This window comes from Oryctolagus cuniculus, chromosome 17 (assembly GCF_051225735.1).
Source record: "Oryctolagus cuniculus isolate XC-2025 breed Fujian yellow rabbit chromosome 17, ASM5122573v1, whole genome shotgun sequence".
In the NCBI taxonomy this organism is placed as follows: Eukaryota; Metazoa; Chordata; class Mammalia; order Lagomorpha; family Leporidae; genus Oryctolagus; species Oryctolagus cuniculus.
Window position 1 is genome coordinate 69203907 of NC_142883.1, and position 72089 is coordinate 69275995.

Genomic DNA, 72089 nt, shown 5'->3' on the forward strand with positions numbered 1-72089 from the left:
CTCATAATTTCTTAAAGTCATTCACTGTATTAGGGATTTTATAATTTTTTATCATGCAAAAATAGTTTAATACTTTTAAAATCCAAATTTTCCTTTAAAATCATTTATGAAAAAGATTTTCAAGTCAAAATTAACACCTCAATTAGTCAAGCATCAGGAAACTACATTACACCTACTTAATGTACAAAGAGACATTTTTTTCACCAGTCATTTTCTTCTTTTTTTTTAAAAAAAATATTTATTATTTATTTGAAAAGCAGAGTTACAGAGAGGCAGAGAGAGAGAGAGAGAGAGAGAGAGAGAGAGAGAAGAGTCTTCCATCTGCTGATTCACTCCCCAGATGGCTGCAATCACCAGAACTGGGCTGATCCAAAGCCAGGAGCCAGGAGATTCTTCCAGGTCTCCCACATGGGTGCAGGGGCCCAAGGAGTTGTCCATCTTCTGCTTTCCCAGGCCATAGCAGAGAGCTGGATTGGAAGTGAAGCAGCCAGGAGTTAAACCGGGGCTCATATGGGATGCTGGCACTGCAGGCAGTGTTTTACCTGCTAAGCCAAGCCCCCTGGGTCTTTTTTTTAACTTTTATTTAATAAATATAAATTTCCAAAGTACAACTTTTAGATTATAGCAGCTCCCCCCCCATAACCAACCTCCCACCTGCAACTATCCCATTCTTCATTAAGCTTCATTTTCAATTATCTTTTTATACAGAAGATCAATTTAGTATATACTAAGTAGAGATTTAAGCTTTGGGGAAGGATGTTTAGGCCTGCAATTTTAATTCTTCAGTGCTTCTCTGCTTTTAAATTGAAGAGTTAAAATTGTATATGTGCGGGTGTCAAAAGTTAAGCTTAAGCTTACAGGTTTAAACCTTCCTGGTGCAGCTGTAAAAATAAGACAGAGTAAAGTAGCACCTTGACAGTGGGGACTCCATTTTGGAGCACTTGAGACTCCATTCTGGGACTGCACCCCCGCACCGTGAGACTCTGGTCTGAAACTATGATCTCAAATAGTTGGACAATAGCAGTGCACTACATCACCCTTGGCAATGCACAAAAACCCCCTAGCATGATTGCTCAAGCTTAAAAGTAGAAAGGTTGCACCTGGGTTACCTGGGCTAATAATGAAGATGTGATTTGTCTATGTCTTAAGATCATAATTGCTGATTGTAAGATTTTAGCAACCGCTTAGCAACCGTGTATTCTCTCCCTCCTCCTGATTTTGCGGTTTTTGCCTTTATAAACCCTATGCTGTAGTTCCTCACTGCTCCTCTGTCCTTGTCAGAGGGCCCCAACATGTTGGATCAATAAATTTAACCCTTTGCTGGCTGCATGAGAGAAAAAGTCTCTTGGAGTCGTTCCTTGGGTGGTGGGCTTTTTTGGACCCTAACAAAATAAAAATTTTTCATTCACATATCAGGTTGAATAACCCCAGGTTATTTTCAGTGGTTTATTTATTCATTTATTTTGAAAGAGTTAGAGAGGGAGAGAGAGAGAGAAAGAGGTCTTCATCTGCTGGTTCACTCCCTAGTTGGCCGCAATGGCCCGATCTGAGCTGATCCGAAGCCAGGAGCCAGAAACTCCCTCCAGATCTCCCATGTGGGTGCAGGGGCCCAGAGACTTGGGCAGCATTCTACTGCTTTACCAGGCCATATTGGAGAGCTGGATCAGAAGTGGAACAGCTGAGACTAGAACAGGCACTCATATGGGATGCCAGCACTGCAGGGGGTGGCTTTACCCGTTGCGCCCCAGTGCCAGCCCATTTTTCCTTAAAAATATTTTGTTCAGAAGTCTGAATGATAGCGTGTGAGGGGGCAGTCTTAAATGTGCAGTTACGCTTGCCCAGTGGGACGCTGATTTTGCAGCAGAAGGAAGCAGCCCAACATGCCATCTGGGCAGGCAGAGGCCCTCCTTAATCTTATTTGTCAGAATCTTTCCTGCAAGCTTTTCCCTTTTCTTGGGGGAATCTCCCTGTGCTCTTTGCAAACTGCTATGAATGAATTAAGTGCTGAGCCTTGAGCCTACTGCTGAGTGTAGAGTACATTGGATTGTGATGCTGAGATAGCCCAGCATTTGGGGAGTGACCCGACAGCAGCAAGATTCATTCTCTCTCTCCCCCCCACCAGCCCGTGTAAATAAATCTTAAAGAAATTTAAAACTCTTTTCTTTTTTGAGGTGGACACTGTACAGTGAGTGAAGCTACCTCTTGTGTGGTGAGGATCTTGTTCCCGTGTGGTGTCTGGAGGCCCCGGGTGCCTGACTTACAGGCATGGCACCAGAAAACATGAAAACTTGTTCCCGGCTGAACTTCCCCTGTACTAGTCCTTTCTGGACAATTCCATATGAGAAGCAGGTGCCTTGTAGATATAGGAGGCAGACGGTAGGAGTTTTCTCTGATTCACAGCTGCATGCAATCTTTAAACAGTAAACTCTCATGTCTGTAGAAATCTACATTTTTTGGCAAACACAAGGTTCCATTCATATTTCTTAGGAAAATATCAATATTTTTGTAGATTCTGTATGCTTGAATTGTTTTTCTTTTGTGTACTGAAAAAGGACATTTTAAATTATCTCAATACAATTCAGGATTGTTAAGTCAGTTGTATAACTTCATTTTTTTTAAACACATTCTAAGGACATTTTGTGTGTTTTAGAATTTGTTATGTGAATTAAAATTTTTTATTTGAAAGCAGAGAAGCACAAAGACAAAAAAAGTATTTAAATGTTAAACAATTTTCCCACTAAAATTACCTACTCATTCACAAGAAAAGGGGACATATTGGCTGTGGCCATGCATACCGGCCGCAGCACAGTGGAAGCTGAACTCGCTGGGTCTGCTGACATTTCCATGGGTCAGCCACCTCGGAAATCGCATGCCAGAGGGGCCTCGGGCTTCCAGGGATTCTGGGAGGCATCCGGGAAGCCACCTTTGCTCTGGGATTGGAAGTTGCTGGGAAGTGCGGTCAGTGGCAGGGTGTCCCTCACCAGGCTCTTGCTGCTTAAATCTGGCATTTTCCAAAGAAATCGCTGCTCAGGGGCCAGCTATCAGCAGAGCCACACCGAGCATGCGGGCCATCCTAGCTGCCCACTCGATCTCCCAGGCCACAGAGAGTGCCCTATGGTTTGACCTCAAGGTCCTGGAGCCAGAGCAGCTGAGGTCGGTAACACACATGGCTGTCACAGGCGTGCTTCCTGCGTGAGCCCACTCCCCATGGAAGCCTGCCCCTCACTGTTCACCCCTCTGCTAATCCCAATCTGTGCCCATTCATGGTGGCCCTGATAAAACTGAGCTGCTGAGCTGGGTCCTGTCGACCCTCCAGGCGAATCCCTGAGCCTGAGGATGCTTCTGGCGACTTCTGTCCTGGGAAGCCAGGCAGTTGTGTGCTTGGGAATTTGTACAGCTCTGGTCTGGAAGCCAGAAAGGATGGACTTGGCCTAGAAGTCATTTATGAAGCAGCAGACTCAGTTTTATGGGCTTGGGGACTGCTTCAGCTTTCTCTGTGGTTCACCTAATTCTCATTCTGGGTGAGGACAGTGTTCGTGCACTCTATATAACCAGCTCAATATTTCGTTTTTACTTTTTAATATTTATTTGAAAGGCAGAGTTACAACTGGGAGAGGGAGGGGGAGAGGGAGGGAGGGAAGGAAAGAGAGAGGGGGAGGGAGAGAGGGAGAGAAAGAATATGAGTGAATATGAATGGGAGAGAGAGGTCTTCCACCCAAGTGGCTCCAGCAGCCAGGGTTGTGTCAGGCTGGAGCCAGGAGACAGGACTCCATCCGTGGCTCCCACAGGGGCGGCAGGGGCCCAGGCACTGGGCCACCCTCTGCTGCCTTCCCCAGGAGTAGCAGCAGAGAGTGGAATCAGAAGTGGAGCAGCCAGGACCCTGAACGGTGCCCATGTAGATGAGGGTCACAGGCAGCGACTGAACCACTGCCCCCTCTTTGACTGACTGTATCTGTAATTGTTTTAACTGTTTCCCATAAATTAATTCAGTTAGCATGTACACATTTGGTTACACCTCCAAAACTATAATTCATAGGTGTTATAAAGAAATCTTTAGTGAGTTCACTCAAACCCACAGGTTACAAAGCCAGCAAGTGCAGAGACAGGATCAAGGCTGGCAACAAGCCCAGTCTTTGGATCTCTCTCCTATACCAGGCCCTGTACACTCAACATCCAAAATCCTGCTCCTGGTTCCTCAGGGCTGGGGGGGGGGGCTGGTGGGAAACCTTACCCATGCCCTTGCAGTTCTGCTGCTTGAGTGTTTGCAAGAAAATGAAGAGATTTTAGTGTAAAAAGTGGGTTCAGTCTACAAGACAAGGGACTTGTAGGAAAAGAACCCCTGCCCCAAGGCTGTGGGGAAGGTGAAGGGGCAGGGGAAAGTGAGGAGGGCGAGGGGGAAGGGGAGGGGGCTGTGGAAATTGGAGGCTGTGGGGGAGGCGAAGGGGCCATGGGGAAGGGGAGGGGTGGGGCAAGGAAAGGGGCCATGGGGAAGGGGAGGGGATGTGGGGAAGGCGCGGGGCTGTGAGGAAGGGGAGTGGGCGTGGGGAAGGCCCGGTGGTATGGGCTGTGTTTCCTGTGGAGACGGAGGCCGCAGCAGCCACCCCACATGGCCGTGTCCTGACAGGTCAGGTGAGCACATTCAGGGACGGCCGAGGGTCTTCCTGGGAGTGCGGGAGGGTCAACCGGGCAGGGATTCCGAGTAGAAGGAAAATCCTCAGGGCTCCTTTTACTTTGCGTCACGTGATGTCTTCTGTCACACGTGATGCTCCTGTCACCAGAGTCCCGCCGCCTGCCTGGGCCGCAGTGTGGCCGGTGACAGGCGTCGGAATGGACGGGTCAGCCTGCTGTCGGCTATTCCAACCGGCGACGCATGGCCCGGAAAACCCTGTGCCTGCTGCAGAGCAGCTGAGCGAGGCCCGGGAGCGCTCGGGACCCAGCGGTGGAGGAACTGCGGGCAGGATGGAGGTGCGCGCCCGGCGGGGCGGGGCGGATCTGAGAGGCAGAAGGCGGGAGCGCCGGCTGTCGTTCACTCCCCACCGCTCCCCACCGCTGCGGGGGCTCAGGCTCAGCCAGGCGTCGACCCCCGAGCCCCCAGGTCCACAGCAGCAGAAGGCGGGACCGGCCTCTGACAGGGACCCCGGCCGCCCAGCGGGGTCGTCAACGCGGGCGCCAAGGCCTCCCCGGGAATGGGTCCCTGTGCCTGCAGATTAGTACTCGGTGTTCTCAAACATGGAGAATCCCAGGGCTCCTTACAGGAAGCAGGATTCCCTTGGCACAGCCTGTTTCTGAGTTCCTGCTTGCCCAGTGCCCATGAGGACAAGGAGGAAGGCGAAGCCAAGTCCGTGTCTGTTTCATCCAGTGTCAGCGTCTTCATCAATTCATGACGATTCTCCCCTCCCCTTCTCGACCCTGCAAACCCGGCGAAGCACAGGGGCAAAGCCTCACCAAGCTCACGGCGACAGTGACAACTACAATGACATTTCGGTTCTGACTGTCGGGTGTTTCACGATCTCGCCGAGCCCTGAAGCCAGGGAGCATTCCAGATGTCACTGAGGGCCACGTACACTTGTCCGTCCTTACACACACGGCGCCCGCTGTTCCAGGTGCGCCCCAGTGGCTCCAGTGTCCGCCTCCACCTGCGTGGCCTTCTGGAAAACGCTGAGGTCTCGGGGTGGAGGGGACTTGGGGGACAGTGCTGCGCGGGGCGCGGGCCAGTCGGGATCACCGTCGGCACCCAGGTCCCCGTGTGCGTTTCTGGAAACGTGGAGATTCCCGCCCCCAAGACTGCAGGGTTCTGCGGGCTCACCCGGACACCGGTGGTCAGGGGCCCGGCCCTCAACACCCGGGCAGCCCTAGAGAGCGGGTGCGGGCGGCACGGCGGGTCATGCGCTCTCAGACCCGCGTCCAGCAGGCGGGAGAAGCCCTGGGTCTCTGGTCGGGGCGCAGTCTGACCCGGGATGCCCTGGTCTCCATCCCCACACCAAACACGGGCCCAGAGGTCCCCACAGGACGCGCGGCACCCAGCGCTCAGGTCGGAGCTCAGCGGGGAGCCCGAGAGGGGAGCGCTGTGTGCGGGACCCCAGGGCAGGCAGGGAGGACGCCCGCTCCCCCCATCAGATCCCGGGTTCCATCCCCAGCTCTGCTCCAGACTCCGGCTGCAGGGGTGGCTTGGGCGCTCTGGCCCAGCACGGAGAGACCCGGATGGCGCTGCCGCCCCAGTACTGCGGGCCTGGGGAGTGACCCGGAAGGGAGCTGGGTCTGACTTCCACCCCCAGCACTGTGTCTTCCATGGCACAGCTGTGGACCCCAGTCCCCACCCCCTGCTGTCAGCAACGTGGCTCTGCTGAGGGGTGGGGGACATGGAGCAGCCCACTGTGACCCCCTGGGCCTCTGGCTGTTCGCTTCAGTTACAGGGGAAGAGACCCAGGAAGTGTTAGGAGTCAAGTGTACGGGAGGTGCAATCACAGATGGCTTTCTGGAGGAGGTGGCACTTGAGCCAGGTCCTGTAAAGGGACAGGCAGCCAGGTCGGGAGAATGAAGGCAGCTGTGAGAGGCCGACGCGTCCAGCCCCAGAGGTGCTTCTTCCAGGTGACACCCCGGTAGCCACCGCCAAGAACATGCCTGGGGACAGTGCAGATCTGTTTGGGGACAGCGCGGCAGAGGACAGCGGTGCGGCCAACGGGGCCTGTGGCTCACGGTCATCATCAAGGAGCAGGAGCACCGCATCGACCTGCACATGATCCGGCCGCACATGAAGGTGGTCACCCACAGAGGTTAGGCCCCCCGGGTACCCGTGGTCAACCATGGAGGTTAGGCCACCCCGTTACCACGTGGTCACCCACAGAGGTGAGACCCTACCCTGGTACCCGTGGTTGCCCACAGAGTTCAGACCCCCCCCCGGGTACCCGTGGTCACCCACGGAGGTGAGGCCCCCCAGTTATCACGTGGTCACCCACGGAGGTGAGGCCCCCCGTTACCTGTGGTCACCCATGGAGGGGAGGCCCCCCATACCAGTGCTTACCCACAGAGGTCAGACCCCCCCCAGTATCCGTGGTCACCCACGGAGGGGAGATCCCCCCATACCAATGCTCACCCATGGGGGTGAGGCCCCCCAGTTACCATGTGGTCACCCACAGAGGTCAGACCCCCCCCCGGGTACCTGTGGTCACCCACGGAGGTGAGACCCCCCCAAGGTACCTGTGATCACCCACGGAGGTGAGACCCCCCCAAGGTACCTGTGGTCACCCACGGAGGTCAGACCCCCCCTCCCTGGGTACCCGTAATCACCCACGGAGGTGAGACCCCCCCCCGGGCACCTATGGTCATCCTGGAGGTCGGACCCCCTGCTGGGCCCGGAAGACCCTCCGTGCCCCTGCGTGGTTCAGAGCCCAGCGACGGCCGCCCTCACAGGCTACCACAGCGAGGGCCTCAACGCCATCATCGTCTATGCCGCCAGCTTCCTCCAGGACAGCAGCTGCCCGGACTACCACTATGTCCTGGAGAACCTCTTCCTGTGAGCGGGCGGGGAGGGGCCAGGAGGGCAGGGTGGGCTGGAGGCAGGGTAGGCGGGGGGTGGGGAGGGGCCAGGACGGGCAGGGCGGGCAGGAGGCGGGACGGGGAGGGTGGGCGGGAGGCGGGGCAGGCGGGAAGCCGGGCAGGAGGCGGGGCGGGCGGGGACCTCCCAGGCTCCCCCTGCTGGCCCACTCTGGGCCTTCCCTGAGCGCCGGGGCTCCGCAGCCGCCACACCACACACGTCCATCACCAACACCATCAACACCATCATCATCATCACCACCAATACCGTGAACACCATCACCGTCACCATAGCCATCGCCAGACCGGTCCTGCGGGGGCCCGACGGGCTGCAACACGGCCCCCGCCCCTCCCCAGAGCCCCCCCGCCCCTCCCCAGCGCCCGCGGCCCCTCCTCCGAGCCCCGCGCCTCGCCCTAGCGGGGACCCCCGGATCCCCGAGGCCCGCGGGGGAGGCCCGGGCCGGGCCGGGCGCGGCCGCCCGGACCCCGACCCGCTGCCCCGCGCAGCTGCGTCGTCGGCAGCCTGGAGTCCTGGTGGCCGAGGACTGCGGGATCCTGTACCTGAAGGGCGCCAGCCCAGCGCAGGATGCCGGCCTCGGCGGCTCAGGAAGCTGCCAGAGGACAGACAGGAGGCGAGGGCGCGGGCGCGGGCGGCTCTGCGCTCGGCCCGCCCGGCCCCTCAGCTGCCCTTGACTTGTGGACGCGGCCCTCACGCCGCCCCTGCCGCCCTAAAATCTGTTTCTGGCCACCGCCTACCAAATCTGCTTTCTGTTCATCTCTGCCTCCTCAGTTTCTAGCAGGTGGAGAAATGGGAGCTGGAAAACCTTCCGGGTCTGTTCTCTCCTGAGTTTTTTCTTTGGCTGTCCCAGCTGTTAGCATGGAGCCTTGCTCACCAACAGAAAACTCCCTTTTATGAAAATGCTAGCATGTAACTAAGTGGTTTATGCATTTTAGGATTTTCTGTCAGTTTTATAATTTTTTTGAAGAACGAATGATCTGTTTAATCATGGGAAACTATTGTTTCATAACTAAACTTTGAAATATGTATTTTGAGAACTTATATTTATACTTAATATATATTATATATTATATTGGCATTGATTAGCATTTTAAGTTTCTTTAGTAAAAGTATTTTTATTCTACCAAATCTGCTTTCTGTTCACCTCTGCCTCAATTTCTATAAATGTATAAATTTATATATATAATTTATAAAAAGTATAAATTTTTATAAATGTATAAATTTTTAAGGAAAAAACCTGTATTATACTTCATTTATTCTTCTTAGTAATTACATTGATGGCATTATTATGCAAATTAGGAGTGCTTGTGGCTGCAAGATGAGTATTTTTCCTAAAAGAAGTACAAAAGATAATTTAGGGAAGGGGCAAGGGGACATTTTATTTTTGGCTAATATACTGCATAGAACTGTTACACAGCTGTTCAACTGAAACGTTGCTTTGCAATCTCCATTATTTTAGTGTGTTTTTAAAATTTTTTCCAGGAGATTCTAATAAAAATGGAAGAAGAACCAAGTTCTGCTTTGGACTCTGAAGAGACTTTTAATTCTTGAAGGTAGGTAGTAAATACAGAGATATACAATATTACAGGATAATGTATAAGATCCAATATCTTAGAGGATTCTAATCTTAGAATAAATAGCAAGGAACTAGGACTTGTGCTTTTAAAATGTGATAATATTACTGTGATATGTGATTATCTGCAGAAATAATGAGTATCAGAAAATGTAATAACCCAAATTCTTGTAAATGAGCTTACATCAGATATCTGTTGCTCTCCTATCCTACAGCACACTAATTAGAACAAAGGTACATGTAGTATTAACCTTTATTATAATTTGTTTTTTTGTTTTTCCCATATATCTTTTAAGTACTAAAGACTTCTTTCGGAGTACCTACGAAAGGTTAAAATGCAAATGTGATTGAATTAAGAGCTGTTTGTTAATGCCCTTTTAGGGCTCTTCAGCCAATAGGGCTGTTACAGCTCAAACAGGAAAGGATTCAGTTGGCAGGCCAACACTGCTGTCAAATAGTATTATAGTATTTAAAGTGTGAAATTAATATTTTTCTACCCAGTAGGCAGTAGCTCTTATAATGTAATAAGCTTAATTGTGAATTTGGCACTTGGGTTAAATGTAGCATTCATAGAAGCACAGTGCTGGTGTATATTTTCTTATTAATATTAATAGACAAAACCTAGAAAAATGTAGCAGTGTCACATTAAAATAGCCACAGAATTATTAGTAAAATTTGCTTCAGAAGATTAAAATTATTTTTCTGTTGCCATTATAGCTCTTTTAAACTAGCTAGTAACAGGTTATTAAAAATATATAAATTTTCCAGTGTTCAGAAGTCCTTTTGTGTAACAACTATTTAAACTGCCTCAGAAATCCTAACCTTTCTTCATGATCGGATAGCTCAGGCCTTAAGCCTACCACTGACATACTAGAGCTTATGTCTAGGGTAACGAGCTAGTTTCTCATCTGTAAAAAGGGCATTATATTGTCTGATCTGCTTCCTTCCCACAACTTTTAAATACGGGGTAAAACATGTAAAACAAAGCCTCTTGAAAATCTAAATGCAGGGCCTGTTCCGTGGCTCACTAGGCTAATCCTCCGCCTGTGGCGCTGGCACCCCGGGTTCTAGTCCCTGTTGGGGCGCCAATTCTGTCCCAGTTATTCCTCTTCCAGCTCTCTGCTGTGGCCCAGGAAGGCAGTGGAGGATGGCCCAAGTGCTTGGGCTCTGCACCCACATAGGAGACCAGGAGGGAGCACCTGGCTCCTGGCTTTGGACTGGCGCAGTGCGCTGGCCTTAGCAGCCATTTCGGGGGTGAACTAATGGAAGGAAGACCCTAACTGTGCCTGTCAAAAAAAAAAAAAAAAAAAAAGAAGTGATATCTGGAACTATAACAAATAAATTATGGAACTTAAATCTATGGACACTAACTACAGCTTCATATGTCTAATACTCACAGATTTATTTTTATGGCCTATGAGGTTTTACAATGATTTGTATTTCTTAGTGGTTTTCTTCATTGATTCAGAGAGGTAGAAAACAAATGGATTTAACTCCTGAGACACTTGTATGGGGTTATATGATGCCTGAATGGTTTTAGGCCACATCTTGTTTTGTAAGTGTTGGTTTAAATTTAAGTATTTGGCTTCCAACTAATTTGCAGTGATGTGTTATGAGAATATATTACTAGTTTTATGCAGTACATCTTACAGGTTTTATAGACCAATGTTACATGTTGTTTGTCAAGTTACATGTGAGAGAACACTGCCAGATGTGAAAGAAGAGAGAGTTTCCTGTGTGTGCTGCAGTGGATGTTTAACTTAGGGAATGGAGCACACATGGCCACATGGTGGAAGGAATGTTGCTTCTCCATCCTCCCCTCCTCTTCCCAAGGGCAACTGACCTCCTTGCCAAAAGAGGCGAGCCCTTGCCAGCCCATATGACTACAGACTATTACATTAATCTGTCTAGCTGCAGTACCAGCTGCTTGCATGTTTTTAGTTATCTTATTAGATGGTATAACAGTGACCTATGAAATTAATTGAAGGTGAACATTGTTAACTTCTCTTTTATTACCCTATGTTTCCCCAAATCGTTTTGATTACATTATAACTTTCTACAAAAGTTCCTAGGAAGTCTGTTTGGTTTTTGATTCATGTAATTTTTTTAAGGTCTTTAAAGTATAATGTCATACTGCACAGTATAGAAAATAATTTAATTTTTGTCTCATTTATTGATAGATTTTAGTCTGTTTATATAGTTGAAAAGCCATAGTAAACTTACCTTATTAGACAATTAAGTTAGATTGAACTCAGACCAATTATTTGGCATTCTCTGAGAAACTCAAAATATTCCTTTATCTTGGCATTGCAGAAATGGCATAGTATAGAATGCAAATTATTGTATCTTGCTTTAAAATAAATTTTAAATCATATTTACCTCTTCTCTAGATTCATATATATGGCAGTTTATCACCAAGTTTACTCTATTTTTTAATTTAATTTAACTTGGCATCATTGATGAGTATATTTTCCCAAGCTGTGCTGTTAGGAAAAAATGTATTATCCTCTGATTTTTGACAAAGGGACAATTTTGAAGTAATAATCTTTAAATGTGATGTTGACTTTAAGAGACACACAAAATAATAAAAACTAATGATAATCAATTATAAGTCTTAGCCAGTGTTCTATTATAATAATTTAGCTAGGGACCCTGATGCTGAATCTAAGAAAATAAAAAAGTTTCTGAATGCAAGAAAATCACAAAATACTTCTTTGTGTCTTTAGATAATAAATCCTACCATTGATATAGTAGGGTGACTGGAGACTTAATTCTTAAGACATGATGTTTGTGACTCCTGTTTTTTTTTTAATGTATTCATACTTTCTGACAGGTGTTTTACTCTGAAGAAATACTAATTTCATATTCCAAAAGAATTTTAATTGAAGAATAAAAGGAATGTTTCTATATATATATTTTATATATATAATATATATTTTTTAAGGAAAGACAGTAAAAGTTACTTGGCTTCAAATAGTGGTGGTCTAATTTCTTATATTGAAGAGAGCTTCCAAAATCGCTTCCCTTTCTCAACATATTATGTTCTCTATATCACTGAATCAGAGACTACCTTGGTAAAATGTTTTTTATTATTATTCTATTAAAATATTTTTGATTAGCATGCAATACTGTCGCTCCCCCATTCGCGGAGGAATGACACTGGACTCTGCGCTGTTCTTTTGTCTGCTCGGCCCTTCCCGGGTTTGCTGCCAGTCCCCCACTCGCGGAGGAACGACGCCATCCCGGGTTAGCTGCCGGCCCCTCCACCTCCGTGGAGGGGCGGCACCCCCCCGCCGCTTTCCCCGCTTCCGCGGAGGAGCCGCACACCGCCGGCCCTCTCGGGGGCTGCTCAGATGTTCCTCAGGTGTTCCCTCAGATGTTCCTGGTGCATGTTGTCTCTCTCCTCCTTTATAGTCCTCTTCCACCAATCCCAACTCTGCTACCCACATGCCGAGCACGCTGCTCTCCTCCTCCAATCAGGAGCAGGATCAGCTCCTGCAGCTTATCAGTCAAACCGATGAGGCAGCTGCGAAGTTGTTTGCTCCTCCCCAGTGCCATATTGTGGGAGAGCAGATGCATAGAATTAGTCCTAGTTCCAGTAATTTAGTCTAGTCTCAGTTGCTCCCCACACAATACTTTTATGGTACAGTATTTCACTACATATACAAAGCATACCTGAAACCAGGAAATAGCTTTTCTATGTCCTCACCTTATCTGTGTTCTGGTAGCTACTAGTTTCTCTCTCCTGGTTCTTTGTGCAGTGTGTAATACATTATTGTGAGCTATGGTGGAACAGGAGCACTGTGCTGTGAACACTGGAACCAGTGCCTTTTGTCTGTGTCTGGTGCCTGTTACCCAGTCTCCTTCCATTCTCTCTCGCCACACCCTTCCCAACCTCATTGTGGTTTTGATTTACATGTCCCTGAAGGCTAGTGATATTGAACATTTCTTCATGCTTTTGTTTTCTTTTGTGTTTCTTCTCCAGAGAAATATCTATTCAGATTCTTTGCCTGTTTGTTAACTGGATTGTTCTGTTTTTGTGGTGTTTGGGGTTCTGTACATGTTCTGAGTCATAGTCCTTTGTTAGATGCACAGCTTGTAACTGTTTTCTGTCAGCTGTGATTTGTTCCTTTTGCTGTACAGAAGCTTCTTAGTTTGGGATGATCACATCTGTCTGTTTCTCCTTTCCTCTCTGTGCTCTTGGGGTCTTTTTTAAAAAAATTAATGTTTGCCAATGTTTTCCCCCAGGGGTTTCATAATTTCAGGTCTTACATTTATGTCTCTTCCATTATGAGTTGATTTTAGATTATGGTGAGAGGCATGGGATGACATTTTGGATTCTGGGTATGGATATTTTATTTTAAAGATTTATTTATTTTTACTTGAAATGCAGAGTTATAGAGAGGCAGAGGCAGAGGGAGAGAGAGGTCTTTCATCTGCTGGTTCACTCCCCAGATGGCCACAATGGCCAGAGCTGCACCGATCCAAAGCCAGGAGCCAGGAGCTTCTTCCAGGTCTCCCACATGGGTGTAGGGGCCCAAGAACTTGGGCCATCTTCTACTGCTTTTCCAGGCCACAGGAGAGAGCTGGATCAGAAGTACAGCAGCCAGGACTGGAACCAGTGCCCATATGGGATGCCAGCATTGCAGGTGGTGGTACTGCTAAGCCACAGTGCGGCCCCGTGGGTATGGATATTTAGGTTTAGGTTTCCCAGCACCACTTATGTAAGAGACTGTCCTTTCTCTGGTATGAGTTTTATCAGATTTATCAAAGAGCAATTGGCTGTAGGTATGTAGAGTAATTTTTGAGATCTCTATTTTGTTCCAATAGTCTGTATGTCTGTTTTTATGCTGATACCATACTCTTTTGATTACAGTAACTCTATAATATGTCTTGAAATCTGATGTTGTGATGCCTCCAACTTTGTTGTTCAAGATATCTTTAACTATTTGAGTTCTTTTAAAGTCCTTCTATATGAATTTTAGGATTGTTTTTTCTAGTTCTGTGAATGATGTCTATCATTTTGGTTGTAATTACATTGAAGCTGTGAATTGCTTCAGGTATCATGGACTTCTACTAGTATTAATTTTTCTAATCTGCATACAGAGAACTTTATGGGTTTTTTTTTGTCTTCTTCACATTCTTTCATCAGTGCTTTGCAATTTTTATTGTAAATGTCTTTCACGTCCTTGGTTAAATTTTATTCTGGGTGATGGGAGGGCAGATCTTGGCCTCACAGTTAAACTGTTAAGACACTCGTGTCCCATTTGGAGTGCCTGGGTTCAATACTGGATTTCACTACTTACTCCAGCTTCCTGCTACTCCAGACCCTCAGAGGCAATGGTAATGACTCAAGTAATTTGCCTTCCATTTCTGGGACCTGGGTTGAGTTCTTGGATTTTAGGCCTGACCTAACCCTTTCTGTTGTGGCATTTAGAGATTGAACCAGCAAATGGGAGCTGCCTGTCTCTGTCTGTGTCTCTCTCTCAAATAAATTTTTAAAAATTAAAGCTTATTTCAAGATATTTCATTTTTCTATAACTATTGCTAATAGGATTGCTCTTAATTTCTCTCTTAGTGAGCCCATTATTGATGATAAAAATACTGCTTATTTTTAGGTCTCAATTTTGTTTCCTGCAGCTTTACTGAATTAATTAATCAGTTCTGATAGTCTCTTGGTGGAGTCTACATTACTCTGTATAAAGAGTTACATCATCTGCAAATAGGGATACTTCAACTTCTTTCAACTTCTTCCTTTCTTTCTTTCTTTCTTTTTTTTTTTTTTTTTGGACAGGCAGTTAGACAGTGAGAGAGAGAGACAGAGAGAAAGGTCTTCCTTCCGTTGGTTCACCCCCCAAAATGGCCACCATGGCTGGCGCACCGTGCGGATCCAAAGCCAGGAGCCAGGTGCTTCCTCCTGGTCTCCCATGTGGGTGCAGGGCCCAAGTACTTGGGCCATCCTCTACTGCCTTCCCGGGCCACAGCAAAGAGCTGGACTGGAAGAGGAGCAACCAGGACAGAATCTGGTGCCCCGACTGGGTCTTGAACCCGGGGTGCCAGCGCCGCAGATGGAAGATCTTAGAAAAAAAGATCAGAGGCCGGCGCTGCGGCTCACTAGGCTAATCCTCCTCCTTGCGGCGCCAGCACACCGGGTTCTAGTCCCGGTCGGGGAACTGGATTCTGTCCCGGTTGCCCCTCTTCCAGGCCAGCTCTCTGCTGTGGCCAGGGAGTGCAGTGGAGGATGGCCCAAGTGCTTGGGCCCTGCACCCCATGGGAGACCAGGAGAAGCACCTGGCTCCTGCCATCGGATCAGCACTGTGCACCCGCCGCAGTGCGCCAGCCATGGCGGCCATTGGAGGGTGAACCAACGGCAAAGGAAGACCTTTCTGTCTGTCTCTCTCTCTCACTGTCCACTCTGCCTGTCAAAAAAATTAAAAAAATAAAAAATGAAAAAAAATGCAGACATCTTTTGAAAAAAAAAAGAAAAGAAAAAAAGATCAGAGCCAAAGCAAATAGAAAAAATTTTTTCTTTTTTTTTCTTTTTTTTTATTTGAGAGGCTGGTGTTGTGGCATAGCTGGTAAAATGACTACCTGCAATGCCAGCATCCTGTATAGGCACCAGTTCAAGTTCTGGCTGTCCCGCTTCCAATCTAGCTCCCTAATGCACCTGGGAGAGCAGTGGAAGGAGTCCAAAGTGCTTGGACCCCAGAATCCATGTGGAAGACCCAGAAGATCCTGGATCCTGACTTCGGTCTGGCCCAACCCTAGTCCTTTATGTTCGGTTCGGGAATGAACCAGCAGATGAAAGATATCTCTTTCTGTCTCTTCCTCCTCTGTGTACAACTCTGCTGTCCAAATAAATAACACAAATAAAAAAAAAACAATTAAAAAGTGATTGATTTATTTGAAAGGCAGAGTGACAGGAGGGAGGGGAGGAGGGAGGGAAAGAGAGCTTTCACCTGGTGGTTTCACAAATGGCCACATCCAGGTCTGGGTCAGGCCAAAGCCAGGAGCCAAGAACTCCATCCTGGTTTTACACATGGGTGGCAGAGGCTCAAGTACTTGAGTCATCATCTGCTTCTTCCAAGGTGCATTAGTGTGGAGCTAGATTAAATGTGGAATAACTGGGGCTAGTGCTGTAGCATAGTAGGCTAAGCCTCTGCCTGTGGCACTGCCATCTCATATGGTTGCTCGTTTGTATCCAGGCTATTCCTCTTCCAATCCAGCTTTCTGCTATGGCCAGACAAAGCAGTGGAAGATGGCCTAAGTGCTTGGGCCCATGTATGTGTGTGGGAGACCCAGAAGAAACTCCTGGCTCCTGGCTTCAGAACAGCCTACCATTGGCCATTGTGGCCATTTGGGGAGTGAACCAGCAGATGAAAGAACTTTCTCTCCATCTCCCCCGCTCTGTAACTCTACCTCTCAAATAAATAAATAAATCTTTAAAAAAATGGAATAGCTGAGACTGGAACTTGCAGTCCAATATGTGGTGCAGGCTTCCCAAGCTGTAGCTAGGCCAACTGGATCACAATACCATCCCCAGATCTTTATCAATTCTTCCATTGCACTAACATTTGGTTTGGTTTATTCTTGTTTTTCTAGGTCCTTGATATACATTGTTAGGTTGTATGTTTTATAACTTCTTTTTTTTTTCTTGCTCTTCCTTTTATTCATTGAAAGGCAGAATGACAGAAAAAGAGGGACAGAGAGAAAAAGAGATGTTCCATGTGCTGGTTCATTCCCCAAATGAATGCAACTGCCTGGGCTTGGCCAGGCTGAAGCCTGGAGTCTGGGACTGCATGTAAGTCTCCCACGTGAGTTGCAGGCACCTAAATACTTGGGCCGTCTCCTGCTGCTTTCATAGGCACATTAGCAGGGAGCTGGATCATAAGCAGAACAGGCAGGACTCAAACAGGTGCTCAGATATGGAACATCCATGTCATGAGTGGCAGCTTAACCCCGTGTGACACAACACCAGGCACTGATCATTTTTTTAATGTAGGGACTTACTATTTTATATTCATTCTTAGGAATCCCCAGAATTTGTATATTTCTCTTAATATTGGCCTGCACAGTTCAAAGGCTATCTCCATTTTATATCCTTTTTTTATGGAGGGGAGAGGGGTCTGGTTTATTCCAACAGATGTCTTGAATTTCAGATAATATTTTTTTCTTAGCTTGGTCTAGTCTGTTATTGAGGCTTTCAGCTGTACTTTTTATTCAACACTGAATTCTCCATTTTCAAGATTTCTGTTTGACTCTTTTTCAAGATCTCTGTATCTTTGCTGAATTTCTCATTAAAGCCATGAATTGTTTTCTGGCTGTTGTTCATCTCAGAGTGTGTTTTCTCTTGTATCTCTTTGAGCATCCTAGTAATCATTACTTTGAATATCAGGTATTTTTAAGTCTCTTTTCCTTGGAATTTGTTACTCAAACATTATTTTTTTCCTTTGGAGGTGTTATACTGCCTTGCCTTTTCATACTTCAGTGTTCCTACATGGATATTTGTCATCTGGCAGAATAGCTGTTTCTTTCACAAGATTGATTTGTTTATTTGAGGCAAAGTTACAGAGAAAGGGGAAGAGACAGAAAGAAAGATCTTCCATCCAGTGGTCACTCCCCTAAATGGCCACAGTGACTAGAGATGGGCTGATCCAGAGCCAGGAACCAGGAGCTTCTTCCAGGTCTCCCCATGCAGGAGCAGGGGCCCAAGTACTTGGGCCATCTTCTCCTGCTTTTCCAGGCCATACCAGAGAGCTGGATCGGAAGAGGAGCAGCTAGGACACAAACCAGCACCCATCTGGGATGCCGGCACTGCAGGTGGAGGCTTAGCCTACTAAGCCACAGCACTGGACCCTTCTTTCACTTTTAATCAGTTGATTTTGTGTAAAAGACTTTTTCCTAAAAATGTGTATTTGGGTATCTGGTAAGAATTTTGGCTTTATTTTAATTTGGATGCTGTGAACTCTCCCAATGTCTTCTTTCATAGCAAAGGATGACAGTGGCATTTGGGACATGGGGTTCTCTCCTCAATCCTAGAGGAATGCATGGTTCTTGGTAGCAGCTCATATGGCAGGGTCCAGGGCCACAAGGGTGTCACCCTCAGTCCGCTGTGCCTGAGGTGCAGGAATGCTGCCCTGAGGTCTGACGTGGTTGCTCAGGTGCTCGCGTTGGCAGGGATGTGTTTGCTGTCACAGAGACACTAAGTCCAGCAAGGATTCAGGTGTTCCTGGAGTGCCAGCCCCATGCTTCCATACAATGTCTGAATACTCATCTGCCTTTTATTTTAACCCCAGTTACTCTCTCTGTGTTGTACTGCCTGGAGTTGAGGGTTGAGGGAGGATTGGAATGAGCAGTCTTGTGGCCACCTATGATACAATGCTAGATCAAACCTAAGTCCTTCAGCCTGCAAAAAAAAAAAAAAAAAAAGGCCTGCAGACTCGGGTATGGTCAAGCGCAAATTTGTCATGACCTGCCAACTGCTGACATGGACTTGCTACCTGAGACCACTGCAATCAACCACATGTGATGTCGGCCTGGATATAAGTCTAATTCACTGGGGCTGTGGTCTCCACCTGTGACAAGGGCTGGTCCTCTGTCTACAAGCACTGACCGTGGGACTATTAATACCTGCCAAGCGATGGTTTTACCAGATCTGTGATGCAGTTCTGTGCTCACTTTATTGCCCTACTCCCTCATGGCTGGACCTTGTTCCTCGCTTGCCTGTGGTCGGGGAACAGGGATGGGGGAGATCTCTTGGCTGTCCATTTTGAGAGTAAGTTGGCATTATCTTGTAGTTGTGTGCCAAGCCCTTAGGAGGTTGAAGGTGATGCAGGGAGAAAGAGTTGTCTGTTCCTACATGGGTGTAGTTCTTCATCTGGTGTTAGGGCAGGTTTGTCTCTGTCTGCACATGCAGGTCCGGTTATAGGAGCCTTGCTGTCTGTCTGGTGCCACTGTAGTGGGACTGCTACTGATCTCAATTTCCTGCCCTACTCCTTTGTGGTTGGTCTTCTTTGCTGTCTGCTTGAAGGTAAGCAGCTTTAAGGCTAGGTCCTAACTCACTTTACTGCCCTGCTGCCCAGGGACTGGAGTTTGCCCTGCTGTGTGCTGGAGTTTGAGGCAGGAGTACATGGCTGAGGAGGATCCAAAGTCTTAGTCTGTGAGTCCTGTCCAGGAGGCAGAGACCATGGCGTCCTCTCTGAGTCTGGATTTCACAGTCGCAAGCCTGGTCTTGAGTTTCAAGTCTAAGGTCTGGACTTCCCTCTTCCCCAGGAAGTAATTGTTTCTCTCTAGACTGGGCTGCTTGGAGCTTGGGGAAGGGTGATGTAGTAAAAATTTCCTTCTTACCCTTAAAAAATAAGAAAAATGATTGATTGATTTGAAAGGATTAGCATCAGAGACAGAGAGAGATCTTTGATCCACTGGTTCACACCTTTGATGGCCTCAATGGCTAGATCTGGGCTAGATCAAAGCCAGGAGTCAGAAACTCCCTCAGTATCTCACAGAGGTGTCAGGGGCCCAAGCATTTGGACCATCATCTGGTGATGTTCCAATTGCATTAACAGGGACTGGATTGGGAAGCAGAGTCACTTGAGACAGGAACCTAAGCTCCCAAATCAGCTGTGATTTAATTCACTGTGCCACAGTGCCCCTTGTTGCCTTCTTCACTACCTTGTTATTTTTTTTTATTTTTATACATTTTTTTTATTTGACAGGTAGAGTTACAGACAGTGAGAGAGAGAGACAGAGAGAAAGGTCTTCCTTCCATTGGTTCACTCCCCAAGGCTGCTATGGCCGGCGCTGTGCCGATCTGAAGCCAGGAGCCAGGTGCTTCTTCCTGGTCTCCCATGCAGGTGCAGGGGCCCAAGCACCTGGGCCTTCCTCCACTGCCCTCCCGGGCCACAGCAGAGAGCTGAACTGGAAGAGGAGCAACCGGGACTAGAACCAGCATCCATATGGGATGCCAGCACCACAGGCACTGTGGTCACCTTGCTTTGGCTTTTGTGAAGGTGAATTAGTTTGTGAACAGCTATTCAAATTAATATCTGTGTTGAGAGAAGTTCACCTGAATATCTTACTCAGCAGCCATTTGGTCCTTCCCAGGGAGAAGTTTTGAAAGTTAGTTAGTTTAGCTTTTTGAATCTAGAAGTTAAATTATTTCTTGAACAAGAAAAAAGCCACACATCAATTTATACTCTCTTGAACTGCTGAGTGTATTTTAAAAATGATTTGAAGTCTTGATAGTAAAGATTTTTATGTATCTTTATAAGTAATCAGCAACTTGAAAGGATGCAGGAAATACCTTCCCATCATTCACACTTTTTGGTTTAGTACCTTTTGCATTCATAGGTAAGATTGTCATACATCTCATTTAAATAATAGACAGCAGTTCAAAGTATTAAAGGAGAGAGTGATAGTGGGACACAATCCTTCTTTGGACAACAAGATTTAAAATTCAGAAATTTGAGTTCTAGTCACACTCATACAATAAAATTTTATTTTATTTAATGATATGAGCTGATTGGAATCAATTAATCTGGCAGTTATACTACAGATAAGGGGGATCAACCTGAATCCTTTCCCCTCCATGCCACCATCTTAAATTTCTAAGGCCTAGATATTTTAATTATTTTTCCACAGTTTCATACCTTAGTAGGTAGCAGAGGAGGAAGGAAGGACTAGAATTAAGCTTCCTTTTCTGATAGCATTGTTTTCCTGACTTCATTTCGTTGCCTGATTTTTGTTGTGAATTTATAATTATATGATACAAACTTTGTATGTTCTTAAGAATAAATACATGATTTAGGGAAGCAAAATGGAAAAAGCACAAAGAAATAAGACAAAGTTGACATCTTAGCTCTACCACTTACTAAACGTATAACTTGAGGCAAGGTAACTAACCTCTCTGATTGCTAATTACCTCATCTGTAAAATTATATTTTCAATAGCACCTATGTCATACAGTTGTAGTTACCTATAAATTGTGTGGAACCCCTGGCCCCATTACATAACATATAGTTACTAGGTAACAAGTTTTCTTTCTTCACATGTTCTTTCCCTCTCTTTTCTAAAGTTTCCTTTAACTTTCAATCAACTGTTTCACCTGACAAATTTGGCCCTTATCTCAGAAAGTTTTTTTAAAAAATCACTTACAGTTCTAAATTGGTAATAAATGAGTATTTTAAGAATCTGATTTATCTACAATTACTTGTAGCTTATATAGTGTGAATCTTTATGTGACCTGTTCTTATATTTAGTCTAACAATCTCATTATATTTAGTCTAACAATCTCATTATCAGATGTTCTTATTTCTAGTTTCCGTATTTGTTCCAGAAGCACCACAACCTTTATAGTTATGATTTCAGGGAGCACAATGTGTGCAACCTTGTTTTTTCTTTTTTTCAGAAACCAAAGACAAAACATGACCTTTTGTTGTAATCTCCACAGTGGAGACACTTTTGAGAGGAGAAAGAAACATTTTTGAATGATGAAAATGTCTTCTTGACAAATGATAGTAGAACTGGTCGGTATCTCTTTTTATATATTGTATGAGTATAATCTCTCTGAACTAATTGATTACTTAAGGCTCTGAAATTACTACCTTCCATTAAAAAGGTTAGCTGATTTTTGTGTCTGTAGCCTTACATTAACTTATTTTTGCATTTATAGTCTTGAATTAAGTAACCAAGCTGGTTTGACCCTACTGTTACAGTGTGAGCTCCTTTCCTTTGGAAACCACTTCAAGCCATTTTGATTATCTTCCACCAGGCTGTATGTGTTGTGTGTGTGTGGGGGGGGATTGTTTAAGTTTGCTTATTTACATAGTCAGCCATAAGCCCCATCATCCAAGGCATGTCAGTGTTTATCTTCGAGTAGACAGGCATTCGTTTGAAACATAGGGTAAGCTGCTCTGAATCAGTCCCTTCCCCTACACAGACTTCTTTTTGTTGTTGTTGTTGGCACTGTATTCCAGGTTGAAATGCCTCCGCATCAGTGCCATGGGTCACTGTTGGTAATATATATTAGTGTGTTGTGCTTTGTAGGTATGGTGGTAAAAATACGTAACATAACCTACATATTTGGTCAATAATACTGAAGTTATTTGAGGAAATATTGCATAAACATTCAAAAGTGGAAACCTTTTTAAAAATTTACAACAACTTCTTATTTGTTTACTTACTAACTTGCTTAGTAGTAATATATTGAACTCTAATTTTCATTATCTGATATTTGACTTCACAGCAGGCTGTTATACTCAACAATATGGTTTAAGGGAGAAATTTTCAAAGAAATTTTATTAGAAATGGAGATTTAAGATTTATCTATTTTGTAGACACATTGCCTTGATTGTTGGGACACAGTGGCAGCAGTTAATTTTTTTAAGATTTATTTTATTTATTTGAAAGACAGAGTTACAGAGAGAGGTAGAGCCAGAGTGGGGGGATCTTCCATCCTTTGGTTCACTTCCCCAGATAACTGCAATGGCCAGAGCTGAACTGATCCGAAGCCAGGAGCCAGGAGATTCTTCCAGGTCTCCCACATGGGTGCAGTGGCCCAAGGACTTGGGCCATCTTCCACTGCTTTCCCAGACCATAACAGAGAGCTGCATTGGAAATGGAGCAGCTGGGACAGAAACTGGCGCCCATATGGGATGCTGGCACTACAGGCTAGGGTTTTAACCTGCTGTGCCACAATGCCGACTGCTGTAGCAGTTAGTTTTCTCATTTTATTGTTAATCCAGGGCTTTCAAGTACTTTTCAGAGCTCTTTCTCTCCCTACTCAAGAGAATACATCTTCAGTCATTTTGCTTATCTTTCTTGTACTTCCTTTGTAGACAAGCCTATGTGTTAAAACTAATAGACTCAGGGGCCAGCGCTGTGGTCCAGTGGGTTAATGCCCTGGCCTGAAGTGCCCGCATCCCATATGGGTGCTGGTTTGAGACCCAGCTGCTCACATCCTGTCCAGCTCTCTGCTATGGCCTGGGAAAGCAGTAGAAGATGGCCCAAGTCCTTGAGCCCCTGCACCCACACACCCACATGGGAGACCAGGAAGAAGCTCCTGGCTCCTGGCTACAGATTGGCACAGCTTCGGCCTTTGCGGCCATCTGAGGAGTGAACCATTGGATGGAAGATTCTCTCTCTCTCTCTCTCTCTCTCTGCCTCTTCTCTTTCTGTGTAACTCTGACTTTCAAATAAATAAATCTTTTAAAAAAGAAAAACTAATAGACCCAAAGGAATCCAAACACAAGCTCCTCCTCTTGGAGAACTTGTGCTTTAGTTAGAGAGAGAAACTTGGAAATAACTAACACAGCTGATAACTGGGGTTACAGTGGAAGCTTTTATCAAGGATCTGGAAAAGACCAAATGGGGTAATTGAAATTAAATGGTACTTAGGAGGAAGATCTGTTTGCTCAGCACTCTAGAGGGGCAGGAGTTTGCAGGGAGATGAGTGATAGGAACACAATCTTCATTTTCTGCTCCTTAGGAATGTATCCTTTTGGTTTCTTCTGCAGTTTGAGAGTGGGTTAGATTTGGTTTTACTTTAGTCAATGACAGAATTGTGCCTTACTGATAAAGATAGCTAATGTGACCCACAATATGGGTAGTCACGTAGCTGAGTATCTATTTCATGTGGTGACAGTGTTACTTTGCATGAACTGCTATTTTGATTAAAGTTTTAAATTTAGTTATATTTGAATCTTATCAAAATATTTAACTGAGAGTTGAAAATGAGATCACACACTATTTGAAATATTTGATAATGGGTACTATGTGCCTAGAAATATAAGGAACATCAGTAAGATAGCTATGATATTAAAAATAGCTTGTTACTGAGAAAAATGTTGAAAGTTAAAATATGCCCCAGTATCATCTGTGTATAGGGATACAATTTACATTCTAGGGTTATATGTACAGTATTCAGAGATAGAGAAGTGGTTTAGTCTGGTTGACATATTCTCAAACAGCTCCAAAAACTTTATTCTAATCAACCTGTTCAGATTAGGAAACTAATTCAGGTGCATGCCCTTTAGAAGCAAAACAGGATAGTTGCACACTCTGAACTCTCACTTCTTTTTAAAATGTCCTTTTAGGTCTTAAAGTTATCTTGAACAGCACAATTCTGCTATCATAGAACTAGACTTAGACTTACTGTTCTCTGGATTTTCTTTAGAGCACAGTAATAAGTTCACACTCTCCAAGGTAGCTACTGTTTTGCTCCATCCTTTCTCTGTGTTGCCACACCTAGAACCTACTTATCTCCTTTGTACTTTGTAAGTCAGACTTTTTTCCCCATATGAGAGATTTGAGTGAGGGTGGAAGGGCATAAGAGAAATGAATAAAGCCAAAGTGATTTGTTTAGTGATTTTACTACTGCCCCCTTTCTCCTATGCCATCAGAGCTGCTGATAGATTCTAAAGAAGGAACAACCATTTTCCTGCTTCTATATCACTAGATGCCATTTCTAATCATAGTATTTTATGTATTCAACTCAGATGCAGAGATAGAAAGAAACAGAGGCAAACACAGAAAGAGAATTCCCATCTACTGGTTCACTCTCTAAATGACTGTCATGGCTGGAACCAAAGCCAGGAGCTATTAACTCAATTTAGGTCTCTTGCATGTGTGTACGGACCAAGTCACTTTGTCATCACCACCTAATGGGACTACTATAAAGGCTGTATAGAAAAATGAGATTTTTGGGGGTGTTAAACCTCAGTTTTACAGTAATGTTTCTGGAAACATCTATTTGGTTCATAAAAAGATATCTGTAGGGCCGGCACCACAGCTCACTTGGCTAATCCTCCACCTGTGGCGCCATTACCCTGGGTTCTAGTCCCTGCTGGGGCACCAGATTCTGTCCCAGTTGCCCTTCTTCCAGGCCAGCTCTCTGCTTTGGCCTGGGAGTGCAGTGGAAGATGGCCCAAGTCCTTGGGCCCTGCACCCGCATGGGAGACCAGGAGAAGCACCTGGCTCCTGCCTAAAGATCAGTGTGGTGCACCAGCTGCAGTGTGCTGGCCGCAGCGGCCATTGGAGGGTGAACCAATGGCAAAAGGAAGACCTTTCTCTCTGTCTCTCTCTCTCTCTCACTGTCCACTCTGCCTGTCAAAAAATAAAATAAAAAAAGTAAAGATATCTGTGGTCATATAATTAAATTTTTATGGCATTTATTGGGGGAATATTCAAATTATTAGAAATATAGATAACACAATAGCAAATTTAATATACCAAAGGGAAAATCAGGACCAGATTTAGGTTCTGTTAAAGTATTTGAACTTTAAAATAGTTTAAAATTTTTGTAATAGGGTCACTTATAGCTAACAGAGTTTTGATGAAAATTTAATTTGGAAAAGGAAATAAAAAGAAAATGGTTAATCTTTCATTGTGATTTGGAGAAACTGTTTTTGAAAAATTAGTAAGAAAAATACTACTCCTGGAGCCAGCACTGTGGTGCAGCTGGTTAAACTGCTGCCTATAGCGCCGGCATCCCATATTGGCACCAGTTCAAATCCCGGCTGCTCCAACTCTGATCCAGCTTCCAGCTAATGTTTCTGGGAAAGATGGTGCAGTAGAAGATGGCTCAAGTGCTCAGGCCCTTGCACCCATGTTGGAGACCCAGATGAAGTTCCTGGATCCTGGCTTTAGCAGTGACCAGCCCCAGCCGATGTAGTCACTTGGACAGTGAACCAGCATACTCTAACCAACCAGAATATAATCAGAAACTTAGAAATAGAGGAGAATAATTGAATGGCTGAAAGGTCTGCTGATTAAAGTATATTTCATCACAGGAAGGCTTTACCAATCAATCCTATTTTCTTCCATTTAGTCTTATTTCTCATTTCTCCCTTTATTTAAAATTTAAGAAGATGATAGTTTATGATGTCAAAATAGACTGAAATATGCAATAAGTGTAAAGTCTGAGCAAATGACAAAGGTGTATAGATTTGAGATTTCTAAAAGCTAATGTCCAGTAGTCTCCTCTTATTCCCTAGTACATTCTAAGACCTCAGGAGTGTTGTGTACATCCGTAGATGCATGAAACCACAGAAACTTCACGCCTTGGCCCTCCAAACTAAGTCCTTACTATCACACACTATGGCTGAAACTTCTGTAATTTTAGGTACAAGGCTAAAGTAGCCTGACATTCTTTTTCTCGCCTCACAAGATCATTGATAAAAGTTTCATCCCTAATGTAGGTCAACGTCAGGGTATATATTTTTTCTTTAATAAGTCAAACTGTTTTACCTTTTTAGTTTGCTTTTCTGTGAGATACCTGAATTACCACATCACTATTCTTGTGCTTTGGAGTCATTATTAAACAGAATAAAGCTTCCTTGAGCATAAGCATTGTGACTCCCTAACAGCCACTCTGATGACTTGAAATGGCTCCCAAGTGGCTAATGGGTAGTAGTGTGCACAACATGGATACACTGGGCAAGACAGAGCACAATGGCATGAGATTTCATCACGCCACTCATTACCACGTATAGTTTACAACTCTGAAATTGCTTACTTCTGGAATTTTCCATTTAATATATTTGGACCCTCATTGACCAGGCATAACAAGCCGTAAAAAGCGAAACTGCACATAAGTGAGGACTACTGTATGAGCATTAAATGGACTGGTAACAGATAGCCCTGATGGGCATATGAGAAATGCCTCTAAAATAGAAAGGAGAGGTCTACAGACAAAGCCATTATTTAATGTAGGGACACATAACCATATATTTTTGAACTGTACACCACATATGGGCAAAAACAACTTTAAAGTTTTGGAATGTATTGGTACTCTGCCTGGCGCTGCAGGTGGATAAAGGATCTTCAGCCAGTAAAGTCTATGCAGATCTTCCAAAATCTTAAAAATCTGAAACACTTCTGAATCCTAACCATTTTGGATAAGGATATTCACCTTGTAATGATTTTTAGTGAGTTTTTTAGTAGGCTTAGGTGGTGATGTACATCTCCATAAGCCTCTGTGTATTGTTTATTCAAGTACCTTAATCCCAACAAATTTGAAGTACATATTTGACCTTCAACTAAAGTTGATCACATGACCCATTTACTTTCTTTTTAACCTGTCCTTTCTTAGTTCTTTTAGACAGTCTGTTGCTGAGTCTGGTTATATCCATATCTGGTACCACCATTGGTACCTAATAGAGCTAACACTGCTGCCAATGAAGATGGACTTTCCTCACTTTCACATGTGTATGTGACAAGAGTTTGGGGTGAGGAGACAGTGGCTGAGGGTGGTGGTGGTGACAGAAATACCATGGGAAAAGGCAATGAGAGGGATGGGAAGGAAAAAGAAACTCTTACATGCTTATCTGATAGTTCTGACTAGTGCCACTATGCATTTAGAATTATGACATACTGTATAAAAGCCTCTTTTAAGGAATTATTTTGATTTATTTGACCACATGTATTAGTTAACAAAGTTTTTTTTTTAAATTGAATTGTATTTAGTTACACAGAAATGCACAAATACACACACTCTCAGTGAGAAGAAAGAGGAGAGAGAGAGAGAGAGAGAGGGGGGAGAGAGAAAGCTTAGATCCCCTAGTTGGAGAGAGAGAGAGAGAGAGAGGAGAGAGAGAGAGAGAAAGCTTAGATCCCCTAGTTGGCTCTCCAAATGCCACAGTGGCAGTTAGGCCATGCAAACACTGGAGCTGAGAACCAATTCAGGTCCCATCCTAGGTGGCAGAGACCCAACTACTTGAGCTATCACCTGCTGCCTCCCAGAATGTACATTAGCAGGAAGCTAGAAATGGGGGTAGAACTGAGATTCAGATCAGACACTGATGTGGGATGTGGGCATGTTAACTGGCTTTTTAACCACCAGGTCAAATGTCTGAACCTTTTTACTTTTAATGTTTGTTTTCTTTCTCCAGTTGTACTACATATGATTGTGTATCATGTGTAGATTTATCTTTATATTCCTTGAAACTTTACAGTTTTGCTTTAAAACCAGTGTGTGTGTGTGTGTGTGTGTGTGTGTGTATTATCATTGTTAAAATATTTGAGCTTCACTGTCCAATATGGGAACCATTAGCCATATAAATTTTGACTTAAATTAGTTAAAATAAAATATGTAATTCTTCAACTGCATTAGCCATATTTCAACTTCTCAGTTACTATATGTGATGAGTGGTTACCATTTTGGACAGTTAGTTATGGAACATTTCTGTATTTTCAGAAAATTTTGTTGGATAGTGTTGGTGTAGAACTTGTAGAGTGAATGATAGATTCACTTAAAATGTAACATTTTCATCTTTAAAAAGAAAATATTTAACAGAAACATCTATTTCTATTTTTATAATATTCCATGAGTCCATCTAGTGTTGGAAAACATGCTTTAAGAGATAAGATGGAGACCAGCATCATTGTGCAATGGGTTAAGCCACCACCTTTGACAGCAGCACCCTGTACAAGGGCAGGTTTCAGTCCCAGATGCTCTGCTTCCGATCCAGCTCCCTGCTAATGCCTGAAGAAAAAGCAGTGGAGGATGGCCCAAGCACTTGGGCCCCTGCCACTCATGTGGGAGAATGGATGGATTTCCAAGCTCCTGGCTTTGGCCTTGCTCAGCCCTGGGTATTGGGGCCATTTAGGAGGTGAGCTGGTGGAAAGAGGATCTCTCTCTATCTCCTTCTCTGTGACTCTACCTTTCAAATAAATAAATCAATTTTTTGAAAAAAGAGATAAAATGACCTTTTAATTAGGACTTGGGATTTTACTAAATAAATGCCTATTTTTAAATTGTTGGAAAAAAAATTGTTCTTGACTGTATAAGTATTTCCTTTTCAGTACTGCTTACATTACAAACTGTGTGGCCAATTCTTTACCTTGTTATAATAAGTTAGACATTATGTCAGTTATCCTACATACCAACATAAATGAGGTAGGATGGCAGTGAGAAGAGAGTGGGGGAGATATGCAGAGAAACGTCTCAAAGAAGGGAATTTTTCCTTATGTATTAATGATATCAGAAATGCCTTTAGGGGCAAGTATTTGGCCTATCGGTTAAGATGCCTACATCTCACATTGGAGTACCTAAATTTGATCCCTAGCTCCAGTTCCCGATTTCAGCTTCTAGCCAAGGTGGACCCTGGAAGACAGTGGTGATGCCCAAAGTACTTGAGTCCCTACCACCCATATTGGAGCTGTGGATTGAATTCCTGGCTACCAGCTTTGGGCTGGTCCAGGCCTGGCTGTGCAGCCATTTGGGGAATGGACCAGTGGATGGGACATCTCTTTTTCTATCTCTGTTTCACTCTATATCTCTGTCTCTCAAGTAAATCAAGAAAAAAATCAAAAGAAATCACAGTAGACCACAGAATAGAAAATTTATTCACTTCAGATAATATCACAGAGATTTCCTGGTACAGTGTCCTTTCCTCACCTCATTCCTAAATGTTGATCCTGTTTTTAAAAAATAACAGAGTTACCTATTATATATTACAGTTTTATGAAATTAAAAAATGAGGTAAAAACATTCCATAAAGTTAAACTTATGCACATTTTCTTGATTGCTTTTATGAAAGAATAATTGAATTTCCCTACTTTAATGTGACTTTAGAGACTGCTAAATTTTAGTTTTGAAGGAAAAATATATGTTTTTGTAGAAAATCAGGCATTATATCTGACAGTCCATAAGGTTTTTTTAAATTCAGTTCTTTATGTCCTTGTGGATATTGAGGTGGACTCTCAGGATTTCTCAGTTCAAACCTTAACCTAAAAATCATCGTAACTTTAGCAGTCAGTCCTCATGCAGGGAAGTGTTATTTGCTTTTGTTTCAGTGGGGCCTCCTCATATGGGAACATGTTTCATCTAGACATATGAAGATATTCGTATTAGGCTGATGATAATTGTGCATTCTGTTTTTATATGTATTTAAAATGTGTCAGTGATGTGCCCTGATGTTTCATTATGGAGGGAAAAAAGCACTCCCAGGCCACAGCAGAGAGCTGGACTGGAAGAGGAGCAACCGGGACAGAATCCGGCACCCAGAGCCGCGGCGCCGGCTGTACATCATTTTTTAAAACAATTAAATTTAGCAGTGAGTGGCCACCGCCTCTGCCGCTGTTGTTGAGGTGGAGGCCATGGAGGCCATGGAGGTGGAGGCCAAGGCCCCAGTGCAGGGGGCGCACCCAGGGCTCAGGCCCGGCCTCAGTCGCCATGGCGCAGCCCCACCATGGCGCAGAGCCTGCAGATGGAGATCCCCAACTTCGGCCACGGCATCTTGGAGTGCCTCAGAGAACAGCGGCTGCAGGGCTGCCCTGTGACGTGTCGGTGGTGGTCAGGGGTCAGGCCGTGCTGGCCGCCAGCAGCTCTTACTCCTGTTCAACAGCAGCCGCAGCACCGTGGTGGAGCTGCCGGCGGCCGTGCAGCCGCAGTCGTTCCAGCAGACCCTGAGCTTCCGCTGCACGGGCCGCTGAGCACGAACGTGGGGGACCAGTTCCTGCTCACGGACACGGCGGGCTTCCTGCAGATCCAGGAGATCCTGGAGAAAGGCGCAGAGTTCTTCCTGAAGGTGAGCTCCTGGAGCAGCGACTCGCAGGGCCTGCACACCTAGGGGTGCCCTCGTCCTAGCCGCAGAGCCCCGTGGCGCAGACTTCCGGCTCGCCCGGCTGCAGCTCGCCGCTGCCCCTGGTCTCAACGGTCAGGAAGGAGCAGCGAAAGTCGGACTCGCTGCAGTGCACGCCCGCGGCTAAAGGGCTGTGGGATGGTGGCCCCAAGGAGGCCGGGGGTGGCGGCGGCAGTGGCGGTAGCCGCAAGATGGCCAAGTTCTCCATGCTGGACCTGGCGGCCAACCGGCAGCCCCTGCAGCAGGTCCCCGCCAGGGTTGCCTTGGCCGCGGGGGTGGGGCAGGGCAGCTGGCCAGCGGGACGGTGGTGGCCGCTGCGGGCGTGGGAAGCGGGCCCAGCACGTTGGAGCGCAGGAACCCGGGCACCTGGAGCGCCTACACCAGCGACAGCCCGACTCCTACCACGAGGAGGACGACGCCGGGGAGGAAGGCTCGGACGAGCAGTGCCGGCAGATCTGCAACAGGTACACCGTGCACAGCGCGATGAACGTGGGCCCGACAGCCGAGAAGGTTGAGCCCCTCCCGGAACCCGCAGTCCGATCCGAGTGCGGCAAGATTGGTGTCACTCCCGGCCCAGCTCATCGACCAGATCCGCACCCGTTGTCACCCCAAGCTCCAGGACGAAGGCGGCCCCTCCGAGAAGCCGCAGCTGGTGGCAGGCGCCAAGGTGTGCATCACGAGGGCGCAGCTCAGGAACCCGGCACCAGGTCTTGCCGCGGCCGCTCCTCACCTCCTCCTTTGACGGGAACGCACTGGCCCCCAGCTGTGGCACCGGCAAATCACTGGACAGCCGCACCCTCCACGCCCTCAAGAACCACTGCAGGAACTTAAAAGAGAGTGAGAGGAACGCCATCGCGGCCGGCGTGTGCCCCAACGCGCGCCGGGTCTGCGCCAGAGCTGGATGCCCAAGCTGAAGCTGCTCACCTGAGGGCGACCCTACACCGCCTGCATCAGGGATTCGGGCAAGATGGAGCCCGAGGTGATGGGCGGGGAGTACAGCTTCCAGCCGGCCAGCTATGGGGCGAGGCGGCCCCTCGGCCGAGGCCCTGCAGTAACCGCGCCCCCACACCGCACCCGGGAGGGCCGTCACACTCCCCCACTCCACCCGGGTGGGCCATCACACTCCCCCACCCCACCCAGGAGGGCCGTCACACTCCCCCACTATACCCAGGGGGGTCGTCACACTCCCCTCACCCCACCCAGGGGGGCCGTCACACTCCCCCACCCCACCCAGGGGGGCCATCACACTCCCCCCACCCTACGTGGGGGGTCCGTCACACTCCCCTACCCCACCTGGGGGGTCCGTCACACTCCCCCACCCCCATGTCCTCACACACACCTTGGTCAGGAGCTACTGTCTGTCCCTCCCCAGGCCCCGCAGGGGTTGCTGCATGTTCCTGGGTCCCCCTCCCCTGTCCCAGCCCCTTCCCCAGTGTGAGCTGCTGGCCGGGGTGGGCAGGGCCGGCAAGGGCGGGCAGGTAGGGGTGGGGGGCAGGCAGGTTTCCTTCTTCCACACATGGCTCCCCCCTTCCCTCACCCCAAGCTTTGTGCCCCCCCACACACACACACCAGTCCGGGCACGGGTCAGGGGCCTGCCTGGTGGAAGTCCTTCCTCAGCCTCCACTGAGACTGGATGGGGGTGCTCAGGACCCCTCCGCACCCCCACCCACCCCCCAGTGCTTCCGCGCCTCCAAAGCGCCTTCCTGCCTCCTCCTCAGTCCCTGCGCCTGGGGGCCGGGGCAGGCGAGGCCATGGGCACTGCCCGTGGTACAGCCGAGCCAACAGGCTCAGAGCAATGCCACAAGCAGCCTAAGGTGGCTGGGGGTGGTGGCCCAGCACCTGCTCTCACCCCTCCAGCCCGTGTCTCCTGGAGCCCCAGGGAGGGAGATCCTCAGCCAAGGAGCCTCTTGTGTGTGAGTGTGTGTGTGTGTGTGTGTGTGTGCATGCGCCCTCGCAACTTGAATGAAGGTAAAAGAGGCAGAGTGGGACCTGGGTTGGAATGGGGGGCGGGGAGCAGGCTTGGAGGGGTGGGGCTGCTGTCCTCTCCTCCGCTTCCCACCCCCCGCCCCTGCCCTGCCACCCCCACCCAACCGGGACAGGGCCCAGCCCCTACCCGTGTACAGAACATTTTTTTAGCTACTGAAATATTGAAGTATAAGATTTCCTTTTATTTTTCAAACCACCTGGACTGGGTCTGACCCCACCAGCCCACCTGCAGGTCCCCAGTGGGGGTGGGGGCGCACTGTGGAAGGCAGGATATGGGGGGAACGTGTGCTGGGCAGGCAAGCAGAGTGCGCGTGCACGTGTGTGCAGTGTGGCTGCGTGTTCCTGACTCGGGACCCATGGGTCTGACCTGCTTCCCTCCCTCCCTCAACTTCTCTGCCCCTCCCCCCCCACTGCTGTATTTCAAGGGAGGTCCCTGGCCTTGGCTGGTTGGGTGGGCCTGGTTCCCCCAGGGCCAGAGCAGGGTCTGCTTGGGCCGCTGGCAGTTTTTTCTCACCATTCCTCTCTTTCTCGCCTAGGGCAAGTGTGTGTGTACACTAGTGTGTGTGCGCGAGTGTGTGCGCACATGTGCACACGGAGGCTTCTTCCCCACCCCCACACCTCTCGCCTTCTCCCCCCCATTACCAGCCTTTCTGCCCCCTGGCTCTGACTTCTGTGTACACCTTGTGCCCGGCGATCTCGCTTTCCAGGTGGAGCATTTTAGGGGGGGTTCCAGTGTGTGGTGGGGAGGACCAAAGGGGGTCACCCCACACTATACCCTTCCAACAGCGTCACCACCAGCCTGCTTTGGGGGGAAGTCTCAGACTTAGCCCCCAGCCACACCGAGTGTGTATGGGGGGGTCGGCACCCCCTGCTAAAGCACAAGCTCCTTAGTCCCCACCCCATCCCCGCCCCAGCACTGACCCCAAAGCACAATATCCTGGTCTCTTGGCAAGCAGCTGGGGCCGAGGGTGGGCGGGGGACTCCAGCCAGACCCTCAGAGAACAGTGGGCGTGCCCAGGTGTGTCCAGGCCTCCAAGGCCTGAGTAGGCACATTGGCTCCCTGGAACGGGGGTTCTCCTCCCTCCCCACCTTTTCCCGCGGTGGGGGCGCTCTGCAGTGCCAGGGCCAGGTGGCAGAGCCCAGTGGTCTTCAGGGACCCCAGGAGGTGGCCCCTGGCTTCCGGGCCTGGGGGGGCAGGCCGGGGGGGTGCAGGGGAGGGAACTTCCCACCAGGAGAGCCAGACAGGGCAGTGCCTTAGCCCAGGAGCCCCCCCCCCCCCAGGCGGCCAGCTGCTGTCCCTTCCCTGAACTTCTGTAAAGGAGGAGCGGCGTCTGGAAATGTGAACCCCGGAGTATCCGTGATAGAATAAACTAAACGCCTTTGTGACAGAAAAAAAAATTCTAGTCTCATACAAATTTATGTTCATATCTTTGGAAAATATTACTTTAATATAATTAGAAATAGATATTCCTATGTAATCATCAGCTACATGTACTTACTATTTATAAGGGTTCATTGCATAGTCTAGTGCATTTCCATGTCAGAGAAAACTATTTCGGGACGAGGCGCTATCTAAGCAGGAATTCTTAAGGGGGAGGGCATCAGTTGCTGCTGTGAAAGTTTGGTTCCCTGAGAAATGATGATGACACTGATGGCCATTGTTTTTAGTCAGGCACAGTCTTCCTTTCTGAGGGGTAGGTTCAGAGTCCTCAACACAGTGGTTCCATGACAGCCTCTGGTCCATTAACATCAGTGTAGAGATGAAACCTACATAGGGTGCCTCTCCCAACTTGGTGCTAATTGTTTTCAGGGACCCAGTGCCTGCGAGGTAGGATAGTCACCACTAGATGGCACTCCAGCCTTTAAAAGGAACCCTTCAATGCCCATGCCTCTAAACTATTCCATTCAAGGCTTTTGTACACCTAAATGACCCAGGTTATGATAAAAAACACTCTCTCCAGAGGGTTATTGCAGAGGTTAGAGGAGATTTATGTAAAATATTTGTTCATAAATAGAATTTTTGACATTTTGATGACATCATTGTTAGAGTTTTGCTATTTATTTGTGCTCTCTCTCTCTTCTTCCCACCCTCCTACCCACACACTCCTTCTCTCCACATACCTCTATTGTGAGTATTCATGAAAAATGTGTCTCAAGATAGTACCATACATGAATTTTGAAAAGTTTGTGCTGAACTTTTTTTTCCAGGAACTTTTTGATGTGCTCTTATATATACCTTTTTATATAAGGCAAAATTTAGCAATTTCTTTTTACTAAAGTTGCACTTCTGGAGGTCTTTGGGGAAGATGCATCTTTCCCGTGGTCAGATTTTTGAGCTTCAGGCGTTCAGTCGGTCATATTCATGGCTGTTAGCCTAGTATGTGAGATTGTCTTTTCCTCAGATGATAGGGTGTGGTGGGTAATGACTGCAAGCACATGTGAATAGGATGACTAGAGCTTTCAGTGGCTTTCTCTTCAGCAAGCCTCTCAAGATATTGTTGCCAGGGTTTCAGCATTGATGATAAATTTTAAATTATAGGTTTATTTGTGACATTATGAAATTTGAGAAAAATTCATAAAGCCAATCTTACTTGCCTCCACTGTTGACAAATGATTCTTTTTTTAAAGATTTATTCATTTATTTGGAAGTCAGAGTTACAAACAGAGAGAGGAGAGGCAGAGAGAGAGAAAGGTCTTCCACCCAATGGTTCACTCCCTAATTGGCCCCAGTGGCTGGAGCTGTGCTGATCTGAAACCAGGAGCCAGGTGATTCTTCCTGGTCTCCCATGTAGATGCAGAGGCCCAAAGACTTGGGCCATCTTCTACTGCTTTCCCAGGCCATAGCAGAGGGCTGGATTAGAAGTGGAGCAGCTGGGTCTTGAACTGGCTCCCATATGGGATGCTGGCACTTCAGGCAAGGGCGTTAACCCGCTGCACCACTGCGCTGGCCCCAAAAAATGATTGTTAGTGTTTGTTTTGGTACAAAATGCAGGGAATATGGGTCTAATACCTTTATTTTATTTTATTTTTTATTTTTCTTGACAGGCAGAGTGGACAGTGAGAGAGAGAGAGAGAGAGAGAGAGAGAGAGAGAGAAAGGTCTTCCTTTTGCCGTTGGTTCACCCTCCAATGTCCGCCGCGGCTGGCGCGCTGCGGCCGGTGCACCACGCTGATCCGATGGCAGGAGCCAGGTTCTTCTCCTGGTCTCCCATGGGGTGCAGGGCCCAAGTACTTGGACCATCCTCCACTGCACTCCCTGGCCACAGCAGAGAGCTGGCCTGGAAGAGGGGCAACGGGGACAGAATCCGGCGCCCCGACCAGGACTAGAACACAGTGTGCTGGCGCCACAAGGCGGAGGATTAGCCTAGTGAGTCACGGCGCCAGCGGTCTAATTCCTTTATTCAAACTCAGTAAATGAGTTGGGACAATGAATTTCCAGTTGTTTCCCAAGAGCAGATTTATTTGTATATAAATGAGGCACAGGTGTTAGGCCCCTGGTGCCTGCATGCCAGAGAGGCGTACTTCAGTTGTTTATCTACTCAGCCATAGGTACTGCGAGGTATTCAGGCTTGCCTTTAGCAGTTTTTACAGTGAGGGTTTTTAATTTTTAATTTTTTCTTCAAATTTACCCATATCTGTTAAAATTTTAGAACTGATCATGTAGAGAGAAATTGCAGATTTCAATAGTGAATAGCAATAACAGCTAAAGTAAGTAGTCTCACTATACTTAACTGCCCAGCCTAACATTAAAGAGAAACAGGTTTATCTACACGAATATCTCATGTGATAAATCAGTGTAATCAACAATTCACCTTTCTGTGTGTATTTTTTGAAATATGTCTTTGGCAGTCAAGTATGTATTGGAGTCAAGTGTTTATATTAATATTCATTTTTTTGTTTATTCACTGAATTTCACTACCAGCATTTTAGTGGAGATGGAATAGCCTCCTTAAACTTTATGAATTTCAGTCACTGGCATAATTATAGCTGTCTACATATTCATTAAATCTACAGAACTGCCTCCCGAAAGACAGCCATGCATTCAGAAACAGTACACAATTAAATATACATGATTTAAAAGTTTTGTTTCTTAGGCTTGTTTAAAATTAATTTCCTGTAGCGTTCCTTTCTAAGCAGAAGAATTCTAACAAAGGGATTCCCATGCTTTGGTTTCTTTCCTGTAGGAAAGAATGGGAAGAACAACTTGTAAACAACAATTACTTGGCAACAAGGGCAGAAGGGGATTCATGGGCAGCTGAGAAGTGGCAGGTTCCGCAGCATTTGCTGGAAGGTAAGAAGAAAATATTTATTTACAGTTTGTGATTGCAATAGATCAACACATGACCTGATGCCCTGGAAGATTACCCATGAAGGGGATCGCTGAATTTTCCAAGAGACTTCGCCCCTAGTCATTTGGCCATTCATGTTTATCTTTCACAGGACATTTACTAATGAGATGAACCACCTTTAGTCCTGAGTAACTGGTGATGATAAAATAACCATCTTTTCTTCTTTGGATGGTGCAAAAGTCAGAGCAACACTTTGACGTTCTCCAAAAATGTTTGCAGAAACTCTTGAGCTGGGCAGGAAAGGGAGGGGGAAACTAGCTTTCAGGTTCTTACTGCATCAAGTGCCATCATCTAGTCATCCTCTCTTTTCCTTTCATAAATAGAGGATCAGAAGAGTTTTTTACAATTCTTTTCCTTAAAATCACAAAGTCAAGGCAACAAGGAGAAATAGAAGGAAATTGGGTTAGTGTCTTTGGAAGGGAAGAAGCTTTGGTTATCAAAACTGGTAATGATAATCTGCAGCCATGTTTTAAGTGCTTTGAAATAGTACCCCCTTTTGTTCTCCAAAAATGAATTAATTGGGATTTAGACTGGTTTCTAAAATGACTTCTACTGAAAGTTTTTAGGATTATCTGTATAAATTGAGCATACTGTGTCTGTACAAGTAAAGAGAGAATGAAATGCTGAGACAATTTTAGATTTAGTAATTTAGATTCAATAATTCAAATGCATTTTTCTTCTATTGTATGCAGGCAGTAAAGGCAGGAAACCTGCTGCTAGACTATTTGTATACAAATATTTGTATACCACCCGGTTCCCTGTTGTTTAACTTTTAATATTCATTTGCAAAAAATAAATGCAAATCCAGATTTATTTTAATGTTTTATTAAATAAATTAAAACAGATTTTTCTTTTCAAGCATTAAATCACAATGTACAGCACATTAAGGACAGAGATCCTATATGAGGAGTAAGTGCACAGTGACTCCTGTTGTTGACTTTACAAATTGACACTCCTGTTTATGGCATCAGGAATCACCCTAGGCTCTTGTCATGAGTTGCCAAGGCTATGGAAGCCTTTTGAGTTCACCGACTCTGATCATATTTAGGCAAGCTCGTAGTCAGAGTGGAAGTTCTCTCCTCCCTTCACAGAAAGGTACCTCCTTCTTTGATGACCTGTTCTTTCCTTCCACTGGGATCTCACTTGCGGAGATCTTTCATTTAGGTCATTTTTTTTTTTTTTTGCCAGAGTGTCTTGGCTTTCCATGCCTGAAATACTCTCATGGGCTTTTCAGCCAGATCCGCATGCCTTAAGCGCTGATTCTGAGCCCAGAGTGCTGTTTAGGACATCTGCCATTCTATGAGTCTGCTGAGTATCTCACTTCCCATGTTGGATCGTTCTTTCCCTTTTTTATTCTATCAGTTAGTATTAGCAGACACTAGTCTTGTTTATGTGATCCCTTTGGCTCTTAGTCCTATCATTATGATCAATTGTGAGCAGAAATTGATCACTTGGACTAGTGAGATAGCATTCGTACATGCCACCTTGATGGGATTGAATTGGAATCCCCTGGTATGTTTCTAACTCTACCGTTTGGGGCAAGTCAGCTTGAGCTTGTCTCAAATTGTACATCTCTTCCCTCTCTTATTCCCACTCTTATATTTAACAGTGATCACTTTTCAGTTAAGTTTCAACACTTAAGAATAACTGTGTATTGATTACAGTATTCAACCAAAAGTATTAAGTAGAACAAACAAAAAAATACTAAGAGGGATAACGTATTAAGTTGTTCATCGACAGTCAGGGCAAGGGCTGATCAAGTCACCATTTCTCACAGTGTTCATTTCACTTCAACAGGTTTCCTTTTTGGTGTTCAGTCAGTTGTCACCGATCAGGGAGAACATGTGATATTTGTCCCTCTGGGATTGGCTTATTTCACTCAGCATAATGTTTTCCAAATTCCTAACAGGGATCACTTTTCAGTTAAAATTTAAACACCTAAGAATAATTGTGTGTTAATTACAGAGTTCAACCAATGGTACTAGAACAAAAAATACTAAAATGGATAAAGTATTACATTGTACACTATGAGAAACAGTGACTTGATCAACATATTTTAATCATGTATTTTTCTACTTTTTATTATAATTATAAATTGTAATCATGTATATTTATAGGTTATAAAGTTATGTGGTTTGTGACTACCATATAGATAGATTAAATCAAACTAATTAACCTATTCATCATCTCAAATATTTGACATTTCTTGTGGTGAGAACATCTGAGAATTATTCTCTTAATGAAGTTGAAATGAATAGTACTCAATGATTACCTCTATCACCATACTGTATATTAAATCTCAAAAATTAAAATAGCCTGTCTGAGCTTTGTACCCACAGATTATCATCTCCCTGCTTTCCCCTATCCCCCAACCTCTGATAACTACCATTCTACCATCTACTTCTATGACTTCCATTATTTTAGCTTCCACATATTAGTGAGAACTTGATCATTGGTCATTTTGTGTATGGTTTGTTTTGGTATAATGTTTTCCAGTTCATCCATGTTGCCCTCAATGATAGAATCTCTTCCTTTTTTAAAAGGCTAAATGTTAAAAAAAAAGGCTAAATGTTATTTCTTTATACACACACACACACACACACACACTTCACACACTTTTTTTTATCTGTTAATGGACACTTAGGCTGATTTCATATCTTAGCTATTATGAAAAATGTTGAAATGAATATAGGCAGGCAGACATTTATTCCACATACTAAGTTAAAATCTTTCCAGTAAGACACTTTGAAGCAGTATTGATGAATCATATAGTGGTTTTAGTTTTAGTATTTCATCTCAACTTTATGGTGGCTGTACTAATTTATGTTTCCACCAAAGGTGTATGGTGGTTATCTTTTTCTCCACATCCTTGCTAACACTGGACTATCCTTTGTCTGTCTGAGAAGAGGCACTCTAACAGGTGTGATGTTTTAATTTGCATATCCCTAAAGATTAGTGATGTTGAACCTTTTAAGGTTAGCCTTTAGTTTGTCTTCTTTTGAAAAACATCTATACAAATCCTTCTTTTGAGAACTGCTCATTCAGACCCAATTTTTGAGTTGTTTGAATACTTACATATTTTTTTGAACTTTTATTTAATGAATATAAATTTCCAAAGTACGACTTATGGATTACAATGGCTTCCCCCCCATACCGTCCCTCCCACCCACAACCCTCCCCTTTCCCACTCCCTCTCCCCTTCCATTCACATCAAGATTCATTTTCGATTATCTTAATATACAGAAGATCAGCTTAGTATACATTAAGTAAGGATTTCAGCAGTTTGCTCCCACACAGAAACAAAGAGTGAAAAATAATAGATGATTTTTTTAAATGATGATAAAATCAGATCAGACCTATTGTCATGTTTAATCCCAGTGAGAGTCAAGTTGGGAGTTGATAATTTCTTTTTTTTTTTTTTTTACAGAGGATCAGTTTAGTATGCATTAAGTAAAGATTTCAACAGTTTGCACCCCCATAGAAACACAAAGTGAAATATATTGTTTGAGTACTCGTTATAGCATTAAAGCTCAATGCACAGCACATTAAGGACAGAGATCCTACATGAGGAGTAAGTGCACAGTGACTCCTGTTGTTGACTTTACAAATTGACACTCCTGTCTATGGCATCAGTAATCTCCCTATGCTCCAGTCATGAGTTTCCAAGGCTATGGAAGCCCTCTGAGTTCTCCGATTCTTATCTTGTTTAGACAAGGTCATAGTCAACGTGGAGGTTCTCTCCTCCCTTCAGAGAAAGGTACCTCCTTCTTTGCAGACCTGGTCTTTCCACTGGGATCTCACAGAGATTTTTGCCAGAGTGTCTTGGATTTCCATGCCTGAAATACTCTCATGGGCTTTTCAGCCAGATCCGAATGCCTTTAGGGCTGGTTCTGAGGCCAGAGTGCTATTTAGGACATCTGCCATTCTATGAGTCTGCTGAGTATCTCACTTCCCATGTTGGATCACTCTCCCCTTTATTTATTCTATCGGTTAGTGTTAGCAGGTACTAGACATGTTTATGTGCTCCCTTTGACTCTTAGTCCTTTCATTATGATCAATTGTGAACTGAAATTGATCACTTGGAATAGTGAGATGGCATTGGTACATGCCACCTTGATGGGATTGAATTGGAATCCCCTGGTATGTTTCTAACTCTACCGTTTGGGGCAAGTCAGCTTGAGCTTGTCTCAAATTGTACATCTCTTCCCTCTCTTAATCCCACTCTTATATTTAAGTGATCACTTTTCAGTTAATTTTTAACACTTAAGAATAACTGTGTATTAATTACAGAATTAAACCAGTCATATTAAGTAGAACAGACAAAAAAACTACTAAGAGGGATAATGTATTAAGTTGTTCATTAACAGTCAGGGCTATGCTGATCAAGTCACTGTTTCCCATAGTGTCCATTTCACTTCAACAGGTTTCCTTTTTGGTGTTCAGTCAGTTGTCACCGATCAGGGAGAACATATGGTAATTGTCCCTTTGGGATTGGCTTATTTCACTAAGCATGATGTGTTCCAGATTCCTCCATTTTGTTGCAAATGACTGGATTTCGTTGTTTCTTACTGCGGTATAGTATTCTAAAGAGTACATGTCCCATAATTTCTTTATCCAGTCTACCGTTGATGGGCATTTAGGTTGGTTCCCGGTCTTAGCTATTGTGAATTGAGCTGCAATAAACATTAGGCTGCAGACTGCTTTTTTGTTTGCCAATTTAAATTCCTTTGGGTAAATTCCAAGGAGTGGGATGGCTGGGTCGAACGGTAGGGTTATCTTCAGGTTTCTGAGGAATCTCCAGACTGACTTCCATAGTGGCTTAACCAGTTTGCATTCCCACCAACAGTGGGTTAGTGTCCCTTTTTCCCCACATCCTCGCCAGCATCTGTTGTTGGTAGATTTCTGCATGTGAGCCATTCTAACCGGGGTGAGGTTAAACCTCATTGTGGTTTTGATTTGCATTTCCCTGATTGCTAATGACCTTGAACATTTTTTCATGTGCCTGTTGGCCATTTGGATTTCCTCTTTTGAAAAATGTCTATTGAGGTCCTTGGCCCATCTCTTAAGTGGGTTGTTGGTTTTGTTTTTGTGGAGTTTCTTGATCTCTTTGTAGATTCTGGTTATTAACCCTTTATCTGTTGCATAGTTTGCAAATATTTTTTCCCATTCTGTCGGTTGTCTCTTCACTCTCCTGACTGTTTCTTTTGCAGTACAGAAACTTCTCAATTTGATGCAATCCCAATAGTTGATTTTGGCTTTGACTGCCTGTGCCTCCCGGGTCTTTTCCAGAAATTCTTTGCCTGTGCCAATATCTTGAAAGGTTTTTCCAATGTTCTCTAGTAACTTGATGGTGTCAGGTCGTAGATTTAGGTGTTTAATCCATGTTGAGTGGATTTTTGTGTAAGGTGTTAGGTAGGGGTCTTGCTTCATGATTCTGCACGTGGAAATCCAATTTTCCCAGCACCATTTATTGAATAGACTGTCCTTGCTCCAGGAATTAGTTTTAGATCCTTGATCAAATATGAGTTGGCTGTAGATGTTTGGATTGATTTCTGGTGTTTCAATTCTGTTCCACTGGTCTATCCATCTGTTTCTGTACCAGTACCATGCTGTTTTGATTACAACTGCCCTGTAGTATGTCCTGAAATCTGGTATTGTGATGCCTCTGGCTTTGTTTTTGTTGTACAAGATTGCTTTAGCTATTAGAGGTCTCTTGTGCCTCCATATAAATTTCAGCACCAATTTTTCCAGATCTGAGAAGAAGGTCTTCGGTATCTTGATTGGTATTGCATTGAATTTATAAATTGCTTTTGGGAGAATGGACATTTTGATGATGTTGATTCTTCCAATCCATGAGCATGGAAGATTTTTCCATTTCTTGGTATCCTCTTCTATTTCTTTCTTTAAGGTTTTGTAATTCTCATCGTAGAGATCTTTAACGTCCTTGGTTAAGTTTATTCCAAGGTATTTGATTATTTTTGTAGCTATTGTGAATGGGATTGATCTTAGAAGTTCTTCCTCAGCCATGGCATTGTCTGTGTATACAAAGGCTGTTGATTTTTGTGCATTGATTTTATACCCTGCTACTTTGCCAAACTCTTCTATGAGTTCCAATAGTCTCTTAGTAGAGTTCTTTGGGTCCCCTAAATAAAGAATCATGTCATCTGCAAAGAGGGATAGTTTGAGTTCTTCCTTCCCAATTTGTATCCCTTTAATTTCTTTTTCTTGCCTAATAGCTCTGGCTAGAATCTCCAGAATTATATTGAATAGCAGTGGTGAGAGTGGACATCCCTGTCTGGTGCCAGATCTCAGTGGAAATGCTTCCAACTTTTCCCCATTCAAGAGGATGTTGGCTGTCGGTTTTTCATAGATTGCTTTGATTGTATTGAGGAATGTTCCTTCCAAACCCAGTTTGCTTAGAGTTTTCATCATGAAAGGGTGTTCTATTTTATCAAATGCTTTCTCGGCATCTATTGAGATAATCATATGGTTTTTCTTCTGCAGTCTGTTAATGTGGTGTATCACATCGATTGTCTTGTGCACATTAAACCATCCCTGCATACCAGGGATAAATCCCACTTGGTCTGGGTGGATTATCTTTCTGATGTGTTGTTGCATTCTGTTGGCGAGAATTTTATTGAGGATTTTTGCATCTATGTTCATCAGGGATATTGGTCTGTAATTCTCTTTCAGTGCTGCATCTTTTTCCGGCTTAGGAATTAAGGTGATGCTGGCTTCATAGAAAGAATTTGGGAGGATTCCCTCTTCTTCGATTGTTCTGAATAGTTTGAGAAGTATTGGAGTCAGTTCTTCTTTAAATGTCTGGTAGAATTCAGCAGTGAATCCATCTGGTCCTGGGCTTTTCTTTGTTGGGAGGGCCTTTATTACGGCTTCAATTTCTGTCTCAGTTATGGGTCTGTTTAGGTTTTCGATGTCTTCCTGGTTCAATTTAGGTAGGTTGCATGTGTCCAGGAATCTATCCATTTCTGATAGGTTTCCCTGTTTGCTGGCATACAAGTCCTTGTAGTAATTTCTGATGATTCTTTTTATTTCTGTGGTGTCTGTTGTTACATTTCCTTTTTCATCTGTGATTTTATTGATTTGGGTCTTTTCTCTTCTTTTTTTAGTTAGTTGGGCCAATGGGGTGTCAATTTTGTTTATTTTTTCAAAAAACCAGCTCCTTGTTTGGCTGATTTTTTGGAATGTTTTTCTTGAATCAATCCTGTTGATTTCTTCTCTGATTTTAATGATTTCTCTTCTCCTACTAGATTTGGGTCTGGTTTGCTGTAGGTTTTCTAGATCCTTGAGGTGAATTGAAAGCTCATCTATTTGGTGCCTTTCCAATTTCTTGATGTAGGCACCTATTGATATAAACTTTCCTCTTAACACTGCTTTTGCTGCGTCCCATAAGTTTTGGTATGTTGTGCTGTTATCCTCATTTACTTCCAGAAAGTTTTTGATTTCTCTTTTGATTTCTTCTATGACCCATTGTTCATTCAGGAGCATGTTGTTCAATCTCCATGTGTTTGCATATGCTCTAGGGATTCCTGAGTTGCTAATTTCCAACTTCATTCCTTTATGGTCTGAGAAGCTGCATGGTATGATTCTAATTCTTTTGAATTTGCTGAGACTTGCTTTATGGCCTAGTATGTGGTCAATCCTAGAGAAGGTTCCATGTACTGCTGAGAAGAATGTAAAATCTTTAGCTGTAGGATTGAAAGTTCTGTATATATCTGTTAGATCCATTTGGGCTATAGTGTTGTTTAAATCTACTGTATCCTTGTTGATATTCTGTCCTATTGATCTGTCTATTTCTGAGAGTGGAGTATTGAAGTCCCCCAGTACTATTGTATTGGGGTCTAAGTCTCCCTTTAAGTCCGTTAACAAATCTTTTAGATAAACCGGTGCCCTGTAGTTAGGTGCATATACATTGATAATTGTTATATCTTCCTGTTGAATTGATCCCTTAATCATTATGTATTGTCCCTCTTTGTCTCTCTTAACGGTTTTTGTAGTAAAGTTTATGTTGTCTGATATTAAGATGGCTACGCCCGCTCTTTTTTCATTTCTGTTGGCATGGTATATCTTTTTCCAGCCTTTCACTTTCAGTCTGTATGGATCTTTGTTGGAAAGATGTGTTTCTTGTAAGCAGCAAATAGATGGGTTTTGTTCCTTAACCCAATCAGCCAATCGGTGTCTTTTAACTGGACAGTTCAGGCCATTAACGTTCAATGTGACTAATGATAAGTGGTAACTTTGCCCTGCCATTTGCCAAAGATAAGTTCTAATATATGCTTTGAATTCCCTGTGATCTTTTGCTTTTGAGGTTTCCTTCCTTGGTTTCCTTCCTTTACCTTCTTTCATATTGATGACCGTGTTTCTGTGTTTCTGTGTGTAACACATCTTTAAGCATCTTTTGCAGGGCTGGACGAGTGGCAACAAATTCTTTCAATTTCTGTTTGCTATGAAAAGTCTTTATTTCACCTTCATTCACAAATGATAGCTTTGCAGGATATAATATTCTGGGCTGGCAGTTGTTCTCTCTTAGTACCTGGGCTATATCTCGCCATTCCCTCCTAGCTTGTAGAGTTTCTGATGAGAAGTCAGCTGTGAGTCTGATTGGAGATCCTCTGAGAGTAATCTGACGTTTCTCTCTTGCACATTTTAGGATCTTTTCTTTATGTTTCACTGTGGAGAGTTTAATTACAACGTGTCGTGGTGAGGATCTCTTTTGGTCGTGTTTATTAGGGGTTCTGTGAGCTTCCTGGACTAGGATGTCTCTGTCCTTCTCCAAACCTGGGAAATTTTCTGCTAATATCTCACTAAAAAGGCCTTCTAATCCTTTCTCTCTCTCTCTCCATGCCTTCAGGAACTCCTAGAACCCGAATGTTGGGTTTTTTAATAGTATCCTGCAGATTCCCGACAATATGTTTTAGATTTCTAATTTCCTCTTCTTTTCTTTGGTCTGACTGTATCCTTTCCTGTTCTCTGTCTTCTAAGTCCGATATTCTCTCTTCTGCTTCACCCATTCTGTTTGTAAGGCTGTCTATTGTGTTTTTCATTTGATCTGTTGAATTCTTCACTTCAGTCACTATCACAGTTTCCTGTTGTACTAGTTGTTTCGTTTCATTTTGATTCCTCCTTAATATTTCATTTTCACGAGAGAGATTTTCTATCTTGTCCATTAAGGATTTCTGTAGTTCAAGAATTTGTTTTTGAGAACTTCTTAATGTTCTTATCAATTTTTTGAGATCTGCTTCTTGCATTTCTTCTATGTCATCATCCTCATAATCTTGAATTGGGGTGTCTTTTTCATTTGAGGGCTTCATGGTGACTTCCTTGTTTTTATTACCTTGGTTTTTGCGTTTGTTATTTGGCATATTGGAGATATTTGGTTTCTTCACTGTGGTGCTTTTTCTTGTTATACTATGACTCTAGATTAAGTGGACTATCTGTTTTTGATGGAGCCTTAGGGCTTGAGATGGGTGTGGTCTGAGAGCTCTGTTTGGTGTGCCAAAGGTGACACTCCCAGGTTAGGCGTGGTAAACCTCTCTCTCTCTCTCTCTTTTTTTTTTGATTCAAAAGGGAAGTAATTCTGCACAGCTGAACGAAGTTGGAGGTAGTTAGCAGGCAAATGATATACCCACAGGAGCCAGAGATCGGAAGCTCTTTCCCAAGGACCACACAGGGAATCTGTTCTGCCCTCAGAGTGGGCTCAAATTCTCCTTCAGTCTCCCACTGGGTTGCCAAAGTTACGGAATTGTAGCATCTCTGGAGAGTGCTCACGTGAATTCCGTGAGTTCTCTCCCCCACCGTCTCTTTTTTCACACTCTTAGTTCAGTAGCACCACAAATTTACTAGGTCCTAATCTCCTGTTAATTCGCCCTGCCCAGAGTCAGGTTTTTCTGCTAGGCTCAGGGCCGGTGCAGACCTGAGGTCGCTCTGCTTATGACGTATGTCCAAGATGGCGCCTGCTCTTTGTCTTGCTCGCCCTTGAGAGGTGAGCGGAGAGAGAGAAACCCGTGTCCGTACCAGTCACCTTTTTTTTCTCTCTCTCTCTCTCTTCCAGTTAGCCTGGTGAACTTCCCCCCCCCCAGGGGTCATTCCCTCTAGTCTCCTCTCTCCGCTTGCCTGCCGGTGTCTCGGGCTATTGAGGTTCGGCTCACCTCACGTTCCAGCTCTGGTGTGTTGAGTCTGCCGCTGGTGTCCCGAACTGTGGGCTCCCACGCTCTCCACGCAGGTCCGCTGTGAATCACGCGTTCCGGAAGAGTTTCTTCTGCTGTTTCCTCCCCTACTCTTCTTTGAACCTGCAGTATCTCCACTTTTATTAAACTATCTCTCCCCGAACTATCAGTGTGCTCCCTTCCTATTCCGCCATCTTGCCTCCTCCCCCCATTTATTCTTTAAACATGACTACTTACATATTTTATATATTAAACCCTATCACATATGTGGATTGTCAGTATTTCCTCCCAATCTGTAGGTTATCTCTTTGCTCTGTTAATTGCTTTCTTTGCTATACAGAAGCTTTTAGTTTTGATGTAATCTCATTGTCTGTTTCTATCGTCTGCATTTTGTCAAATCTAAAAAAAAAATACTGGCTAGACCAACACTGCATAGCTTTTCCTCTGTATTTGCTTTAGTAGTTGCACCATTTCATTTAATTTAATCCACTTTGAATCAATTTTTATATTTAGTGCAAGATAATGTCCCAGTTCATTGTTGTATAATTGAATATACAGTTTTCCCAGCATCACATATTGAAGAGACTGTCCATTCACATTGTATATTCTTGTCATGTTTATCGAAGCTCAACTGGTATAGTTGCATGGGTTCTTTTCTTGACCTTCTGTTCTATTGCACTGACCAGTATGTCTAATTTTATGCCAGTACCATGTTATTTTAATTACTATTGCATGTAGTATAGTTTGAAATAAGGTAATGCGATGTCCTAGCTTTGTTCTTTTTGCTTATGATTCATTTCACTGGACTATTTGTTTTTCTTGTTCCATATTAATTTTAGGATTTTTTATATATATGAAAAATGATGAGGGTGGGAGTGTGGGTCAGAGGGAGGGTGAAATATATCACTGTGCTCCTAAATCTGTATGTAAGCAACACATGAAATTTGTTCACCTTATATAAATAAAAATTATTTACAAAAAGAAAGTTGTTGGAAATTTGATGGATATTGTTTAACAGATTAGTTCAAGTAATATTACTTCAGCAATATTCTTGTAATCCATGAACATGGGATATCTTTCCATCTATCTGTGCCCTCTTCAGTTGCTTTTATTAATGTTTATAATTTTGGAGGTATAAGTCTTTCACTTCCTTGGTTAAATTTATCCCTAATTATTTACTTACCTGTTATTTATTTATTTATTTTCTTATGGTAATTGCTAAGTGCAGTTGGTCTAAATTCTTTTGTTTGTTTAAGAAAGTTCATCATTTGGTGTAGAGAAATGTTATTGGTTTGGGTGTTTTAACTTTCTAGTATTTAGTACTATGTAAATTTGCTTAAATCAAGTTACTTCACATATTTGAGAGAGAAACTTAGTTATTTTAAGTATTGATCAGTTGCCTTTGGGGGCTACATGGTATAGTGGGTTATGCCATGGCCTGCAATGCAAGAATCCCTATGGTTGCTAGTTCTAATCCTGGCTGCACTGTTTCCAATCCAGCTGCCTGCCAATGCATCTGAGAAAGCAGTGGAAGATGGCCCAAGTACCTAGGATCCCTGGATCCAAGTACCATGGGAGACTTGGATGAAGCTCCTGGCTTCAGCCTAGCTCAGCCCTGGGTGTTGCAGCCATTTGGGGAGTGAACCAGCAGACTGAAGATTTCTTTCTCTGTGTCTCTCTCTCTGTAACTCTGACTTTTAAATAAATAAACCTTTAAAAAGTGTTAAAGCTGATTATCATTTTTTCTATCAAGTAATTCAAATCTTAGATTATTTAGTCTAAATTTCATTTTGAAATACTTATTTTTCTTTGCTATTCTGTATTTTCAGAGTTTTCTCTCATCTTTTTTACAATACCATTATCATTTTCTTACCACATGCAGAAGCAGCTTCTCTTATAGTTTTATGGCTTTTTTTAAAAAAAGTTTTATTTACTTATTTGAAAGTCAGAATTACAGAGAGGGAAGAAAGGAGGCAGGGAGAGAGAGACAGAGACTGAGAGAGAGATGGAGAGACAACACACAGAGAGAGAGGTCTTCCATTTGCTGCTTTACTCCCCATCTGGCCACAGTAGCCTGAGTTGAACCGGACCAAAGCCAGGAGACTTGAGCTTCTTCCTGGTCTCCCATGTGGGTGCAGTGTCCCGAGCACTTGGGCCATCTTCCACTGCTTTCCTAGGACATATCAGAGAGCTAGATCAGAAGTGAAGCAGTAGGGACTCCAACCAGCACCCATATAGGATGCCAGCACTTCAGGCAACAGCTTTATCCACTACACCACAGTGCCAGGTCCATACTTTCATTTTCTGATAATAAAAATCCATCTCTAGACCCTGCTAATGTGGAGAAAAAGGTACCCTAAATACACTTCTGGTGGGAATGTAAGCTAGTATAACCATTGTGGAAGCCAGTCTAGAGATTCCTCAGAAAATAGATCTATCATATGATCCACACATCCCATTTCTGGGAAAATGCCCAAAGGAAATGTAATAAGCATATGAAAGAATTATCTGTAGTCCCCTGTTTATAACAGCTCAATTCACAATAGCCAAGGTAGGGAATCAACCCAGATTTCCATCAACTGGTGACTCATTAAAGAAAATATGGTACATATATACATACTCATCTATAAAAAAGAATGAAATTCTGTCTTTTGCAACAAAATGGGTGCAACTGGAGACCATCATGCTAATGAAAGAAGCCAGACCCCTGAAGACATGTGCTTTCTCTGATTGGTTATAGTTAATATATAGAGTACAAAAAAAAAAAAAAAAGCACCGTGTATATCCAGCTAAACTGACATCTAATGATTTGATTGTTGTCTATATCTTGTCTGATGGACTGTGTCTCCTTGTCTCTAGGCCATTCAAACAAATAGGGCAACTATTTTACAACTTCAAAAAGTGTATATAAAAGAGGCTCATGGCATAAGTTTGGCCAAGGAATTCAGAGGCTGGTTGAGATGCACATGTCCCTTATTGGAGGTTCCTGCATTTGGTACCTGGATGTGTCTCACGACTGAAGAACCCTCCTAGAGTAGGCCTTGGGAATCCACTGGGATGGCTCAAAAATAATATTACTGCCACCCTCCTGAGAGATCTGAATTGTGTTCCTGGCTCCCAGCTTTGGCCTGTGTGCAAGCTGTTGTGGGCATTTTGTAGTGAATCAGTGGGAGTGCTGTCTCTGTCCATTCCTCCCTACCTCCTCTCTGTCACCCTCTCCATCTGTCCCCCTCCCCTTCTCCCTTCTCCATCTCTCTGTCACTCTACCTCTATAATAATTTTAAGATGCTTACTTAGTACATACATACACATACAGTCTCTCTCTCTCCCTCTCTCTCTCTCTCTCTCTCTCTCTCTCTCTCTCACACACACACACACACACACACACACACACACAGCGTTTTAGGCTGTGGTGTGCCAGGAACACAATTCAGATCTCTCATAACCAGAGCTTTGCTCAGACTTCACAAACCATAAAAAGTCAGGACACAAATTGGTGTTGATTAAAGGATTCGTGTATATGGATCTTGAGAGACTACAAATGTCAGGCTGGTTTATTAAAGTTCATCTGGGCTGCTGATTAAGATCTAGTCCATGAGGCTGGCACTGTGGCATAGTGGGTAAAGCTGTTGCCTGCAGTGTGGGCATCCCATAGGGGCACCCGTTCAATTCCTGGCTGTTCCACTTCTAATCCCACTCTTTGCTATGCCCTGGGAAAGTAGAAAACAGCCCAAACCCTTGGGCCCCTGTACCTACGTGGGAGACCTGCAGGAAGCTCCTGGCTCCTGGCTTCAGATCAGCACAGCTTCAGACGTTGCAGCCATCTGGGGAGTGAACCAGCTGATAGAAGACCTATCTCTCTCTGCCTCTGCCTCTCTGTAACCCTGCCTTCCATATAAATAAAGAAATCTTTGAAAATAAATCTGGTCCACAAAGTTTGCTGTTCCTCCCCAGTGCTGTGCCGAGCTCTAGCCATGTGCTCACAGAAGTTTCCCAGCCAAGCGTGCAGGACCCAGCTGGCTGGCCCAGAAGCCCCAGTGCCTGGGCAAGCAGCATGAACATGGCCAGCTTTGGAACAGCACTAGGCCACTTTCAATATAGAGATGCCCCTCAACTTACAATGGAGTGATGTTCCAATGAGCACATCAAAGCTGAAAATGAATATATTTAATATGTCTAACCCAGCAACAACTGGAGCTTCTTCTAGCTTGCCTTAAACATCTGCAGAACTCTCCCATTATCCTATCTGGGCAAAATCATCTTAACCTAAATTTGGTTAGTCCAGACATGCTGACCAGTTCATGTAATTTATTGAAAACTAGACTGAAATGAAAATCAGCTTGGTTGTGTGGTTGCACTGTCACAAACCATCAAGTTGTAAATGCATAAGCCAAATCACAATGCATCAAGGACCATCCATCATTCTGCATGTTAGTCCTTTGTCAGGTAAGGAACTTAGATATTTTCTCCCATTCTGATGGGTGTACATTCACGCTAATGATTGTTTTCTTACTGTGCAGAAGCTCCAGAGTTTGATACAATACCATTTGTCTAGTTTTGCTTCTGTTGCCTGTGATTTTGAGGTCTTGTCTGAAAAATCATCGTCTATATCAATGTCCTGAAGTACTCCCTCTAGGGTTTCTTGTATCCATTTTATAGTTTGACATCTTCCACTTAGGTGCTTGATCTATCTTGAGTTTATTTTGTATATCGTGAGAGGTAGGGATCTAATTTTCATGTCCAGTTTTCCCAGCACCATTTATTGGAAGAAACAACCTTTCACTAATGTATGTTCTTGGCAATTTTGTCAAAAATCAGTTGACTGTATGTACATGGATGAGTTTCTTGATTCTCTATTCTGTTCTGTTGATTTATGAGTCAGTTTTGATGCCAGTACAATGCTGTTTTAGTTACTATGCCTTTGCAGTGTGCTTTGAAATCAAGTATTGAGATTCCAGCTTGACCTTGGGGGAATCTGGACTTCCTGACTTGTTTGCATTCTGTAGTTCCATAGTGTAGGATACATTTTTCTAATTCTGTATAAAATGCCATTGATATGCTCATGTGGTTTACACTGAACCTATAGATTCATTCAGGTGTGTGTACATTTTAATGCCATCAATGCTTCAATCTCTGAGCAAAGAATATCTTAATTTTTTTGATTCTTTCACCATTTTTTTTTCATCATATACTTTTATACTTTTCATTGTAAAGAGCTCTCATTGAATTTCATCCTAAATAAATTTTTGTACATTTTATGAAAGGGATTCTTTCCTTGATTTTTCTTTCAGCAAGATCATTATTGGTGTATAAAAATTCTCTTTTTGTATGTTGACTTTGTAGCCTGTGACTTTACAATATTGCTTCTCCAGTTGTAACTGATTTTTGGAATTTTCTACGTACAATACCATGTCATCCACAAACATGGATATTTTGATTCCTCTTTTCTGGTTTTTATGGCCTTTATTTTTTTATATTGAGTAAGAGTGGTGAAAATGAATGGCCTTGTCTTGTTCCGTATTTTAGAGAAATGCGTTCAGGTTTTCCACATTTAATATGAAATTTGCTGTTAGACTGTAATCTGTTGCCTTTATCATTTTCAGGGATGTCTCTTGTATACCTAGTTTGTTAAGAATTCTTATTATGAAGGGGCGTTGAATCTTATTAAATACTTTCTCTGCATCTCTTTCAGTGGATTGTGCATGGTTTTTGTTCTTCATTCTGTTGGTCTGACTTAGGATGCTTATTGATTTCCAAATGTTGAACCACTCTTTGATCTCTTGGATAATCTCTCTTGAATATGATGTATGATCTTTTTTTAAAAAGATTTATTTATTTGAAAATCAGAATTACACAGAGAGAGAGGCAGAGAAAGAGAGAGGTCTTCCATGTGCTGGTCCACTCCCCAATTGGCCACAATGGCCGGAGCTACACTGATCCGAAGCCAGGAGCCAGGAGCTTACCCTGGGTCTCCCACGCAGGTTCAGGTGCCCAAGGACTGAGCCATCTTCTACTGCTTTTCCAGGCCATAGCACAGAGCTGGATTGAAATTAGAGAAGCTGGGACTCAAACTGGCACCCATATGGGATTCTGGCACTGTAGTCAGCAGCTTTACTTGCTATGCCACAGTGCCAGCCCCATGGATCATCTTTTATATGTAGTGCTGGATTTAGTTTGCTAATATGGTGTTGGAATTTATTGCATCTATGTTCATCAAGACTATTGATCTGTAGTTTGCTTTTTATGTTGTGTCTTTGTTTAGATCTGGTATCAGAATAATATTGGCCTCATATAAGGGGTTTGACAGAGTGCCTTTCTTTTCAGTATTTTTGGAATAATATTGTATTGGTCCCTCTTTAAATATTTTGTATATTGTATTGTATTGTATTGTAAATATATATTGTATTGGTCCCTCTTTAAATATTTTGGAGAATTCAATATTAAAACCTTCAGATCTTGAAACTTTCACTCATGTAAGTTCTTACATTCCTCCTTCAGTCTCATTGCTTGCCATATGTCTGTTCAGATTTTTTATATCTCCTTACTACAATCTTGGTAGGTCATATATATCCAGGGATTTATCCATTTCTTCAAGGTTGTTAGCATTTAGCTGTTCATAGTGGTTGCTTATGATCCTCTGTATTTGTGTAGTGTCAGTTGTAACATCTTTTATCTCTTATTATTTTAGTTTTTCTTTTTGTTAGTTTGTCTAAAGGTTTGCCTATTTTGTTTCATTTTGTTGCTCTTTTATTTTTGTTACAGTTTCATTAATTTCTGCTCTGATGTCATTTCTTGCCTCCTGGTAATTTTGGGTTTGGTTTGTCATTGTTTTCTAAGCCCTTGACTTCCATCATTACATTGTTAATTTGACATTCTTTTGTTTTTCTGGTATAAGCTCTATTGCTATAAACTGTGTTCTTAACACTGCTTTTTCTATATTCCACAGATTTTGATATGTTATATTTGCATTCTTGTTTCTTTCAAGACACTTCCTGATTTCCTGTTTTATTTTTTCAGTTAGCTAGTGTTCAGTAGCTTGCAATTTAATTTTTATGTTTATAAAATTTCTGTTGTTTTTGTAATTTTATTCCTTTGTTTTCTGAAGAGATAAATGTATAATTTCATTTTTTAAAGATTTTGTTTATTTGACAGGCAGTGTTAGAGAGAGAAGAGACAGAGAGAAAGATCTTATCCATTGGTTCACTCACCAAATACCCAAAATGGCCAGAGCTAGGCCTACCCACAACCAGGAGCCAAGAGCTTCTTCTGGTCTCCAGTGCAGCTGCAGGAACCTAAGTGCTTCAGTTGTTTTCCACTGCTTTCCCAGCCCTTAAACAGGGAACTGGATTGGAAGAGGATCAGTGGGGCCATGAACTGGTGCCATAGGCACAGGCTTAGTCTACAACGCAGCACTGCTCCAGCCCCTGTAATTTGCACTTTTATTCAACATTGCATTAACAATATTTACCTCACTAAAAATAAGCTGCAAAGTCATAGTAATAAGCTGTACAGATGCATTAGAATTTATTTAATCTGGCTGTTCCTACAGAATGCCTGTTTTTCCTTTGCCTCAGTTTTTGGTTATTATAATATATAATGCTGAAATCAATATACTTTCCTATATATGTATGGTATGGTGGGTCAAACTGCCAGCTGCAATGTGGGCATCCCATATTGGTGCTGGTTAACATCCTTGCTGCTCCACTCCCAATCCAGATTTCTGCTAATGGCCTAAGAAAAGCAGAGCAAGATGGCCCAAATGCTTGGGCCCCTGACACTCACTTGGGACACTGGATTAAACTCCTGGCTTTGCACTGGCCCAGGCTTGACCTGTAGCAGCCATTTTGGGAGTGAACTCGATCTCACTGTACTGCTTTGTAATTCTGGCTTTCAAGTGAATAGATTTTTAAAAGAAAAAATGAAAACCACATGCAAATTGTACATGTTTATAAAGCAGTATGTAATGGGCAAACAAAACCCTTAATGCCAAGTCATTGGAAGGAATGTTTCTCCTATCAATTTTGCTGTCTTTTTATCTTGCCTGTGGATTTTGTTTAAACTTTGTGTAGTCAAGGTCATCAGTCATTTCCTCTCTTCTGAGCTAAAGCCCGAAATACCTTCTGACAGGATCACATCAGTTGTGCGAGTCCCTCTAGGGCTCAGTTCCACAGCCCAGGCCGCCCGCCCACAGGACTTTCTGGTCCATGAGGCTACGCGGCTCTAGGCGCCCCTGACAGGCTGCTCTGGTGAGATCCAGCTCAGACCCAGGGACTGGCCCGCGTGGCCGAGGTCACGAGGGAGGTGCCCCCTCAGGGAGCCGGCCCTCGTGCAGTTGGGGGCAGTTGCGCTGGAGAGAGCTCCAAGGCAGATGACCAGGGCCTCGCGGGATGTCCCCTACTTGTTGAGCGAGGTGGACGTGGTCCAGGTCCGTGCACCTTTGAGCTCCTGTCAGTTGGTCAGCTCTGTCCCATGTGCGTTAGCGCCAATTGTCAAGCGCCCCCCATCGTCCACTTTTATATCGTCTAATGAGGTTAGCCAAGCGGCGGATCTGGAGGGGGAGGTGGGGGTGGAGAGTGGGGGACCAACGGACGCTCAGAAGGTTACAGTTGGGGCTGATTAACCGGGTACATGGTCGCAGTTAGCGGTTGGATGGATGATAGAGTGTGCGGCTTGCTTTTGTAAAATAATGCTTACTGTAATTCATTTTCTTTACTTAGAAGTTATAGTGATTAATATACCGATACTAATGTATGTAATCACATATACGAAGATATATTAAATATAAGTAACAAATATACAATGTATAAATGTTAGTATTTATATCAGAATATTAGAATATTATTTTTCTAATATTATAAATATTAGAAACCTACAGAGGCAGAACCTGCAGCTATGGAGAGTTGACTGTATTGTTCAAAACCTGTAGCCCTCATCGAACAGGTAAGCTTAAGTCATTCCTTCTACCACAAACACCATTTAGCTCTAAGTGTTTGATAGAAACCAGTGAGTGTGTATTGCACTGTATGAGAAACAAGCCCACCTGAGCCCTCCCAAAGGATGGACTCAGAAGCATGAAGGAAGCAGAAGGCAAGGTGTTTATTGATACTTGGTAATTTTTTTAAAAAAAGATTTACTTATTTATGGCCAGCGCCGCAGCTCAATAGGCTAATCCTCCACCTGCGGCACTGGCACACTGGGTTCTAGTCCCGGTCAGGGCACTGGATTCTGTCCTGGTTGCCCCTCTTCCAGGCCAGCTCTCTGCTATGGCCCAGGGGTGCAGTGGAGGGTGGCCCAAGTGCTTGGGCCCTGCACCCGCATGGGAGACTGTGGGGAGCAATCCGGACTAGACTGAGTTACTGGAATTAAGACTTATTCTATGCATCTGCTCTCCCACAATATGGCGCTGGGAGAGAAGTAAACAGCTTCCGCACAGCTGCCTCCAGTTCAACTAATAAACTGTAGGACTTGCTATTGATTGGAGGAGAGCAGTGTACTCGGCGTGTGGGCAGCCGAGTTAGGATTGGCGGAGGAGGACTATAAAGGAGGAGAGAGACGGCATGCACCAGGAACATCTATGGGGAACATCTAAGGGGAACATCTAGCTGAAGGAACACCTGTGCAGCCCCCGAGAGAGCCGGCCGGCGGTGTGCCGCTCCCCTGCGGAAGTGGGGAATGCGGCCAGGGGGAACTGCCCTTCCACGGAGGTGGAAGGGATAGTAGCCAACCCGGGAAGAACCAGCAGCAAACCCGGGGAGGGCCGAGCAGACGAAAGAACAGCGCAGGGTCCTGTGTCGTTCCTCCACGAAGAGGGGGAGCGACATATTGGTGCCGTGACTCGGATAGGAAACCTAGGGCGGATAGGAAACTTAGGAGGGAAGAAATGACTCGGATAGGAAACCTAGGACGGATATGAAACTTAGGAGGGAAGAAACGGGAAGAACTGGGAAAATATCGGAGAGAGAAACTAGCAAACAGCCTAGGGAAAATATCGGAGAGAGAGACTAGCAAACAGCCTAGGGAAAAGCCGGACGAAAAAGGAGCCGGAAGAAGCTATTGAAACCCTAGGCATAGACTCAGATACGGACTACGGGGGGAAGCTGGGAGAAATCTCTAAGGTCGAAAGCGAAAGTGAACGCTAGAACAAACAGACTTGGACGCGGACTGTGGGGAGAGGCCAGGAGAAATGAGGGAGGAATATTGTTGGAGGAAAGCTTGGGGAAACATACCGGGTAGAGAAAAATGTTAGGGAAATTGAAGCCGTGGGGGGCAGGCCAAGGCGGACACGAAAGCCACTTTGGGATTCTCAAGTTAGCCCGGGAATAGGGGGCGAAAAGTTGAAACCAGAAGCTGAAACGTGAGCCTGGTTGGGATCCGTCTGATTAGCCCGGGGAGCAAAGGACGGGAAGCCAAACCGTGGGGCGGAGACGTATGCTGGGTTGAATTCGCCAGGCTAGCCCGGGGAACTTAGATTGAATGCTAGTGGCGGACACGTAAGCTACGCTGTGTTACTCGCGGAAGCCGCCGCGTGCAGAGAGAGCACGGGGCGTGAATAGATAGGGAACGGGGCTGGCGCGAGGCCGTGGTGCAGACGCGAAGGGCGTGGAGACCGCGGAGCGCGCGAAGCCGAGCCGCGCAGAGCCACGAAGCCGCGCGGAGCCGTGAAGCTGCCGGCAGGGCGAGGCGCCGGAAAGCTGCCGAGAAGCAGCCTCAGGGCGGGCGCAGCCGGGAAGCCGCGGGGATAAGAGAAACAGAAGTTTAGAAATGGAATGAGAGCGGGAAGCTGCGGGGATAAGAGAAACAGAAGTTTAGAAGTAAAGTGAGAGAAATAGGAATGAAGATAGAAGTAAAATGGGAGAAATAGGAATGCCCGGAGATAGAGAAATAGAGAAATAGAAAGGCCTCCCTACAACACTGCAATGTGAGAGCTTGGATTCGGTCTGCCTGATTAAGTGAGGCGATGAGCACGATGAGCACCTGGGCGGCTAGCAGCTTATGCGCCGCAGGTCACCGAAGACAGGCACGAATTAACATCAGTAAGGCCTCCCCATAAAAAGGCAATGAGAAGGCTTGGATTCGGTTTGCCTGATAGAGCTTGTAAGCCCCTGCAGGCAGAGCAGAGCATGCGCTGCGGGGCACCGAACACAGGCACGCATCAGCGCCTAAAAACCTCCTCATAACATGGTGAAGAGAGGACCCGGATTCGGTTTGCCTGATTGTAAGAACCTGTGGCAACTCTAGCAAGTAGAGCAGAGTGTGTGCTGCGGGACACCGAAGACAGGCGCGTATCAACGCCAAAAATAAAAAGAAAGGGGGATCTGTGGGGAGCAATCCGGACTAGACTGAGTTACTGGAATTAAGACTTATTCTATGCATCTGCTCTCCCACAATATGGCGCTGGGAGAGAAGTAAACAGCTTCCGCACAGCTGCCTCCAGTTCAACTAATAAACTGTAGGACTTGCTATTGATTGGAGGAGAGCAGCGTACTCGGCGTGTGGGCAGCCGAGTTAGGATTGGCGGAGGAGGACTATAAAGGAGGAGAGAGACGGTATGCACCAGGAACATCTATGGGGAACATCTAGCTGAAGGAACACCTGTGCAGCCCCCGAGAGAGCCGGCCGGCGGTGTGCCGCTCCCCTGCGGAAGTGGGGAATGCGGCCAGGGGGAACTGCCCTTCCACGGAGGTGGAAGGGATAGTAGCCAACCCGGGAAGAACCAGCAGCAAACCCGGGGAGGGCCAAGCAGACGAAAGAACAGCGCAGGGTCCTGTGTCGTTCCTCCACGAAGAGGGGGAGCGACAGGAGACCAGGAGAAGCACCTGGCTCCTGGCTTCAGATTAGCATGATGCGCTGGCTGCAGCGTGCGGGCTGCAGCTGCCATTGGAGGGTGAACCAACGGCAAAGGAAGACCTTTCTCTCTGTCTCTCTCTCACTGTCCACTCTGCCTGTCAAAAAAAAAAGATTTACTTATTTATTTATTTGAGGGTCAAAGTTACAGAGAGAGGGAGACACAGAGAGAAAGGTCCTCCATCTGCTGGTTGTTTCCCCAAATGGCTGCAATGGCCAGAGCTGGGCCAATCTATAGCTAGGTGCCAGGAGCTTCTTCTAGATCTCCCATGTGGGTGCAGGGACCCAAAGACTTGGACCATCATCCACTGCTTTCCCAGGTGCCTTAGAAAGGAGCTGGATCAGAAGTGGAACAACTGGGACTTGAACCAGAGCCCATATGGAAAGCCAGGGTGCAGATTAACCGACTGTGCTTCAGTGCTGGCCCTGTGTGAACCAGCACACAGAAGATCTCTTTCTCTATATGTCTCCCTCTCCAGCTCTGTAACTGTGCCTTTAAATTAGTAAGTCTTTAAAAAGGGTGCAAGGAGAGAAGGAGAATGGAATGAGCGTGATGCCCATGCTCTTGGGGTGCAGAGTGAAGAGTTTCAACACATGTGTAGGAATAGCAAGTAGTTTTTTGCTGTTTTTGTTCTGTCCCCAATCTGTTAGCTGAACTGCTTTTTTCTTTCTCCAAGATTATAAATACATTAAGGGCATCTTAGAAATGTATCAGTTTCCAGGCGTAAGACAAAAGAAGAATTTTATACTAGTATTCTCCTACTTATTCCTACTGACATAAAAGGCAGAGACAAGGAAAAACAATGAGCCCACCTAGAAGATTTAGGATATAACATTCCAGGTCTTGGGCTTTTCCATGTCCCTGGGAAGTCTCCAGATTCCCACCTTGCTGTCCAGCCCCACAGGGCTGCCACCTTACCTGGTGCACATGTGTACTGCCTCCAGGGTAACTTCAGAACCCAGAATGAAGTCAGCCAGCTCCAGCCACCCGCATTGGCACCCAAGTCTCTGAGCCCCAAGGGTAATTCAAATTATTTTCCCTCTGGTGAATATCTTTGGAATGAATGGCCAGTGGCCAGCTCCTCATTAAGAGTGAGGTTCCTGTAGTCAGGGCAGGTTCAGTGACAAGGTCTTAGTGATTGGTGTTAGCTAAGAGCTGCTTGGGTGTCTATGCCCCAAGCTTGCTAGTAGGGGAGTAGAGGATCCAGTAGCCCAAGGACAAATATATTAAATATGTGTGTGTTAGATTACATGTTTTTTTTTTGACAGGCAGAGTTAGACAGTGAGAGACAGAGAGAAAGGTCTTCCTTTTTCCGTTGGTTCACCCCCAAAGTGGCTGCTACGGCTGGTGCATTGCAGCCGGCGCGCTTCCCCAATCCGAAGCCAGGAGTCAGGTGCTTCTCCTGGTCTCCCATGGGGTGCAGGGCCCAAGCACCTGGGCCATCCTCCACTATACTCCTGGGCCACAGCAGAGAGCTGGACTGGAAGAGGAGTAACTGGGACAGAATCCGGTGCCCCCATAAGGACTAGAACCCGTTGTTCCGGTGCCGCAGGCGGAGGATTATCCTAGTGAGCCACGGAATTGGCAGTTTACATGTTTTTAAAGTATTTTTAAATTTTTAAAATTTATATAAATGGAACAAATTTTGTGTATTTCATACACACAGTTTAAGAACATAATGCCACTTCCCAAAGGAAGCCTTGATGCTTATGATGCCATGCTTGTCCCAGTAGACAGTGATTAAGTGTCTCTGTGTTGTGTATATTATTAATTCATTTGTATTTGTACACTTATATACTTGTGTATTTGGCAGTCATAGGTTTATTCCTGTTTGTATTATTTTTGATATGTCTTTGTATATATAAGTAAATATATTGATACATGTTGTGTGTAAGTAGACATTTCTGCAAATAATGACAGTAACATTTCTTCTCTCTTAGAATGTCGAAGTCTCCCAGATGTGAAATTACAGCTATATAGGTAAATGAAATTTATTTATATTTTATAGACATATCTGAGTATTTATGCAGTTAAATATATGTCTTTAAGGATTCACTCAATATTTTCTTACATTTCCCTGTGTGGATATAGGTAAGTATTTGTCTAAGATTGTCATTTTTGCTATGGACATAATACAAGCTTTAACCTCCCATTGGTGAACTACGGCCCTACTGAGATTGTAGGGACTTTTGGCTGACTGCAGGCATAGATGTAAAACTGGCTCTTGGCCTTGTGCATGGGTAGTTTGTGTCCATAGTTTCCTCCAGTGGTTGGGACATACCTCAATCCAACAGTGGAAGAGCTCACATTAGTCACACCTCATGCATCCATTTGGAAAGGCCCAACCCTTGACCTCTAACCCAGTGACATTGGTCTGTCTTGGCCCCAGAAGGTCTGGAATTCTAGGTATATATAAATGTGTCAGTATCAGACAGTTCTGGAGAAATCTGGGGATGCCCTACAGATCAGGTTGAGGAGAAAAGCAGAGATATTTTCAAACTCAGTTTACAGATCATAAAAGCTACCTTGTATTTTGTAGCTTTTTGGAGATAACTTTTGTACATATTTTGCTAGACCTGTGACTATTTTTGTGTGGTCCAGTAAATGGCATTTGGTAACATTTGAATTCCAGTTGTTCTCTGCAGGTGTAAAGCACATCAGGAGGCACTGACACACTAACAGTGTCTTTGCTTCTTTTGGTCTCCATCTGCAATGATGCATGCACAGGTTACTCACTGCTCCCCAACTCCTTGGGTAATTGGGAAGTCAGGACCTGAAATCTGTGACTACTGATGAGCAGCGATTCATCTGGCGTCCAGCAGGGGGCAGCAGGCAAAAAGTCAACAATTGTGAGCGTCCTGCACCGTGGGCAAGCGGCCTGGAGGTGGTGCCCAAAAGCCCCTTGGCTGTGCTGTTCCTGCCGCAGGTGCGTCCCTCCTGAAGAGCACACCCTTGGTTCCTTTCCTTGCAACCTGAGGCTCCTGACTGGGCGCTGATGCCTGAGGAGGGAAATAGCAGCAGAGAAGCTCTCGTTTTCCAGGATGTTCTCAGGCGGGTGATTCTTCACTGTCTCACTTCATATTTTAGCCAGATTTACTTGACAAAAGTATCTATCAATGAAGGGTATAATGGGTGGACATCAGGTCAGTCTATGAAGTTGTTATGGAATCAGGACTGTTTCAGGGAAAAATCCTGACAGACTCCAAGGGCCTTTCACCCTGTGTAGCCTTTAGTGAATGGGGCCTTTCCCTGGCTCTGTAAAGTCCCCAAACACCCACTCTCCACTGGCAGCCAGGCTGAGTTGTCCTTTAGACATCTGAGCTCATGCCTACATGCACTGCTGCCATGGTCACCTCAGAACACAGAATGAGGGAATGTTCTCCAGGGAGGGGCCCAGCTGCAGCCACCCCTGTGGCACCTGAGAACCTGAACACCTGATAGGTTACTGAGAGGATTCATTCCTTCCAGTGGACAGTTTTGGGAAGAGTAGCCAGTTCCACACTGAGAGTGACAAACCTGCTGTCAGTTGTCTCAGTGATGTGGACCTGGTGATTGGTGTCTGGGTCCCTTGTGTCTGGGAGCAGAGGGACTCTCTGGGTGTTTATGCCCCCATGATCTCTACCAGGTGTGTGGTGGGCCCAGTGTTGCCTGACATAAAGATTACTGTGTGTGTGTATGTGTGATGAGTGTGAGATTGCATGTGTTCCTTGCATTTCATGTGTATTTAGTATATGTGTATAGTTTCTTGTTATAAACTCATATATTTAGGAATTGTAGGTTTATTCCTAGCTATATTATTATATAATGTGTGTACATATTTTGTGTGTATACATTTCTAGAAACTATGGTAGTAATAGATTCCTTCCTCTTAGGATGTTGAAGCATCCTGGACCCAAGGATATATCCATGCAAGTAAAGGGACAAATTTCTCTATATCTAGACTCATGTGAGTATTTATGCAGTTATGTGTGTACCTTAGAGGTTCCTTCAATTTTTCTGCCCATTTACACAAACGCACATAACTAAGTATTACCACAAGAGGGTTGTTTTCACTAGGGGCAACATACGGGTATTTTCTAAACATTTACTTATTTTATTTGCAAGGCAGTGAGAGTGAGAGAGAAAAAAAGAGAAAAATGGAAAGGCAGTGAGAGAAAGAGAGAGAGAGACCATCTGCTGGTACACTCCCCACATTGCTCCAGCAGCCAGGGCAAGGAGCCAGGAGCTTCATCTGGGTCTCCCACATGGATGCAGGGACCATATTCTTGGGCCATCTTCTGCTTTCCCAGGCACGTTAGCAGGGAACTGGATTGGAAGTGGAACAGCTGGGACTCAAATCAGCACGCATATGATATGCGGGCATTGCAGGTGGCAGCTTAGCCCACTGTATCACAGCACTGGTCCCACCATACAGGTTGTGACCTGTTATTGATGATCCAGGAGACATCTGGAAACCTCAGAAGGGAGCTGCACTGAAGAAGGCTCTGGTTCCTAACCTGTCCTGGCCTTGTACATGGGCAGTGCAGTCCCCAACCACCTCCTTTAGCTGCACTGACACTCTTAACCCTCAAGTGCTGGGACCTAAATTAGCCTCCCTGCTTGTGCATCTACCTGGGTCAGCAGGCCCAACATGCAGCCTCTGTCCAAGTAATTTTAATGCTTTGGGATTTAAGAATATTTTTGTTCATGCAAACATTAGGACAGCTGTAAAGAGTATTTTATAGATATGACATCAGTAGAGGGACTAATGTAAAAGTGCTCAGTGATTTAGATGTGTTTGGCAGAGAGAAATGGAGCTTGTTATGATTTTCCTCATAGGGATCCTCTAAGAAGTAAATAGGCTCTATAGTCTGTTTAAGAAATTTAAGATTATAGTGACTCATGTTATACCATGGCCTCCTAGTTTTAACAGTATGACTGCAAGGAATATTGACCTGGCAATAGAGGCCATGGGCTTCTTGTAATCATAGTTGAAGATCGTATAGGGACATTTTTGCTTCTTACTATCAATGTTATTATGCATGGATTTCCATTTAAATGCTATTTAGTTTCCTCATTGGGTAATAATTACTTGGGTTGAAATTACTGTTGACTAAAAAGTATATAGAATATAATTACTTCTGTGCCTGTGAATGTCATAATTAAGAATATCTATAGAAAGATTAGTATTTTATCACTTTCATGGAAGGTGTCCTTTAGAAAGGGGATACTCACTCTGATTTTTAAGGGAAACTGTGAGGTGGTATCAGGAAGGATCAGAGAGGAAGGTGGGTGAGAAACAGCTTATTTTATAATTGGTTTATTTATAATAAATAGGATTATGAAGTAGTCTATAAGTTGTGTGTGTTTATGTTGATTCAGAGTATTGTGGTATTGAGTACATTGTTATGGGAATAAGTGTAATTGTAAGTTACATAATTTTTATCTTAGGAGAAGGGTTAAGTTTATGCATTATCTAGACCATAAGTGTTTGATGCCATTATTAATTTTGTTTAGCCCACAGTGGTTTCATAGGCTACAAATACTAGTAGGCAATGAATATTATACATGATACGATAAAATGAGCATTTAGGATTACAAGGGTTCCTAAAATGAATGCATATAATATTGTACCTTATAAAGGCAAAAGTGATGATATATCAGTATACTGATGATAGTATTTGTAAGGATGCAACATATGCTAAAATAATATTCCTATAGGTTTGAAGGCATATTGGTGATAATAGAATACCTTAACCTAATGTGTTGAAAAAATTAATTTTAATGATTACACTCATTCTAGTCTTTTTTGAATTCATTCATAGGCTAGACCTAGGGCCAAAATGGAAACTATAATTAGTTCTATGGTAAGAGCAAGTGTTAGGTTTTTCTGCAGTACCCATGGCAGGGGAAGTAAGATGGTAGTATCTAGGCTGAATAGAAAGACTGTAATGCCTAAAAGAGAATTTTATGGATAATGGCAGTTGGGCAGAGGCTATAGGATCAAATCTAAATATTGTATGGACTTTATTTTTTATGTAAATATTTAATTGCTACGACCAGATTATGGTGGTTCCAAGAAATAGCACTACAGATATATGGATTGTCAGGGAGAGAGTAAGTTTCATTATTCTTTTTCAGGTTAAAACTGAAGCTAATACATTGGAAGCCAGTAGCAGTAGTTAATATTAAAATAATAACATATATAACATACTTATGATCCTCATAAGTAAAGAGAGATGTGTAAGAATAATCAGACTGTGTCCACAAAGTGCATCAGGCATCAGTTTCAATGGCAAAATGATGGTTTCATATCAAATGAAATTTTAATTGTTATGAGAAAGTAAGATCTAAATTACAAATAGGCCATGGAATCCTGTGGTTGTAAAGAATGTTGAACCATACACAACCTCAGAGATGGTAAAAGATATATTTAAATATTCTGGGGCTGGCGTTGCGGTGTAGCGAGTAAAGCTGCCACCTGCAATGACGACATCTCATATGGTCACCAGTTTGAATCCTGGCTGCTCCACTTCTGATCTAGCTCTCTGCTATGGCCTGGGAAATCAGTAGAAGATGGCCCAAGTTCTTGGGCCCCTGTACCCACGTGGGAGACCCAGAAGAAGCTCCTCTCTCCTGGCTTCTGATTGGCACATCTCTGGCCATTGCGGCCAACTGCGGAGTGAACCACCTTTGGAAGGCCTTTCTCTCTCTCTCTCTGCCTCTCCTTCTCTTTCTCTGTAACTCTGACTTTCAAATAAATAAATAAATCTTTAAAAAAAGAAATATTCTGAAGTTTGTAGATGTAAAATCAGCTCCAAGTTTGATTATAGTTAGTGGAGTTTGTATGTTATTTTTGTTTTCTTCTGTGAAACTTTAGTGAGCTCGGGTAATTGGTACTCCTGAGGTTAATGTGTTTAGTAAAGATAATTCTAGTAGATTAGGGCACAGATGCTTGTTGGTAGGTTGTAGCTTTAGGACTAGGCATAATGGATAGAAGGCTCAGAATAATCTTGTAAGGGCAAAAAACTGCTGATAGAATGAAAAATTTCATATCTTAATCCTTTTTTGAAAATGGGATTATGATGGCCCTTAATTGTATTGCTCTCAGACTATATCATCATCCTTGGTATATTGTTATTATTTTAGTTCCTAGGCTAGGAATGGTAGAATAGAAGAATTAAAATGGAAACCTATCATGAAGCTATATGATAGAAACAGAGCTAACAAGGGGCTGGTTTTGTCATGCAGCAGGCTAAGCCTCTACCTGCAGTGCTATGTCCTGGCTGCTCTGCTTCCAATCCTGCTCTCTGATTCTGAAATGGGGAAGCAATGGAAGGAGGGCCAAATCCTTTGTTCTCTACACCCATGTGGGAGATCCAGAAGAAGCTCCTGGCTCCTGACTTTGGTTCGGCCCAGCTCTGGCCATTGCCATTTGGGGAGTGAACCAGCAGATGGAAGAACTTTCTCTCTGTCTCTCTCTCTCTCAATTGGTAATTCTACCTCTCAAGTTAATAAATAAATAAATAAAAATTTAAAAAAAAGCAACAGACCTGGCAATGCCCTCTTTTGTAGTTGGAGCTGGTGCTAATTATATGATAGGCATGAGTTTGATGGGTCATTAACCATGAGAGTGGAAATACGGGTGCTTGGATTGGGGTTTCAGTGAGTTCAAGAATATCTAGAATTAGAATAAATGTGATTGTAGCAGTTGCAGAACTGATGCATGTCAAGATTAGAGGCCCCACCAATACAATGTAAGTGAAGAGCTATAATGCTAGCTGTTAATTGGATGGCTAGAGGTGTGGATTAATAGATAGGCTAGTAGTTTCAATAACTACTATCAAAGGAATAAATGAGACAGGTGCATCTTAAGGGAGGAAGTGGATGAAATGCTTTGGTTTTATGGCAGAGGCCAGTAATTACTGCTTCTGCTCAAAGAATGATAGCTAGTAGTGACAACTGATATTTGGGTTGTTTGTGAGCATGTACAAGGTAACTGTCCTGGTTGATTTGTAGAATCACAGAATATGAGTGAGGTTAGTGTTAGAGACCTGGTTCATACTTCAGTGCTGTCATTCACTATTTAAGAATGAGTTGCACCCATCACTGTTAAAGGTAGATGAATTGATTGTTGGCTGGGCAGCTGGGAGATGGGAATAAAATGTTAGGGGATAAGATGATAATTACGATGTGGAATCCTCTTACTGTAAGGGCAACAACAAAGGTGACTGCACTTTCATTCAGTTTCTCATGGAATTTCATCATTGGTGATCCAGTATATGTTGATGTGGGTTTGAGGGTTAAATATATTTAGAGAATTTTAGTTGGAGAAATAAATGTTGCTAATTTTATTGAGATCATATTAATTAATTACATTTGTGTGTCTAATTGTGGCATTTCATTACTGAAATATTTTTGCTTTCAATATTGAAGTATTAGATTCATAATGATGTAACACAGATATCTGTCAGTTTTCAAAGTGTTTTAGTAGTACTGGTTTGAAGACATGGAGATATGGTTGGACCCATACATGTCAGAGCATTTTCATAGTATAGGCCAAGTAGGGTAGATGTGAAGGTTGCCTCATGAAAGCATCCTGGGATGGGAATTTTTTTGAAGATTTATTATTTTTATTTGAAAGTCAGAGTTACACAGAGAGAGAAGGAGAGGCAGAGAGAAAGAGACGTCCTCCATCCACTGGTTCACTCCCCAATTGACTGCAATGGCCAGAGATGTGCCAATCCAAAGCCAGGATCCAGGAGCTTCTTCTGGGTCTTTCCACAGTGAAGCAGGAGCCCAAGTACTTGGGACATCTTCTATTGCTTTCCCAGGTAATAGCAGAGAGCTGGATTGGAAGTGGAGCAGCTGGGACTCGCAGTGCTACCTACATGGGGGGCTGGTACTGTGGGTAGCAGCTTTCCCTGCTGTGCCACAGCCCTGGCCCCGGGATTTGTTTTGAGATGAAATGGTGGATCTGGTTGTGAGTGTAAGACATCTTCAGATAAAAGTAATATATCGATTGGTGTTTCTATAGGTATGAGGACTCTATTATCTACTGTGTGCAGTAATAATCCTTCTGGTTTTAAATCTTCTAAGGGAGTATATAAGAGCCAAAGTTTAAGTCCCAATTTCTGTGCATTCAGAGCTTCAATATTTTTGGTGTCCTGTATCTTTTATGGTTAAGAAGGGTAGTTAATTTCATCTTTCCTATGTATATAATTTGTAAATATGAATGTGCAAATAAGATTTGAGTAATAATAAATAAATAATAAAAGACAATAAATAGTGTTTCTTGGGGATCTGCAGTTCTTTTTATGGGTTAATTTGGTTGTTAGCATAGGTGAAATAATGTAAAGAATTCAATAGCTAGTTAAAAATAAGATTAGGGTGTAGTCATGAAAGTATAGTAGTTTTTCTATAATGGATGATGTAGCATCTTGGAATGCTAGTTGACACAGATATGCCATAAGGATATGAAAAATGTTAAACTAAATTAACCTTGACAAAGTTATGTAATATTTTTACTTATAGTTTTATCAAGGAAGAGTTTTAAGGGATTTGATTCATTCCTTTTTTAAAAATATTTTTTACAAGATTTTATTCATTTGAGAGGCAGAGTTATGGACAAAGAGAGGGAGAAACAGAGAAAAACATCTTCCATCCTCTGATTCACTCCCCAAATGGCCACAACAGTAGGAGCTGCACCAGACTGAAGCCACTTGTCATGAGCCTCTTCTGGGTCTCCAGTGCAGGTGAAAGGGTCCAAGATTTCAGCCAACTTCCATTGCCATCCCAGGCCATAGCAGTGACTTGAATCAGATTTGGAGCAGCTGGGACTCAAATCGGCACCCGTATGGGATACTGGCACTGCAGGTGGCAGCTTTACTGGCTCACCACAATGCTTGCCCCTATGTATTTTTTTTAATTTTACAGATAGAGTTAGTGAGAGAAGGAGACAGAGAGAGAGGTCTTCCTTCCATTGGTTCACCCCCCAAATGGCCACTATGGCCGGAGCTATGCCAATATGAAGCCAGGAGCCCAACGCTTCCTCCTGGTCTCCCATGTGGTTGCAGGGGCCCAACCACTTGAGCCATTTTCCACTGCCTCCCCATCCACAGCAGAGAGCTGGACTGGAAGAAGAGCACCTGGGACTAGAGCCCGGTGCCCATATGGGATGCCAGCGCTGCAAGTGGAGGATTAACCAAGTGAGCCACAGTGCCGGCCCCCTCTATTTTTTTTAATATTTATTTTATTTATCTGAAATGCAGAGTTACAGAGAGAAGTAGTGACTGAGAGGGTGATAAGTTTTCTATCCTCTGGTTCAATTGACAATTGGCTGAAGTGGCCAAAGCTGAGATGATCCAAATCCAGGACTCAGGAGTTTCTTCTGGGTCTCCCATGGAGTACAGGGGCCTAAGGATTTGGGCTATCCTCTTCTGCCTTCTCAGGTGCATTAGCAGGGAGCTGGATCAGAAGTGGAGCATATGGGACTCAAACTGGCTCCCATATGGGATTCTGGTGCTGCAAGCCAGGGCTTTAAGCTGCTGTGCCACAATGCCAGTCCCAGGAGAATTATAACTATAAATAATAATTATCATACAAATGGTGGTGCTGGGTATTTGAATATAGTAAGTGATTTAATATTAACTATTATGAAGATGAAATTAGTGGCTCTAAAATTTGTTGAGACACCTGCCAGGTGAAGTGCAAAGATAGTAAATTTACCAAAGCTCCTATATGTGCTAGATTATTGGCTGCAGGTGGCTAAACTGTCTATCCTGTTCCCATATCAGCTTCTACTATAGAGAAAACAAGTAGTGATGAAAATATGGGAGTAATAATACAGAGCAGATTGTTTACTTGAGAAAATGTTATATATCTGGAGCTCTGGGCATTGTAAATTTGGACAGTGTGGGCGTATTTGATTGAGTCAAATGTGAAGCCATGACTTAGATGGCATATAGTGTTTATATTCTCATGTGCTTTCTAGTGGAATAAGGTGTATTTTGCCACATGTCCATGTCCTTTGAAAGTGATTTTGGATTATAGTGGGCTTGTACATCATATGTGACTTTGGGGATATGCCATTCTCAGTACAGGTTTGTGGTTATGTGAGCAGATTATAGGTGGAAATGTGTAGTCATATTTGGTTGGGTGTCTGTTCTTCATTGACCAATGTGTCTATCTGACAATACTACATGGGCTTAATTGGTTAACAGAAAAGTGTTGACATGGAAGGCACTTAATTCCCATTTTTTGAAATTGTTTCAGTTAGTGTCTTTGCTTGTCCACATTTGATTTTATTTTAAAAAATGTGCATACCATTTTTAAACCGGGGAAGTTATGTAGCTTGCTTTTTCCATTAAATATTTCATCACCTGTGATTTCCCCATTAAAACACAAATGAACTACAGATCCAGAGTACTGTGGGCATGGACATATTGGAATTTATGTAGGGTACCTTCTCTCACTGAATGCCTGAAATCTCCACTGCTCAGAATTCCTTATTATAATGGATAATGCTAAACTAGAATCCTTTAAACATTTCTTTAAAGAAACACAGAATTTGTATGTGTTTCTAGGGCACTGTGTAATGGGCTGGCAGCATCCTTTGCACACACTCACTCACAGAGATAATCTCATAGCATTGGCTGTTTTCATGTTGCTTGTTTGTTATGTTTAAATTTCATGTGGTCATGTTCATCCATCATTATCTTTTTTGTCCTCTGGGCTTTGTTTTATGCCTGAAAGCCCCTCTTCAGTCTGTAATGCCAGGATTTGTTGTTGCTGGGAGTGCTAGGGTTTCAATGTGGGTGGCCTAAGACACATGGTTTCTAGTTGTTTCTCAGTCAGTGAGCCAGTCCTCCATGTAGCTACATTGGCCTCTCTAGGCAAGGGAGTTTTAGGCAGAGCAAACTTTGTAATAGGACATAGTGTTCAGGGTCTGGGGCTTTCCCTGGCTTTTGTAAGTCTGGAACATCCTCCTTGAAGTCTCATCCTGGAGGGTTGTCCATCTAGTCTGGTGCCATGCTATACCATACCTATGTGTACTGTCTCCATGGTGAAGTGAGAACACAATGTGAGAGAATGTTCTTAGAGTAGAGATCCAGTTCCTGCCAGACCTATCGGCACTAGAGATTCTAAGCTCTTTGACTTAACCAAAAGGTGGTTTTCCTTCTACTGAACATCTTTGGAAAGAATGGTGAGCTCCCTAATGAGCTACCTGCTGCCATAGGTAGTTCAGTGACATGTCCCTGGTGATTGGTGTGGCCATGAATCCATGGCCATTTCAGTGAAGGGATTCCTTGGATGTGTACCCTCAATATTGCCAATACTGGAGGGAAGGGCCAAATGGACAGTAGACAAAGGAAGTAAATGTGTGTGTGTGTGTGTGTCAGACTGTGTGTTTTAATGTGCTGTGTGTCTTATTTGTATATGTATAATTTCTTATACATGTGGGATAAGATGTCTTTCTTTTTACTTGTTCCTGTGGTGTACATGTTGTATGTATTTGTGTTTGTATACATTTGCAGAAATGATGGCATTAATGTATTATTTTCTGCTAAGGAGTTGAAGCATCCTGGATGCAGGAATACAATTCAACAGGCAAAGGAACCATTTTTGCTATGTTTATAGAGTGGTACAAGTAGTCAGATAGTGAAGCATGTATCTTTAGGAGTTTGTTCAATGTTTATGTACATTTTAAGGTGTATTTTTGCCAGGATTTCTCCAAGAGCACTATTTTAGCTATGAATAGCATACAGAGCAGAGCCTGCCAATCATGGGCCAGGAGAAGTGTGGAACACTGTCTGGACTGAAGTCATATGAGCCTTTGGCTAACCATTGTCCTTCCTGTCCTGGAAAGCATGGGGGCCATAAACAACCAAAGAGAGCCTTGGTAGTTCCAAGTTATCATCAGGGCACTCTCACGTGGCAGACCTGTACCACCAGCCTTATGTCATCAGAACTGAGGCCTACATAGGCTACCTCCAAGTCAGCCTCAGAACATAGCTCTCTTCATGGGAAAATTCTCCACAA

At 44.0% G+C, this 72089-nt stretch overlaps 1 protein-coding gene, 1 long non-coding RNA gene and 1 pseudogene across 2 annotated transcripts in view; all 3 read left to right on the forward strand.

The window, feature by feature from the left end:
- The window catches only part of LOC127486343 (DNA repair protein RAD51 homolog 3-like), a 13606-nt gene extending 10960 nt beyond the window's left edge, over positions 1-2646 (forward strand). Inside the window, exon 4 of the mRNA XM_089317991.1 lies at positions 2172-2646. The gene's annotated coding sequence lies outside the window, so the exon portion shown is untranslated. The remainder of the gene's footprint in view (positions 1-2171) is intronic.
- Positions 2647-30313: 27667 nt separating this feature from the next.
- Positions 30314-31761, forward strand: LOC138843110 (nucleus accumbens-associated protein 1 pseudogene; annotated as a pseudogene).
- Positions 31762-56087: 24326 nt separating this feature from the next.
- LOC149121351 (uncharacterized) lies at positions 56088-62120 on the forward strand. The gene is made up of 3 exons (XR_016223950.1): positions 56088-56164; positions 61010-61049; positions 61797-62120. It is a non-coding gene; the product is annotated as an uncharacterized LOC149121351 (long non-coding RNA).
- The last annotated feature ends 9969 nt before the right edge of the window (positions 62121-72089 follow it).